General features: G+C 35.7%; 4 protein-coding genes and 1 long non-coding RNA gene across 20 annotated transcripts in view; 1 reads left to right on the top strand and 4 right to left on the bottom strand.

The window, feature by feature from the left end:
• Positions 1-24,713: 24,713 nt before the first annotated feature.
• LOC132636808 (uncharacterized) lies at positions 24,714-36,993 on the top strand. 14 transcript variants are annotated; one of them, XM_060353834.1, is made up of 21 exons: positions 24,714-24,958; positions 26,379-27,559; positions 27,734-27,934; positions 28,756-28,860; positions 28,984-29,049; positions 29,136-29,300; positions 29,558-29,626; positions 29,706-29,848; positions 31,080-31,173; positions 31,286-31,355; positions 31,427-31,554; positions 31,675-31,731; positions 32,354-32,539; positions 32,643-32,735; positions 32,811-32,896; positions 32,967-33,033; positions 33,110-33,176; positions 33,280-33,416; positions 33,871-33,962; positions 34,593-34,674; positions 35,196-36,555. In XM_060353834.1, the coding sequence occupies exons 2-21, from the start codon at positions 26,444-26,446 to the stop codon at positions 35,364-35,366; spliced, it is 3,195 nt and encodes a 1,064-aa protein (XP_060209817.1). In that variant the 5' UTR covers positions 24,714-24,958; positions 26,379-26,443; the 3' UTR covers positions 35,367-36,555. The 14 variants fall into 14 exon arrangements, 5 of the variants coding, with proteins under 5 accessions (XP_060209817.1, XP_060209820.1, XP_060209819.1 ...); XR_009581427.1 differs by lacking the exon at positions 24,714-24,958 and adding an exon at positions 36,646-36,993 and having other exon boundaries at positions 25,883-27,559; positions 35,196-36,186; XR_009581425.1 differs by lacking the exon at positions 24,714-24,958 and adding an exon at positions 36,599-36,993 and having other exon boundaries at positions 25,883-27,559; positions 35,196-36,186.
• A 193-nt stretch (positions 36,994-37,186) lies between these two features.
• LOC132636809 (uncharacterized) lies at positions 37,187-40,677 on the bottom strand. The gene is made up of 3 exons (XR_009581433.1): positions 40,184-40,677; positions 39,212-39,278; positions 37,187-38,251 (listed from the first exon to the last, which is right to left on the bottom strand). It is a non-coding gene; the product is annotated as an uncharacterized LOC132636809 (long non-coding RNA).
• Positions 40,678-46,368: 5,691 nt separating this feature from the next.
• LOC132638778 (uncharacterized) lies at positions 46,369-48,412 on the bottom strand. Its single transcript, XM_060355548.1, has one exon. The coding sequence runs from the start codon at positions 47,329-47,331 to the stop codon at positions 46,651-46,653; it is 681 nt and encodes a 226-aa protein (XP_060211531.1). The 5' UTR covers positions 47,332-48,412; the 3' UTR covers positions 46,369-46,650.
• A 1,472-nt stretch (positions 48,413-49,884) lies between these two features.
• Positions 49,885-57,081, bottom strand: LOC132636807 (casein kinase 1-like protein 3). Of its 3 annotated transcripts, XR_009581420.1 has the most exons (16): positions 56,582-57,063; positions 56,265-56,305; positions 55,414-55,483; positions 55,163-55,311; positions 54,514-54,609; positions 54,345-54,415; positions 54,069-54,130; positions 53,840-53,903; positions 53,655-53,739; positions 53,425-53,551; positions 53,232-53,308; positions 52,907-52,961; positions 52,472-52,611; positions 52,151-52,316; positions 51,821-52,017; positions 49,885-50,999 (listed from the first exon to the last, which is right to left on the bottom strand). XR_009581420.1 is itself a non-coding variant. In XM_060353832.1 (15 exons), exons 1-14 carry the CDS (start codon positions 56,655-56,657, stop codon positions 52,158-52,160), a joined length of 1,272 nt encoding a protein of 423 aa, XP_060209815.1. In that variant the 5' UTR covers positions 56,658-57,063; the 3' UTR covers positions 51,496-52,017; positions 52,151-52,157. The 3 variants fall into 3 exon arrangements, 1 of the variants encoding a protein (XP_060209815.1); XM_060353832.1 differs by lacking the exon at positions 49,885-50,999 and having other exon boundaries at positions 51,496-52,017; XR_009581421.1 differs by lacking the exons at positions 49,885-50,999; positions 51,821-52,017; positions 52,151-52,316 and having other exon boundaries at positions 52,473-52,611; positions 52,813-52,961; positions 56,582-57,081.
• A 14,944-nt stretch (positions 57,082-72,025) lies between these two features.
• Positions 72,026-72,089, bottom strand: part of LOC132636806 (probable xyloglucan endotransglucosylase/hydrolase protein 26) — a 3,534-nt gene continuing 3,470 nt past the window's right edge. The window contains exon 4 of the mRNA XM_060353831.1: positions 72,026-72,089. This exon is cut by the window's right edge and continues 580 nt beyond it. The gene's annotated coding sequence lies outside the window, so the exon portion shown is untranslated.

The following is a 72,089-nucleotide window of genomic DNA, read 5'->3' as shown; positions in this document are numbered from 1 at the left end:
AGCACACGCACTCCAAGATTATCCAACCGATGTATTTCTTGAACCATTTCTCTCCTTTCCGGAGGGACTTCGCATAGACTGCCCATCGATCGGCGGCTAAGTGCATCGGCTACTACATTGGCCTTCCCGGGGTGGTACAAAATGTCAACATCATAATCTTTTAATAGTTCTAACCACCGCCTCTGTCGCAGATTCAATTCCTTTTGCTTGAAAATATACTGGAGGCTTTTGTGATCTGTATAGATATCCACGTGCACACCATACAAGTAATGTCTCCACATCTTTAAGGCATGAATGACTGCAGCCAATTCGAGATCATGTGTGGGGTAATTCTTTTCATGCTTCCGCAATTGTCTCGATGCGTATGCAATAACCTTATCATGCTGCATCAATACACATCCTAACCCGATTATGTGTGCTTGTTGCGCAAGTCCTTATATGGGCTTAAACAAGCACCGAGAGCTTGGTATAAAAGATTTGCTGACTTTGTTTATTCCATTGGTTTTGTTAATAGCAGGTCCGACAACTCATTGTTCATCTACAGCAAAGGGCACGACTTGGCTTACCTTTTACTATATGTGGATGATATTATTCTTACTGCTTCTTCAGATACTCTCGGCTGTTCGATTATGGACCTTCTTGGCTCAGAATTTGCAATGAAGGACCTAGGTCCTTTGAATTATTTTTTTGGCATTGCGGTGACCCGTCACAAGGGTGGTATGTTTCTTTCACAACGAAGTTATGCTACAGAGATTATTGAGCGTGCGGGCATGTCATCGTGTAAGCCTTCTACCACTCCGGTTGACACTAAACCGAAGGTCAGTGCCACTTCTGGCGATCTTTGTGAAGATCCCACTCATTTTCGGAGTCTTGCAGGTGCTCTTTAGTATCTAACCTTCACCAGACCGGATATTTCTTATGCCGTGCAGCAGATTTGTCTTCATATGCATGCTCCACGAGATACGCATATGCTTGCTCTTAAACGGATTATTCGGTATATTCAGGGTACTCTTGATCATGGTTTGCATCTCTATCCATCTTCAGTTACTAATTTGGTTTCGTATACTGATGCTGATTGGGGGGGATGTCCCGACACACGACGTTCAACGTCGGGTTATTGCGTGTTTTTGGGAGACAATTTGATATCTTGGTCATCCAAACGCCAACCTACTCTTTCCCGCTCCAGTGCGGAAGCAAAATATAGGGGGGTTGCTAATGTTGTCTCTGAATCATGCTGGATACGTAACCTACTCTTGGAGCTACATTGTCCAGTCCCTAAGGCTACTTTGGTTTATTGTGATAATGTCAGTGCTATTTACTTGTCAGGGAATCCAGTCCAGCATCAGCGCACCAAGCACATTGAGATGGATATCCATTTTGTTCGTGAGAAGGTTGCGCGCGGCCACGTACGTGTCCTTCATGTTCCGTCCCGATATCAGCTCGCCGATATTTTCACTAAAGGACTGCCGCAGGTCTTATTTGAGGATTTTCGGGACAGTCTCAGCGTTCGTCAACCTCCCGTTTCGACTGCGGGGGTGTGATAAATAATGCAAATATGTAGTCATAGAATATTTTGTAAATCTTCTAATTTAGGTTAGTATATTTTGTATCCTAATAGGACATTGTAACTATGGTATATTTACCAATTCCATCAATGAGAATAATCACGGAATTAATCTCTTTCAGTTATAACTCAAAGTTGTTTCTTCTCTGTAGAGATGGCGGGGGCGGGATCGATTAAAGCCAATGCAGGACGGGGCATGGCAAGTTGATTTTTTTGCAAAGTAAGGTTTAACCTGCCCACTTGCCATCTCTAATTGCAGTAGGCTAACAACCAACATAAGAGCAGGTTTATTATTACTAACAATTTGGATACACTATAGAGACTTGGGTTCTAAGATAAGACTGATGATCAAACTGACATACATTTTGTTTTAAAACAACAATGGAGAGTATCTTCTATTAACTCTAAGTAAAAGTAGCACGCTTGCACGAGAGAGAGAGACTAAAAACCACCATCCAAACAATAAAAGGAAAAGCTAAAATATTCCTGGTCCAATATTGCACTAAACTTCATCCCTGTTTCCATACTTACACTAAAAAATCAGGCAGCATGCTATACGTGGCTAAAATAACAATGTTCTAAATCACATTCAACTCTTTGTACAAGATCTCTATTGAAATCTATCATGTTTGAATTATTCTCCATGAAAACATCAAACCTACAATATTAGAGAATCCAAATATCCTAAACTACTTGAACAGCATATGCAAAACCTATTATCGTGTATGTGTTTGATCAAATCTGCAGTGAGAACATCAACTAATGAGAATGAGTCAATTTTATTGAGCTACCATAAACCAAAAGAAGCAGAACAATTTAGACAGTAGAGTAAGTTAATATTATTTCTCATGAAACATTGGCCCCATGGCACAAAAATCAGACCTACTTCGTCCTATACTAAGTTACGAAGTCCACCTTCAACGAGAGGAAAAACAATGAAGAAAGAAGACCATAATTCTACTTGTATTGTTTCCAACTCGAAAACGTTGTCTTCCCATATTAGACAAAACATTCACATACAAGCTATAATAAATACTGTCTTCACTTTGGAATGTACAAAATATTTGACATTATTGCTATAATAAAACAACTTCAAGATTCTGTTATGATGCAATGTTTTCCTTATCAACTTACTTCCTAATCAAATTTTAAAATTCCGTCCCTCTAGCTCGGTGAATCAATCAATATGCCTCAAAGTTCAAACTACTTTACATCTTCACGACCATTCTACTCTTTTCTGGCGCATCCAACTCAGTATTAAATAATTTGTTTGTTAAGACAAACAAGAAATTTTATAAAACCAGATGTTTTCTAAATCACATACTTATTTCTACCCTGACACACAAGTTCCTAATAAACCAAAAAGAACTACATGCATCTTTTTGTCATTGTGTACTATTCTTAACCAGAGGCGGATCCAGAATTTAAACTTTAGGGGTTCAACTTTTTAACATTCTTAGCGTATAAACCATTTATTTAAAAGTTATGGGGTTCATGTCTACTATTATTGCAATTTTGATAGATTTTTACACATAAATTTATACTCCGTGTCGAAAGTTTAGGGTTCAATTGAACCCCCACCCAATGTGCTACATACGCCCCTGTTCTTAACTATGTCTATATTGATTCCAAAAAGTCGAGATAACTTCATTCCATATGATTTTTGGCCTATCTCGTACCTTTTTACACCTTCAATCATCATGTTACATGTGCTACTTGCACCATAAATCAAAATTAATATCTTACACTTCATGTCCACTCAAAATTGTCATATAAAATAGAACCTAGGGAGTAACAATAATATGACCACAGGAACCTTCATGCCTAATGAATTTTATATTTTATAAGTCGTAAAAAGTACCTAAACAACCAATCTGCAGTGAAACCATTGCCAAGTAAAACCGCAAAGGTAAATACTGCTACTCTAATGAATCTTATAAGATGGAGAAAAATACCTATACACTATCAATCTGGAGTGAAATTACCGCATCTCAAGTTCTCTGATGCATTGCTTAGCCTCTCAATGCCTCCTGAAAGTCATGACATGAAATTGGTTCCAAAGAGAATAACAAAAAGTACAAAAAGCCTTACCTTCGTAATATCTACCTACCATTTGAATCAAGCAAGTTGCCTGTATCTGTTGCTAGAAAGGGAGTCCTAGAGTAGCTCTCCAATATGTCTGAACATGGTCAAAACGAATGTAAAGTATGCCTGATTAGCATCACACAACTCATTTGAATACCTAAAACTTCGAAAGTGGAAATCCAGAGATGCTTAGGTATGGGAAAATGGGGAGAGGAAGACACATACCAGAACTATTAGTGAAATCAGCAGTCAAGTCCGAGAAACCAAAATTTTGAGATATTTCCCCTAAAAATCCAAAGAAATTGGTGTCAGCATCCAGAAGAGGTTCATTAAGAGGTTGCGTGTTTGACTCCACACGACTAACTGACGAAACAGATGCATCGCCCATTGCAGAACGTCCAAGTAACTGCCATGAGGAACAAAGGCAAATGGAGAATTGCCGCCACAGACAGGTTCTGTCTTAATAATCCTCCCGTCCATTGTCTGTCTCATCCCCATGTTATAGGGCTGGCCCAAAAACATATTAGGAGGAACGTCAATTTTCCTGCTTTGAAAAAGAATGTCAATTGTTGTTTGCATGCAAGAGAGAACAGACGAGCTGCTGTTACTGAATGCATTGGGTCTATCTGCATGTACAGATTCATGCATGCCATTAGGCTTTGCAGCAGTTCCAACATCTTCGGCAGCACGACAAGTTGAATTTTGATGCACTGCAGTAAGGCAAGAAACTTAACATTAACTAGAGACAACAACACAGCTTCTCAAATGCGGGTTTTAATTCTAGCAAGAACACATATGAGCCTAAACAAGAATTTAGTGGCTGGCTCCAAACTGAAAACAGTGCTCTTCATGCTTGTTGCAGATAACATTAAGACAAACTAAAAGCAAATGGCCCATCAAATTTTAAACTTAAATATCCATATTGTGAAGACTAGTTGATTCAATAGATCAAAAATGTTGCTCGGACTCTTCAAAATCCTTACAGCACCCGTGTCGACATGACAAGGGTGTGGGTTTGGTATCCACACAGGATTTGGTCAACTTACTCTATAACACTATTCTAACGCTAACACTCGACGTTCAAACAATCCGAAGTTCTGTACTGCAAACACCACATATGGCATTCCATTAGCACCCAACTAACACTGACCCCAACATGTGAAAATCTATTTTCTTAAAAACAGGATACCACATTGTAAGGGGAGTCGAAGGAGAATTAACACCAGTACATGTGGAACACATTAGAGACGAGATAAATATATACAAAGCTTTTCCAAAAAAATTTAAAAAAAGAAAAAGGAATCACTATATGAGTAGGTCACTCCTCGCAATTTCTTATTTGGATCCTCCAACTAAAATAATGACTAGTGTAAATTTTTCATAAATTCTTTCAGTATGGGATAAAAAATATGGTGCTTGCTAGCTTTACCAATTGTCACAGATACTTGTACCTTCCCCCAATACAACCTCCTGGAACAACATTAACCATCAATAGGGATTAGAAATAATCAACCAAAAGAAAAATTTAGGCATTCTGTTAGGAGAGGTGTTGATCGGAGAAGAAAATGGTTGATCTGCACAATTCTCCCATCCCCCTTCAAATGAGCGGTAAATCTGTAATTTGAATTTCAAGGCTAAGTATTTATATAGGGCAATTCACAGGAATCCCCTTCTTTTGGGGTGGTCTTTAATTTTTTTTCCCTCAAATTGGTGGTATTTAATTTTTGTCCTTCGCCTAATACCACGAGGTTTGGGGTTCGAATCCCGGCTCTGTCAAAAAAAAAAATTGCAAGGCAGAGTATTATAACAAAGTTAGGCCTAAGGCAGAATTTTGAATGCAAAGCTCTCCCTGCAAGCAGAGTTTAACTCTGCTCTTGCAGGTAGAGTTTTGTTTTGAATGCTGCAGGAAACTTTGCCTGCAGGAGAGTTTTGCATTCAAAATTCAGCCTGCAGGAGTTTTGCATTCAAAATTCTGCCTGCAGGAGTTTTGCATTCAAAACTTTACCTGGCTTGCGAATTCAAACCTCCGCCTTGCCAACTTAGTTTTTTTTTTTTTTAGTGAGCTGGGCTTCGACCCTAGAACCTTGAGGTATTAGGTGAAGGGCAAAAATTAAATATCAGTGCTTTTGAAGGGCAATCCACACAAAATATGATTTATATACGGATTGATTTCGGCCCACTTATGGATATGGGCTGATTGTGAAGAAATTGCACATTTTTTTGTGCGGATTGGCCTTCGTACGGGCTGGTTTTTAATTTTTGCCCATCAAATCGCTGGTTTTTAATTTTTGTCCATGCTTCTCTTTTAATAAAAAATTGTGGGCAAAAGTACCCTTATTCGTTGGTCTAAAAAATCAGAGATTTCGAGTTCGATCCCCAACAGAGTCGGGGAAAAAAATCGTCTATCATAGTTCTATAGAAATTAAGTTATTTGACATAAGTTTTGTAATAATTAGTTCACTAAGTATAAATTCATAGAAACTTTGCCTTGTCCGACATAATGTCACGTCTTAATAGACGTGAGTGGCACCCACACTAGTCCTATAGTGGGCGAACCAATCCCTTAACCCATTATCAAGCCAATTTCAATTACTTAAACCAATTAATAAACATTGCTCACGAATAAAGGAATGAAATGTCTGACAATAAAATAAATTAAATAGCAAGTGATGAAATCTAGCTATTACATCTCCAAAATCTAAAAGTCACCGTACAAGGACTCTAACTAACAATGTCTAAAAAGAGGAGGTACTATCTAAAAATGACATAATGTCTGGGATGAAAGATAGACATATGAATAAAGAAAGATCTTCAGGCAGCATAGCACAGATAGGAGCTCACCCTCTGATCTTGGTAACGAGTTACCTCACTAGATGTGAGGTCTGGAAGACGTCTCTAGCTCAAAATCTGCACTCACAAAAAAGTGCAGCAAATGTAGGTCAGTACAAACAACACGTACTGGTAGGTATCATAGGTCGACTAAGATTCGTGTCATGCATACACAAATAAAATCAATGGAATAGGCAGACATGCACAACAAACGTGAATCATAATAAATATTCTCAAATAATCCTCTTTCAGAATCAATCGTCAATTATCAACAATGAAACACCAATGCTCAAGCCGAAAGTAGTAAAATAAATAATAAAGTTTTCAGCTCTGTCACATATCTGTACACACATGCTAAATGGTATTATTTTCCCCAAATAGCCATGACCTGCAGGGGACCCATGGTGTCCATGTACCACTCGTTCCGAAACAAACCTCGGACAACGAGCTCATAACTAGGCTGCATTGTCACCCCTTGTCAAATGTGTCGTGGGAGATGTATATATTCCATCTCAATCATTATCAATAAATGCCTCATAATCACATCACAAGAATAGCTCAAATACACGTGTCAAGTCAACACCAATGAAGTATAGTCAAATAACACAAGCTACGATAAGACTCACAAATAATCTGCTCAATAATAATATAATATGTGTCTATCTCAATTTATCTCTGGAGGGTATATATGAACACCTCCCTTTCAATAGTCTCAAGAATACAATTCAAGTTTATTAGCCTCAATAATGAAGAATCACTTCACACAATTAAATCATACAATTAACCGAACACCAAACTCCAAGTCCGAAGACCTAGACATGCTTTCTCCCATAAATTATACGACATATACAATCAACTAATCAGAGTCTAACTCAAGTAAACCGTAACCTACCTCAAAGCAGATTTGAGCATGATGTCACTTCGCAACAACCTTTACCTTTCGCAATACCTCAAAACGTTCAAAGTCTAGAAATCATAATACTAAGTAAGTAATGGAGTATTAACTCAATTTCTGGGTTCTATAATTAGTTCAACCCTACAATCCTGTTTTAGCCAAAGTTTCCATTTTTTATTGGAACCCTAGGTCTTAACAAATAATTTCCATCATTTAATATCCAATTCTCATGATAAGAAGTGACAATCTCTACTCTTAGATGATTAAACAATAATCCTATTAATATCCTAGGGTTTTCTTGGTATTTGTGTTCTATCCTTCAGTTCCCATTAAGGATCTTGTGATTGACATAAGAATCTGATATGAACGCTACACGAAAAAAGTTAGTGATTAAGGCTTACCTTTGATAGAGAATAGTGCCCTAGCCTTAGAAAGTCGCCTCTATGATCTTGAGAATTGTTTTGGGAATTATGAGAAGTGTGGGCACGAAATAACTACTTAAACTCATTATTAAACTTAAGTGTCTTTCGTTGCAGCGACCACGATTTCGCTGCAACGGACTCGTTGCAGCGAACAGGCTCTTCGCTGCAACGAACCCTGGGAAAATACCACCCTTCGTTGCAGCGAACCCCTCTTTCACTGCAACGATCTCATTGCAATGAAAAATCCTTGTTGCAGCGAGGCCTTTTTGACTAGTGAGCTCAAAATTTCACAACTTTTTATACTTAATCTCTCGAAATCATTGTAAGGCCCTATAAACACAAGCCACCAACGAACCAAGTTAAAAACACGTCACAGAGTCACTTATAAGTCACAAAACACAACATACAACATGACCAAATTATTTAGGTACGCTCATTTCTAACCTCGGGAAAGTACTAGCAAGGGTAGAACGGCCAAAACACGCATAACGACCAAGCAGGTCGTTACACATAAGTCTGCCTTGTCCGGCATAAGTTCTATAGGAATGAAGTTATGCCAAATAACTTAATTTCTACAGAATTATGACGGACAAGGCATAGTTGCAATGTAACTTTGTCCGATAAGGCATAATTTCTGTGAAACTTTGCCTTGCGAAATTAGGTCATAGATCCATTTTATTTTTTATTTTTTATTTTTTTCATGTTAGGGGTATTTTCGGCCACTTTTTTTACTTGAATTGCCGAAGGACAAAAATTAAAGACCAGCGATTTGAGGGGCAACAAAGTAAAGATTCGTACGAACCTATCTAGATAGCTTAAGTGTACCATGTCTATCCTACATTGTTTGGATTCTCCAAATATGCTACCGCATTCCGTATCGAATCCTTAAGAGGCGCACTACTTTTGTATATTAATTTGCATCATCCAAAAGCAACATAGCCACTATCCCATTTTTATTGTGTGAATAATCGGAAGACCATGATTAATTTGCAAGATACTGTAAGAACAATATATGTAGTACATATCACCTAAACATTTACATAGTTATATTAAGAAAATAACAAGTTGATTTTAACCAGTAATTACTAGTGACATTTACACACAAGTTATCTATGTTTGTATTAGTACACTAGTAATCATACATTACATGATTTACGAAATCTGATTTCAAATACCCGGAATTTGCAAAGATTAGTAAGTTATTTAAGTAACATATAATTAACAAATTAACATCATATTTTAAGTAAATAGGACATAGTTTATTTCAATCAAGAGGAGGAAAAGAAATTAATATTATCAAGCAAATAGTCATATGCAATGGAATTTCCATAGTAATTGGAGTAATTTCCATAGTTTGATGTCTCCTTAAGTATGCACTCAACAATTTTGGTCCTTTAAGTTTGTCAAAATTAACATTTTTAGTCTTTGACAAATTAACAAATTATGTTTGTTAGATTTGATGAAAAACAGTGAAAAAGCTACACTAGACACTAAAAATAATAAAAAATAACAGAAATTACACCTCAAAAAGCTATACCAGACTCTAGAAATAAATAAATAAAAATAACAAAAACTATAAAAATTGTACCTCTAAATGTAACTTTCTACTAATTTTCATTTTTTTCATAATTTCCATCAAATCTAACAAATAGAGTTCGATAAATATATGACAGAGACTAAGAAGTTATTTGGTATAATGATGGGGTATCCTAGGCTGGGGAGAATTTAAAGGTTAAAAAGGGGGCATGTGAACTCATAATCTCTCCGTAAAATTAGGTATTTTATGTATATATTTTCTAAAATTACATAATATTGTCTATTGGCACTCATGCTACAAGAAGGTTAAATGGTGCATTTGGTATAATGTTGGGTTATTTACCTAGATATTAATCCTCTTTCAAACAAACAATGATCCCATGTTGAGTTAATCTTCCAACTTCATTAAGCAAAAATATGCAGCCCAACATAAAATATTATACAATAATGTATCAACTTTTATAAAAGTGTATAAAAGGTATTTATACACATATATGGGCTAAACTGAGTAACAAACTCAAAATATGGGCTACGTGGTGTAAATATTTTCTCCCAATAGATACAGAGTGTAATTTTCCCAAATCCGGAGCTATGCCCACCTACTCACTGAGAAAATGCCTGACTGGGACGACTTGTTTATTTGGCCTAAACTTCACTCAGTCAACAACTCAGTCAAACATCAAAGGTATGCTCCTCACTTGTATACAATATGAAGAATCGAAATCCATTATCAACAAGCTATTTGATACACTGTTTCGGAACTAGCTTCCTCAATTGTTTTTTTTTAAAATGATATATTATTCTTTATAGGGTCCTAATAATATAATACTTTGACACTCACATAACATCTAATTGTCTATTTTTTATTGCTGAAGACTCTTTTGATTTTAGTTAAATGTCTCACTGTAGCTTCAAACTAAACCAGGGCTTGCCTCAATTTTTCGAATATGGGTATGACTCTTTTTAATTAGATACTAGTTTATGGTTAGATTTTAATTAATTAGGAGATAGTTAAATTCGGCCAATAGGATGATGATAGGTGTTCCTCCGTTAAAATGAAGGTATATTTGTGCCCAAAGTATATCGGTAGGGGTATATCTGAACCCAAAGTATAACGAAGGGTTTCTGATAGTACAGGGGTATATTTGTCCCTTTTCCGTAATTTAAATCATACTATCACTGAGTTCAATTGCAATCTATGGACAGTATGGTCAACCATTTGCAGAGGAAGATACTTCAATCTGTATCAGTTTTTGAATTTTCACAACATAAACTCAAGGTGTGAACTGAAACTAAAGTAATGCAAACCTGGATGATTGCTGCAACTTTGAGTGAGCAAGAAAGCAAAAAAATGTAAGGAAGAAATTAAAACAAATTAACTTTGTTGTATACTCTACTTAAAATGCTATCAAGATTGACCAACAACTTTGAGTGAGCAAGAAAGCAAAAAAATGTAAGGAAGAAATTAAAACAAATTAACTTTGTTGTATACTCTACTTAAAATGCTATCAAGATTGACCAGCAACTTTGAGTGAGCACTTGCAAGTTTGTTCACACAAGGAAAAGTTGACCACGTTGGGAAGACTTGAGAGGAGAAAATTACAAAAATTGAACCTTATGTTTGGGGGTAGATCTACAACATTCATCAATTATGCCCCTAAGCAGTTATAGTCCTTTAAGTGTGCAAAAGTAAACATGTTTCATCTTCGTCAAATACTATTTAACAAACTCACTCGTCAGATTTGATGGGAACAAGAAAAAGAACAATAATTTAACCAGAAAACTCAAAAAGTTCTATCAAATTTTAGAAACTGCAGCGGAAAGAACTCAACCATACATCATAAATAAACATGCAACTCAAAAAAATAAAAAATAAAAAAATAAACGCACTGGTCACTAGAAATAATCAAAAAATGTACCTGCAAATGTGAGTTTTTGTTAAAAATTCTTTTTTCTTCACAATACTCATTAAATTTAACAGCCATTGATTGTTAAATATTTGACAAACACTAAAATGCTAGTAAGTTTTATAAATTTAAATCAGAATTGCTCAAGAATATATTTAAGAAACTATTTTATTCTTAACCTCAAACATAAAGGACTAAAATTTTGTTATTTTCCTATTAGTTGTCTCTTTTTTAATCAATTGTTTTAGGCATTTAAATTTGGTCGGACATGTCATAAGATATGACGGGTCGTTCTGAAAACCATTGACCTGCCTCCCTAACCAAAAACCTTTGTTCTGTTATAGAAGACATTTGAGACTTGGTATCACTAAATATTGAATATAAAGAAAATCACATTTAATTATTGTCATTAAGAAAATCATCACATTTTCACTTGAAATAATAAAATTATAAACGTTAATGCGCCAAAAAAGCTAGTAATAAGGACAACAAGTCGTTTGTTGCTAAATTCACACATCCACAATACTATGATTTGAGGCATCACCTAGAACCGAGACCTAGAGAAAGTTCGTGCAGTTAAAATATGACTTTTACATGAGAATTGGACAATTATTAGCATGACCTAAACTATTATTTATTGCTAAATTGTTTGTCATAATCGAGACTTTAGTACTAAACTTCTTGAGGAAACAAATAGTGGATGTAGAACTATTGGGCTCCAACAATCAGTACCTTTCAAAAGGAAGCTTCAAATTATTAGACCTTCTGGGTCAGGGTCAGCATTTTTTAGCAATAAAGGAAAATTCAAATTTTTTATTCTCAATTCTTGATGTTGAGTTGTTCATGTGATGCAAATACTTTTCGTGTTTTGTTTCATTTAGGGTGTGTTCGAATGTTTTCTGTTACAGAATATTGTTGGAAGATTTTAAATATATTAGATGATTGTAAATATATTATATTATCTTATATAGCTAGCTAAATCATAGGAAAGACTTGTAGGAATCATAGGAGATATGTAGAATATTTTCTTTTCTTTGATAGACTCTCTTCGTCTGTATAAATACATGCAACTCTTGACATAATAGAATTATCCTCATTTGCTAGAATTCATGGTATCAGAGCCACTAGGGCTCAAGATCTTGGTTCAGAAAATTTGAAACTTTTCCTGGCATCTTAGGAAAAGGCTTCAGCTACTTGGGTCCAGCAGAATACGTCTGTGCTAGCTATCCCGGCATAACCTCATCAGTACCAGGTCGTTTTCTAGTGTTAAATCACTGTTTGATTTTTTTTTTCTCCAGGTTCGTTTTTTTGTGCATTTGCATTTTTTACTTTAAATCTGGAAACTTGTTTTGTCCTTCTGCGGCTAGTTGGTTCTGTTTGGGTGATGCTTTACTGCACTTGTCGGCCAGTTTGGTGTCAGATTGTTGATACTTTGCTCTTGTTAATCAGTTTCTTGGCTAAACATTAGTTAAAATGCGCATGTAAAGATTTGGTATTATGCTTTATATACATAATTTAATTTTACTTAAGTATTATGGCATATTTTAATAAATTTCTAATGGCAATTTTAGCGTTCCATATTTCATTTTGATTATATTATCGCAACTTTCATTAGTTTAATCATTTTATTGTAATATCGTTCAATTTATTAATTGCAATTTTATTTATTCATGTTTAAGCTATACATAATGTGTGTGCCAAATTATTATATTATAATATACTTTAGAGAATTATTAAGAAAAAAAGCACACTTTAATTAATTCAAAGTGAAAAAGAGTGGGAAAATCGGATTGGTAGCCCAATTTCAATTCATTTTTTTTTCCAGACCATTTTAGGCCCAAAACGCCCCAAATGTAGCAGCCCAATCAGTCAACCCAATACAAAATATTAGTGCTACCAAATTTTTTTTTTTTTTTTTTGCGTGGATTGCCCTTCATTCGGGGTGGTCTTTAATTTTTGCCCTTCAAATTAGTGGTCTTTAAGTTTTGCCCCTCGCCTAACACCCCGAGGTTGTGGGTTCGAACCCCAGCTCAGTTTAAAAAAAAAACGCACTGGTCACTAGAAATAATCAAAAAATGTACCTCCAAATGTGAGTTTTCGTTAAAAATTCTTTTTTCTTCACAATACTCATTAAATTTAACAGTCATTGTTTGTTAAATATTTGACAAACACTAAAATGCTAGTAAGTTTTATAAATTTAAATCAGAATTGCTCAAGAACATATTTAGGAAACTATTTTATTCTTAACCTCAAACATAAAGGACTAAAATTTTGTTATTTTCTCTATTAGTTGGCTCTTTTTTACTCAATTGTTTTAGGCATTTAAATTTGGTCGGACATGTCATAAGATATGACGGGTCGTTCTGAAAACCATTGATCTGCCTCCCTAACCAAAAACCTTTGTTCTGTTATAGAAGACATTTGAGACTTGGTATCACTGAATATTGAATATAAAGAAAATCACATTTAATTATTGTCATTAAGAAAATCATCACATTTTCACTTGAAATAATAAAATTATAAATGTTAATGCGCCAAAAAAGCTAGTAATAAGGACAACAAGTCGTTTGTTGCTAAATTCACACATCCACAATACTATGATTTGAGGCATCACCTAGAACCGAGACCTAGAGAAAGTTCGTGCAGTTAAAATATGACTTTTACATGAGAATTGGACAATTATGAGCATGGCCTAAACTATTGTTTATTGCTAAATTGTTTGTCATAATCGAGACTTTAGTACTAAACTTCTTGAGGAAACAAATAGTGGATGTAGAACTATTGGGCTCCAACAATCAGTACCTTTCAAAAGGAAGCTTCAAATTATTAGACCTTCTGGGTCAGGGTCAGCATTTTTTAGCAATAAAGGAAAATTCAAATTTTTTATTCTCAATTCTTGATGTTGAGTTGTTCATGTGATGCAAATACTTTTCGTGTTTTGTTTCATTTAGGGTGTGTTCGAATGTTTTCTGTTACAGAATATTGTTGGAAGATTTTAAATATATTAGATGATTGTAAATATATTATATTATCTTATATAGCTAGCTAAATCATAGGAGAGACTTGTAGGAATCATAGGAGATATGTAGAATATTTTTTTTTCTTTGATAGACTCTCTTCATCTGTATAAATACATGCAACTCTTGACATAATAGAATTATCCTCATTTGGTAGAATTCATGGTATCAGAGCCACTAGGGCTCAAGATCTTGGTTCAGAAAATTTGAAACTTTTCCTGGCATCTTAGGAAAAGGCTTCAGCTACTTGGGTCCAGCAGAATACGTCTGTGCTAGCTATCCCGGCATAACCTCATCAGTACCAGGTCGTTTTCTAGTGTTAAATCACTGTTTGATTTTTTTTTTCTCCAGGTTCGTTTTTTTGTGCATTTGCATTTTTTACTCTAAATCTGGAAACTTGTTTTGTCCTTTTGCGGCTAGTTGGTTCTGTTTGGGTGATGCTTTACTGCACTTGTCGGCCAGTTTGGTGTCAGATTGTTGATACTTTGCTCTTGTTAATCAGTTTCTTGGCTAAACATTAGTTAAAATGCGCATGTAAAGATTTGGTATTATGCTTCATATACATAATTTAATTTTACTTAAGTATTATGGCATATTTCAATAAATTTCTAATGGCAATTTTAGCGTTCCATATTTCATTTTGATTATATTATCGCAACTTTCATTAGTTTAATCATTTTATTGTAATATCGTTCAATTTATTAATTGCAATTTTATTTATTCATGTTTGAGCTATACATGATGTGTGTACCAAATTATTATATTATAATATACTTTATAGAATTATTAAGAAAAAGAAGCACACTTTAATTAATTCAAAGTGAAAAAGAGTGGGAAAATCGGATTGGTGGCCCAATTTCAATTCATTTTTTTCCAGACCATTTTAGGCACAAAACGCCCCAAATGTAAATCAGTCAACCCAACCCAATACAAAATATTAGGGCTACAAAATCTTTTTTTTTGCGTGGATTGCCCTTCATTCGGGGTGGTCTTTAATTTTTGCCATTCAAATTGGTGGTCTTTAAGTTTTGCCCTGCGCCTAACACCCCGAGGTTGTGGGTTCGAACCCTAGCTCAGTTTAAAAAAAAAAAATCGCATGGCAGAAGTTGCAATCTGCCCATGCAAATTCTGCCTATTTGGACCTTAAGGCAGAATTTGCATGGGCACAGGCAGAATTTCTGCCTGTACCATATAAATTTTGCCTGAAGATAGAATTTCTGCCTGAAGGGCAAAATTTAAAGACCACCATTTTGAGGGGTAAAAATTAAAGACCACTCCCAGCGAAGGGTAATCCTGCAAATTGCCCCTACCTAATCAGCCACCTCTTTCTCTCTCTTTCTTGAGCTCTCAGATCTCTGCAAGAGAAATTTTAGTGTACAAAATACGCTTCAAAATCCGTGGATTTCACTTTAGTTTCGAGATATGAATTCCTATCCCGTAATTTAGTTATTAAGAATTAAGTTCAGGTCTTTCTTATGTTGTAGTTTTCGGTTGTGTGCCCATTATTCGGTCGGCTATGTCGAATTATGTTCCCGATATAGATAAATTTAAACTATGCGAAGTATTCATTTTCTCTTATCTGTGACGTTAAACCTTTGCATACACTTGAAATCGTGCCGTTAGGACTTGTGATTATTGTTTCTGAATCATTATGTGGAACAATCTGTTTTCTTTCATATAGTCTTGTTGTATGTAAAATATATGATGTGTAAGTTAGCATCGCACTGAAATTACACCACCGGGATTTGTACTTGGTTGAATGTTATGTCAGAATATTGTTTTAGAATGCTAGCTTTTGCAGTAAAAAAAGATATTTTCTTCCTACATTAATAAAAAAGGGTATTTTCTTTCCAGATTAACAAAAAAGGTACTTTCTTTTGGTGTCGTATTACTTTATTGAGGTGCTAATCGCCTCTTGTCACTGCACATTCATTTAGATGCCAAGATGAACGAGTCTTGTTGCTTAGGTTACAAGCAAAACGCACAGGTCATTAGCATATGCCATGTTTGTTTAGTGTGTTGCATCTAAGGTTCTAGGCCAAAGTTGTTGTTTAACTTTATACGCCGCAAATTTGGACTTGTGCTTGTGCAACTGGAAAGTCAAAACCATGACATCAAGTTCATCGTTCTACTTTTCTTGATGTGTTATCTGTTGCATGGTGCCTTAAATTTTATATACTTTAGTATCCAGAATTAGTTGCTATGACGGAAAAGCCATTTTTATACCCCCTGTTTACTTAAGGTGACTCTTGCCTTAAAAGAAATGACACAGTTGTTAACTCTTTGTTTGTCTAACATAGGAAGAGAGATGTTAAGAGTTAATCTACTGTTTATCGAAAGATGCATTTTTGCTGAAATGTTTTCATCGTTACCTTGCTTCCCACATTCTGTCAATAAAAATATGGTTTTGGTCTGCTTTGGAATTTGATAACACATATATAAGAATTTATTGCAGCCCGTTGTCTGAAAGATTGTGCTAAATTCTGCAAATTAGGCTAGAATATATACCCTCTCATCTTATTTGTATGATTCAGGGCTTTGCTCCTTATTCCGCTAAAAAAAAGAAAATCATGCCATAGGTCTATTCATTTTTTTGAGAAACTGATACAAAGCTTGCCTTAATTGTTATTCCATGTATTGAGAAGCCATGTAGTAGCAGTGGCATTTAACTTATCATTGAATGTTCGGGTAATAGGAACAGTCAGTATGTTTAATTTACAGTTTCAATGTTTTCAATAGCGCGTATTAATATGTTCGAAGCATTTGTCTAGGAGTTTTCTTTCGTTCATTTAATTTCAATCTGATTTGTGAAAACTACATTAACGAACAACTACATTGTTGATACGATAGGTCGAGTCCTAGCTTATTCTTACTATTGTTTGTGTGAAACAATTGAATTTAACAACCATGAGATTCCCAGTGATGTCTTTGAACCATGTACTAGTCGAGCTAGTTAATTGAAGTTTCTTAATATTTGTTGTGTTCTAGTTTAATATCGAGTCCTAAATCGAAACGTGCTATGTATTTAAAGCTACAGTGCTACCAAGAGCCTTTCCACAATTGACTAGGTAAATTTTAGATATTAAATAGATATGTTGGTTTATTTATTTGTTTTTCTAGGTAAATTACGCTTTCATTGTATAATAGAATGTCACCCGTTTAATGATAACATGCGTTGCTTTGGTTTAGTTTAAAACTAGATTACGTGAGATGTTTATCTTACTATCTTGGCATGCTCATGAATCTAATAGTTAAAAGAATTTTTTCTTTTCAGCATCACATAGTTACAGAAAGAGTGTATGTGTTAATTAGGTATCCACACAACAACAACAACATACCCAGTGAATCCCACAAACAACGTGGGGTCTGGGGAGGGTAGAGTGTACGCAGAACTTGCCCCTACCTTAGGTAGGGAGGCTGTTTCCGGAAGACCCTCGGCTAATTAGGTATCCACACGACTTTTATAATTTGGTTTAGTTAACGTTGTGCTTACTGTTAAGGTGTTTATATGGGAGTCGAATAAGCATATACCTCTATATTTGCCTTATGTTTAACAATTGCGTTTCTATTTCCTATTATCTTTTCCTTTTGTTACATGTACCCGTTGGGAGCAAATTGGGGTCTTTGTCAAAGACTCTCGTTGCTACAAGAAGTCTCATTTTGAGACTCAACATGCTGCTCGGTTTTGAACCCGTGTCTACTCTACATTCAGTTCCCTCCTCTTGAAAACATTCTAACAGAAGCAAAGAGAGGAGCTATTGTCAATTTTAGCGTGCCTCGGGATTAACTAACTTTTGTCTTCTTATTTACAATTATTTGGCTATCTTAAGATTATTGACCTTAGAACACCTAGAGTAGATGGGGTAGTTGACATAAGGGAGAAACCAGTAGTTAATTTTTTTCCTTATTATTTTAGAGTTACTTATGATACCTACAACGTTTTCTTTGAAACATTCAAGTCTATACTTGTGACTTTCTTTTCTCGTCACTGTAAGCTTTGCAAAGAGGAAGAGGTGATATAGTTTTTGACCAGAAGAACTGATTTTTCAGGGGCTTGAGCATATATCTTTGAATTAAGAGGACCACATTTTTTTAATGATTGAAGTTTGAAATGCCAACGGATATGCAAATGTTGGCTCAAGCATTTTTTTTTTTCACAAACAATTCTTCAAGTTCGATACAGTTGTGCATGTTTTATAATTGACCATAGATTGAAAAAAAAATGATTAGATGAAGCGCTCACATTTAAAAATAAATAAATTATCGAGCTTTGCTAAAATTAATCACTTGTAGTTTTTTCTTTTAGTTCGGATAACGTATGGTGAACACTACTTGCTTTTTAAAAATTTAAACTAACCGGAACTGATTTTCTTTACATTTCAATGAGAGTAACTTTTTTTTAAAAAAAAAACAACGTTCAAGCTCAAAAGTTATTTAGACCCTGCAAGCAAGTTAAATATTTGGCGATTTTCTTCAATTGGAAATAAATGCCTTCAAGCTCTTTTGATACATTAAAAATCAAAGTTTTTAACTAATTTGATCTGCCTTTTAAATTGCAATGGCTTTACGTTCACTTCGTTTGGGAGTTTATAGTTATTAAAGTAAGCAAATTTTAAGCATTGCCGTATTTTAAAAGCTAACCTGCACCTGGTTATAATAGTCATTTTATTTTCTTTAAACTCTTTAAGTAATATATTTTAATCTTTTTGATTAACCTAAGTTTAGTCGGTTAACCGTATTAAACGGATCTTAAAGGATGCTTAACTCCTTCTCTTTAGGATAACTAGAACGCTTACCTAGAATCACGTTAGTTAAGTAGACCATTAATTGGAGTTAATTTTTAGCATTTACTTAGTTAATAATTAGGTGTCCTAATTCATCGTTCAAATAATTAGGTGGTGACTCCTTAAGTTAAATAATATAGGAATCACCAATATGTTATACTCCGCTTTGACCCGGTTAAAATGGGGTATAACACTGGTCACCTCCATCAGTTGCTTGCTCCAGTATCGTCTCGCCGTTTGAAGCACATTGTCGATTGGGACATCCGTCTTTACCAGTTTTGAAGAAATTATGTCCTCAGTTTCATAATGTACCTTCAATAGAATGTGAGTCTTGTCATTTTGCAAAACACCATAGAAGCTCGTTAAGTCCTAGAAATAATAAACCAGCTGATTGTACCTTTGAATTAGTTCATTCAAATATTTGGGGACCATTTCCTATTGTGCATAAGGTTGGATTCAGATATTTTGTTACTTTTGTGGATGATTTTTCCCGAATGACATGGATATAAATTATGAAAAATCGTTCTGAGGTGTTCTCTCATCTCTCTAATTTTTGTGCTGAGATTAAGACACAGTTTAATGCTTCTATACAAATATTTTGGAGTGACAACGCTAAAGAATACATGTCAGCTTCATTTCAGAACTACATGAATCAATATGGTATTCTTCATCAATCTTTGTGTGTGGATACACCCTCTCAAAATGGAGTGGCTGAGAGAAAAATATCGACATTTGCTTGAGACTGCTCGTGCTTTGTTGTTTCAAATGAAAGTACCTAAGCAATTCTGGGCAGATGCGGTGTCCACAAGTAGCTATTTAATTAATCGCATGCCATCCATAGTACTTAATGGTGATATTCCTTATGGTCTTCTCTTTCCTAATAAGCCATTATTTCCATTAGAGCTAAAGGTGTTTGGGTGTACTTGTTATGTTCGTGATGTGCGACCCCATGTTACTAAACTAGATCCAAAGGCCTTAAAATGTGTCTTTTTGGGATATTTCGCCTACAGAAGGGTTATCGATGCTACTCTGCAATCCTTAACAAATACATGGTGTCAATAGATGTGGTATTTTTTTAGAACATATCATTATTTTCCACTCCCGACACTTCTCCCACTCAGAGGGAGGAAGAAGAATGACTCATCTATTGACACTATGTATTTGTTAAGGATTGCTCATCTATAATGGCTCATCTATAAGACCACTCTATCGAGCTCAGAACACCATAAGGAGGTTCCTTCCAGTGCCTCTCCTGATGAGCAAACGACTGAAAATGTTTCTTCTGATGCTCCTCCTACTCCAACAAAGCCGCCGATAGTTCAAGTTTATTCCAGGCGACAAACGACCAATTATACATGTCCTGCACCAACTCTTTCGTCATCAGATCCTCCTCCAATCACTCCCTCTCTAGCTGAAAATCTTGACGTTCCCATTGCTCTTCGCAAAGGTAAGCGTCAGTGCCAATCATCATATTCCATTGCTAATTTTATCTCATATGACCACTTGTCTCCTGCCTCTTGCTCTATGGTTGTTTCTCTAGATTCTATCTTTGAACCCAAAACAGTTAGGGAAGCTTTGAGCCACCCTGGGTTATATGCTGCAATGCTTGAGGAGATACATGCGCTTGATGAAAATCACACTTGGGATTTGGTGGACTTACCAAAAGGGAAGAAGGCAGTGGGATGTAAATGGATTTTTGCAGTCAAAGTAAATCCTGATGGTTCTGTGGCCAGGCTTAAAGCCAGATTGGTGGCTAAAGGATATGCTCAGACTTATGGGGTGGATTATTTCAATACTTTTTCTCCGGTGGCCAAACTCACTTCTGTTCACTTGCTCATGGTGATCTCCACGAAGAAATGTATACGGAGCAACCCCCCGATTTTGTTGCTCAAGGGGGGTATGGGAAAGTCTGTCACCCGAAGAAATCCTTGTATGGTTTGAAATAGGGGTGGGCGTTCGGTTTTTCGGTTCGGTTTGGCTATTTCGGGTTCGGTTTTTTGAAGGTGAACACTGAACACCGAACCAAACTAGTTCGGTTCGGTTCTTTCGATTTCAGTTTTTTAAAGTTCTGTTCGGTTCGGTTTCGATTTTTTCAATTCGGTTTTTTTGATATAATATTAGAAGCGATTCCATTGACACTAATTCATATTCTCAAAAGCAATAAAACATAAAACTGATAAATTAAAATCAAAATCAAACAAACAGGATACACAAGAACAGAAAACTATAATCATGATATAGGATTACTAGGTGTTATATACATATCGTAAGAATAATTAAGAAAACACATAAAGGATATACATTAATCTTAAAGACACATCCTAGTTACCTTTCTTTGTTAAGGATATTTGATTTTCTCAATTGAAGTGGAAAATTAGGGATACAAATGGCAAAGAGGACTTATTACAATTGTTTTTTTTTGTTTTAAACTTAATGGGCCTGGACTATTTTTTTTTTGGGCAATGTATTAAATTTCGGTGCGCGTTCGGTTTTTCGGTTCGGTTTTATCAAACTTCGGTTCGGCTATTTCGATTTCGATTCTTTTATGGTGGACACCAAACACCGAACCAAACTAGTTCGGTTCGGTTCGGTTTGTTGAAGTTTCGGTTCGGTTTTTTGGTTTTCGGTATTTATGCCCAGCCCTAGTTTGAAACAGAGTCCTCGTGCTTGGTTTGGGAAATTTAGTGAGAAAGTTCAGGAGTTTGGGCTTACAAAGAGCAAATGTGATCATTCAGTCTTCTACAGACAATCAACAGTTGACATTATCCTTCTTGTTGTATATATTGATGACATTGTCATCACTATGAGTGATTATGTAGGAATAACTTCTCTCAAATCATTCTTGCATTCGAGGTTTCACACGAAAGACTTGGGGCAACTGAAATACTTCTTGGGAATAGAAGTAAGTAGGAGCAAGAAGGGAATATTTCTATCTCAAAAGAAGTACATCCTTGACCTGCTTGAGGAAATTGGAAAGTCGGCAACCAAGCCCTGTACTGCTCCAATGGTTCCTAATATGCAGCTAACAAAAGATGACAGTGATCCATTTGATGATCTAGAGAGATACAAGAGATTAGTTGGGAAATTAAACTATCTTACTGTAACTCGTTCGGATATTGCTTTTGCAGTAAGTGTTGTTAGCCAGTTCATGTCTGCATATACAGTCAAACATTGGGCAGCTTTGGAGCAAATTTTATGCTACTTAAAAGGAGCCCCTGGACTTGGCATAGTATATAGCAACAATGGACATACTCGTATTGAATGTTTTGCAGATGCTGATTGGGCTAGATCTAAGATTGATAGAAGGTCTACTACTGGCTATTGTGTCTTTGTGGGTGGAAATTTGGTATCATGGAGAATTAAGAAACATAATGTTGTATCCCGGTCCAGTGCAGAATCTGAGTATAGAGTTATGGCACAATCCACATGTAAGATTATATGGATACATCACCTTTTAAGTGAAGTTGGGTTGAAGTATCCTACACCAGCAAAACTTTGGTGTGATAATCAAGCTGCCCTTCATATCGCCTCGAATCCAGTGTATCGTGAAAGAACTAAGCACATCGAGGTGGACTGTCATTTTATCAGTGCAAAGATTCAAGAAAACTTGATTTCCACAAACTATGTGAAGACCGGGGAGCAACTAGCTGATTTGTGCACAAAGGCATCGAATGGTGCTCGAGTTAGTTGTTTGTGTAACAAGCTGGGCATGATCAATATAAATGCTCCAGCTTGAGGGAGAGTGTTGCAAAATATTGTTGGAAGATTTTAAATATATTATATGATTGTAAATATATTATATTACCTTATATAACTAGCTAAATCATATGAGAGATCTGTAGGAATCATAGGTGATATGTAGAATATTTTCTTTTCTTTGATAGACCCTCTTCATTTGCATAAATACATGTAACTCTTGACAAAATAAAATTATCCTCTTTTGCTAAACTACATTTTCCAAGAAAATACTACGGTAGGTGGAGTGGGGGTAGGGGTGCTGGGATGGGGACCATGGGCATCGATGTGAAGATGAGGTGTGTTGGAGGTATGCTCAGTCAACAACTCAGTAAAACATCAAAGGTATGCTCCTTACTTGTATACAATGTGAAGAATCGAAATCGATTTTCAAGAAGCTATGTGACATTATTATTCTTTATAGTGTCAAAATAATATAATACTTTGACACCCATATAACACCTAATTGTCTATTCATAATCAACCCTACCATAATCTAACACCTTCCTACTTTTTTCTTTTTTCTTCCTTTCATATTTATTTGGGGGGAAAGGAAAAAGTAGGAGATAAGAAAGAAAATTGAAGAGAGGAAAAATATAATTAAAAAAGAATGTGAATTTCTTTTTCATTACCACTTTTAATGTGTGAGTAAAGCAGAGACAAAAAAATTTGGGAGAAAGTTGAACATTTTAACTAACACGTTTTCCAAAGAGTAAGCGTCTCAAAAAGAGTGTAGAAAAAATATTTGTTGTTGTTGACTTGTTTGTCATAATCAAGACTTTAGAAGTACATACTTGTATTTTAGTTCACATGCAACAACTAGTTTTATTCTAACTTTTCCATTCACATTGGTCGGCCATGATGTATGTTGCTCGGACTCTTCACTTTCGGTGCCGCACCCGTGTCGATAAGATATGAGTGTGGGTGTGGGATTCGTACCCAATCTAGTCAACTAATTTTGGGTACTTTGACCAAAATCGAGGGAGAAATTTCGGACAGGTTCAATGATTTATGTAATCAAACCAAAAGCTACGGTGAAATTGAAGAAAATGGAATAATTTGTATATAGAAATTTCTATGTCACTCCTTTTCCTTTTATCTCTTTTCGGAATTCTCCTGTTGATCAATATTTTTTTCTCAAGTTTTCTACATAAAAGCCATGTGATTCGCTCGATCACATGCAACAAGGCACCGTGTTACGCTCAGACCATGGTTCGGGGTGTGACAACTTATATGTTTCTACCCCAAGTAAAATTCCCCCAAAAAATTGCATTTACCAAATGCACTTGTAAATTGCATTTAGCGAGACTGCAAGAGTGACTTACCCCTATGAATTGTGGTGGAGTGACAAGTACTCTTCTACATCCTTAACCAGAAATTTCGGATTCGAGTCTCCATGGTATGGAGTCACCTTAGTTAGGAAGCACTTTTCCATAATGTGGGACTTACTGGTGGGAATTCAGATATAGTCAGACTCCAATACGGGTACCAAACACAAAAAAAGACTTATAATCACATTTTAGTGCGACTTATAAAGCACATACATAAATCGGAAAATAACAATCCGTAATAATGACTTATAAATTAAGTTGCATTCACTATAACTGCTAAGAAAAAGGAATCAATCACGAACAAATTCTGTAGTTAAACAATAAAATCGATAGCTAACACTAATTATCAACGGATTAGCAGATTATCACACAAATTTGTTGACTACGAGCAAATTAGCGATGGATAGTAGCTAATTTTAGTCTTTTATTTTGTTTGTAGATGTGATTCGTGCCTTATATAATTATCTGAAAAGGGTAAAAATTGTCCAAACCCAAACTATTAATGAAGGGCAAATTTGAGGAATTTCGTACACTTAAAAGGACATTTTTGACCATTACTCCTTTAACCTTACAAAATCCAAAACCTTATAGTTACTGCCACTTCTCAAATTTGCGCCGACACACCCTTCTTTAACTTCTCTTAATCTGTGTGAAGCACAATTCGTAACTCTAATTACCCGTTTAATGTCTCTTTCAAACGAATAACTATCCCATGTTGAGTTAATCTTCAACTTCATCAAGCAAAATGTCTACAAAAATCGAATCTCGTGCTATGCCCACCATCTTATTGAGAAAATATTTGACTCGTTTATTTGACCTAAAGTTGACTCAGTCAAACATCAAAGATTCAAAGGTATGCTCTTCACACTTACATAATAAGTGATATTTTTAGCTTAAAAGTGCTCACTCATGAAATATTAGGAGTGTTTTTATTAACTTATCTCTAATTAAATATTTTAAAAAAAAATTATTTACTTGTAAATAAGAGAAATATTGGAAGAATAATATTAATTTCTTTTTGAAATCATACTGCACCACCACTTATGTTGAAACAAAATAAAAAGTCAAACACTATTTATTTAGAACCAGAGGAATTAGTGTCCTAATAATATACTCCCTCCCTCCTTATTTTATATGACATCGTGCTTGTGTGGTTGTAAATTGATAGAGTTAACTATAGAAAGTTTGACATTATTTTTAGAACAGACTAAATTGAAACAAAGGGACTAATTAGGCACCCATATAACACCTATTTGTCTATTCATAATCAGTCCTACCATAATCGACACCTTCCAACCTTTTTTGTTTTTTCTCCCTTTTATATTTATTTTGGGGGGAAAGGAAAAAGTAGGAGATAAGAAAGAAAATTGAAAGAGGAAAAAATATAATTAAAAAAGATTGTGAACTTCTTTTTCATCCCCGCTTTGATGTGTGAGTAAAGTAGAGACAAAAAAAATTGGGAGAAAGTTGAACATTTTAACTAACACGTTTCCAAAGAGTCTAACCAAGTCAAAAAGAGTGTAGAAAAAATATTTGTTATTGCTGAATTATTGTTTGTCATAATCAAGACTTTAGAAGTACATACTTATATTTTAGTTCACTTGCAACAACTAATTTTATTCTTATTTTTCCAACCATTTGCATTGGACGGCCATGATCTATGTTGCTTGGAATCTTCACTTTCAGTATCACACCCGTGTCGACACGATATGGGTGTGGGTGTGGGATTCGTACTCAATCTAGTCAACCAATTTTGAGTACTTTGATCAAAATCGAGGGAGAAATTTCGGACAGATTCAATGATTTATGTAATCAAAACAAAAGCTATGATGAAATTGAAGAAAATGGAACAATTTGTATATGTCACTCCTTTTCCTTTTATCTCTTTTCGGTATTCTTGATCAATATTTTCTCCTCAAGTTTTCCACATAATATCTCATAATTTAGGTTTTATAACTCTATTTTTAGAATTTTATATTATTTTTTGTCGAATCCCGGCACCCGTATCCGTATTGGGATTCTTACCCGCGAATCTTAAAATTTAGATCATGACGAATCCGACCTCTAGATCCGTACCCGTATCCGACCCCACACCCTAGTCCGAGCAACATAGGCCATGATGAAGTCTTTTTTCTAATCAATTTATTAATTTACGCCTTGCATTTTGAAAAGAATTTGCTCTCTTTGTGATTTTCACTATTTAAACCAGCAGAGAGCGCTTGGCCAGGTTCATAGAGAATTTGACCTTCTAACTGATTTCTTTCAATCTTCAGTTAGCATAAGAGAAAGCCATTCTCGTTAACTCCATAGTCATCTCTCTCAATACTACTGTACAGTAATGGATAGTGAGATGATGAAGGCGGTTCCAGGCACTGACTTTGAAACCTTTCTCTCCGATCTAATGGAGGAACGATCGGAGGATGAGTCCATGTTGGACATGATGAAGCAGAATGATCTCGACGCCCTTGCTCTTAAAAGTGTTAGCTTTCTCAGCTCTTCCCATGACGACATGCATTCTCTTGAGAAGTGGGCTTACCTCCTTTCCAGGTTGCTTAAGGTTGATGATGACTTATGCACTTGGCGCAATCTAAGCACCTCCACTCAATCTGCCATCAAATCTTTTCTTCTTAATCCTATCAACAATTTTGAAGAATCACAATTCATCAGCAAAGTGCACCGTTATACCATTTACAGGCTGGCTGCTTCACTTCTCCCAGACAACAGCTGGCCTGAACTTTTGCCATTCTTGCCTTCTGCAAAGACTTTGCATTCACTATTCCGTAATACACTGAATGATGATACCGTTGATCTAAATGTGAGGATCGTAGCCATGAAGGCTGTGATCAGATTCATTCAGCGTATGTCAAGTTCAAATGAAAAGGAGCGCTTTGAGGATTTGTTGCCAGGGATGATGAAGACGTTGACTGATGCATATCTGAGCAAAGGCGAGGAGGATCAGGTTGCAGACGAGCAACCCCTGGCACTTTTTATAGAGTTGGCCAAGAATGAGCCTAGGTTCTTCAGAAGGCAGCTAGTGGATGTTGTAGCCACCATGTTCGATATAGCAGAGGACAAGGGTTTGAAAGAGGAGACAACGAACTTGGCAGTTGAGTTCTTGATGACTTTGGTTGAGGCGAAGAATAGGGCCCCAGGCATGATTAAGAGGGTGCCCTTGTTTATTAGCAGATGTTTCGCTATGTTATTGAAGTTATTACTATATATTAAGGATGACCCTGCTTGGCATAGTGCTCTTGACGCGTCTGATGATACAGGAGCAACAAGTTACTACTCTAAGGGTAAGAAGTGTTTAGACCGGTTTTCTCTTGCATTAGGAGGTAAGTCTATTGCTCATGTTGCCATAGAGCAACTGTCTGCTTACTCGGCTGCGCCAGAATGGGAGAAGCGCCATGCAGCTCTCATTGCACTTGGTCAGATTGCTGAAGGTTGCTCAAAGGTACAACAATTGTCTTACTAGCGGATTAATTTGGGCTATGGTTTGGTTAAAACGCATATTATTTCAACTCGTAGCATTTAAGAGGCGCATTTGCTAGCAAACTGCTTAAATGACACTGTGTTCATTGCTTCAGGTGATTATTACCTTGAATTAATGGCTTCTTTCCTCTTATAGGTGATGATTAAGAACTTGGACCAGGTGATGGCTATGGTTCTCAATTGTTTCCAAGATCCTCATCCTCGAGTTAAATGTGCAGCTTGCTATGCAGTTTGCCGGTTGTTGGTTGACTTCTCCCCACATTTGCAAGAAAAATACCATAACCAAGTACTTCTTGCATTAGCTGCAGCAATGGATGATTTTCATCCACGAGTGCAGGTTTGTTCTATGTGATATCTACCGTCTATGGATGCTGCATGTTTCCCAAAAAAACAATTGCAAGCTAAAACAAGATCAGATTATCATTGATACATGAAACAACCAGCAACAGTTTTTATTTTAAATGTGCCTTTACAAGGGGTTTGTTATACGATACAATTGAATATCTTTAATGGAATACCAGTTTATTCTTTTTTATTATTATTTTAAAATTGTTCTTTTATCGACAAAGAGAATAATAATCGATTAGTTTTCTCTGTATATTCTAGTATATCTGATTCCTAAGATTTTTGGGCTTAACACAAAACCACATTAACCTAAGCATTGCTACCTGGGGAGTTAGCTCTCTATCTTGTCACTCAACTTATTGCATTATGCTTCATATTGATGTGATCTTTGAGATACTCCGGTAAGCCTTGTGGCTTCATTTGCTTAGTCATAACGCTTGGTGCCAATTGGTTCTCAACACTCAGTTTTGCTTTTCTGCAACATGAGGCCATTAAGGGTGTGTTCTGTAACATCCCTTCTAGAATTATGTGCAATTATGTTATAATTCTATTTACTTATTGGCTTCAGCAGTGTGCTTTTGGAAGAATTTATTTAATGACTTTGTTTTGGTTGCAATAAGAGCTCTCTTGCTGACTTACTAGAACGTAGAACGATTATAACATATGAGATTATAGAGGAACTACTTATTACTAAACGTCAGGGAGGTATCTAAACTGTACCCTTAAAGTTTGGAAAAAAATTCATAAGCCTACTTCTCCATTCAGTTGCTGATGCCAACTAATTTCTTCTTTTACTCTTTGGCATTTTCATAGGCACATGCCGCAGCAGCTCTCTGCCACTTCCGAGTGCCCGGCAAGCCAGAAACTTTGATACATCGTCTAGATGGATTAGTTAACAAACTGCTTGTACATCTAAAGGTGTGCAAATATAGAGGCCACCAAATTAAAGAGGTATTTCACTACTGACAAGTGTGCAAGAGACTAATTTTTTTTTTGTTTTTTTTTTGTTTTTTTTTTGCTTTTTTGTTTGTTGAAATGCAGAATGGTAAACAAATTGTCCAACAAGAAGCATTAAAAGCATTGGCTTTTATATCTGGATCTGTTGAGGTATTAACTGGTGCATTTTCTTAAAGTCAATTATATTTGTACCTATATTATGAAATCATGAAGGCTAATATATTATACGCCAACAGGGGCACTTCCGAACCTGCTATGATGCTGTTATGCCACACTTGAAAACTCTCCTGAGAAACGCAGATTTTCAATCTAATCTCATTGTTCTTTCATGTGCAATGGAGTGCATAAGCTGTGTTGTGATGGCTGTTGGCAAAGAGAAATTTAGAGATGACGAAAAGCAGGTCTTCTAATAATAGTTATGCCCGGTGGTTCCAGTACATCTTTAGTTCTGTAAACATGGCTTGGTTTTGTTTTATTACAAAATAGGTTTCCCATACTCAAACCATATTTTGCAGCAAGATAATGACAGGGATATCTTTCCTCATACCAATTCCATTTTGGTTTCCTTCCTTTTCGCTTCTCTTGCCATTTTCTTTCACTGGTGTGAGCTTACTTTTCATTTATCTGCCCCTTTTTTTCGTTGTTGTTCTCATTAAAGGTTATGGAAATGCTTATGTCATTACAAGCGAAGGTGGATGATCCTACTACTACCAAATACCTGCTACATGTATGTGTTAATCACTTGATTTTAAGATCATAATTGCTTTCTATATGGGCCTCTCTTTATTTTCTTTATTTCATCTCAGGCATGTTGTAGAATTTGCGAGTGCATGGGAAAGGATTTTCTTCCCTATATGAATGTAGTCATGCCCTTCTTACTTCAATGTGCTCAACTTAATACCATCTCTATGGAGCAGTACAATGAAAACTATAAAGTAGATGCTAATAGGTAAGCTTTTATCATTGTGGTTTGACTTTTTCAGTAATTTGTGAAGTTTATTTGAATTTCTTCTTCTTTTATTCAGTTATATAGTTGACCTACATTGGGTATAAAAGGCATCCAAAGTCTTTTATAAATATTGTAATTTAAGGTTTTCATTTGGATGCTCAAATTCTTCCAAATACTATCAGAGCCAACTTTTGACTAGTCCATTTTCACGAATGTCTATCTGTGTTAAAGTCCAAGGTTGAAATCCAAAATCGGGTTACACATGCTATAGGTGTTGAGCTATGATAAGAAAATGGACCTTCGGCCTAACTTAACTCTAAAAGCTAGTTCAAAAGGTGAGGATTGCAGATAAAGTGAAAGAAATTAACTTAAACACAAGAAAAAATAACAAAATATGTGGCAGAATGTAGCTAAAAACATGTACTTCGAACCACTGGTCAAATACAACGATAGAAAAATGAAATACGCAAGATTAAGTTGGATGTCTGAAACAAATGCTGCAGAAATTTTCAAAATGGCACTAAATGAGATATAATTTGTACTAGTACTGTTTTATTAGCTTAATTTATAAATATTTATTAGTTCTAAATGAATATATAATTATATATCATAAGTCTTTAATATTCTCTAATCTATTAAACTTAGGATTTTAGTCCTTTGATTAGCTTATATATAGATTAAAAAATTGTTATTATCTATAAAATAATATAATAATATTGATTATATATGTAATAAAATATTTTGGTATTTGTTTATTATACCGAATACTCTATAGGATACCCAACTTTTTAAAAATGCAATACCAACTACTGTTTTACTGAAATTGTGGTACCAAGAATTTCAGTTTTGGTACTGTAATTTGATATATATATTCGTCTCCAACAGAAACACAAGCGCACGCGGTCAACAAGTAATATAAAAAGATGTAGAGTATTGTTCATAACGAGGAATTAATTGTTACATTTGAAAATAGATTAGCAAAAGCCTATGTGTCACTATTTTTCATTTAATCTTCTCTTTGAATATACTCTGTTTTGTTTTCTCATTCATTAAATATAATCAAATTCTTCTACAGATGTGCAGTCACCACATCTTTAGGAGCACTTGTTTCTGCCTTACTCAAAAACTCTGTATTTGTTTCTTAAGATGTGTAGTTAATTAAATAATTACTTCTATTGGATATGATTGATTTCTAGTACAATAAATCTTACTTAAGCTTCAAATCTTGCAGTAAAGAGACACTAGAGATGAAAGCTAAAGCCTGTAGATTGCTATGTTGGTATGCTGAAACATTGAAGGAAAACTTTTACCCATGGATTTCCCAGGTTGGCGTGAATGATCACCTGCGTGTTTTCTTTTTCTATGTGCTTTCGAGAGAAGTCAAATTAAACAAGCGATACCAAAGGCTTAATGTATGAAACTTAATGTATGAAACAGGCTGTTTCAATCCTTGTTCCGCTTCAGAAATTCTATACCCACAGACTTGTCAGGGAATCTGCTGTTGAAGGTGAGAATTGTCATGATTTCATGTATTCTTTTCCAGTTGTTGATGCAATTTAATATTTTTTGCTGTTTAAGGCCTACACTTCCTGTTGTGTTCTGCTAAACTGGCTGTTGAGAAAGGGGTTGCTCAAGAGGAAAGTGAGTCGTATTTCACGAAGTTGTCAAACCATATAATACTGGCTTTGGTTGAAGCTTTGCATAAGGTTGTTCATAACATCAATACCTCTGTTGTTTATTTTTATTCCTTTTTTGGTCGGGAGAACGCTTATGTTCGGTGCATTTGGATAATGAGAAAGTGATAATTGATATGTTATCTCATGCAGGAGTTTGAGACAGAAATGTGTGTAGTCATGTTGAGAGAATTGAATGGTTGTCTGCAGGTTGGTTTATGTTTAAGATGGTTTCTTTAATCTTGTTGATCCAAGTTTGCAGGTTGAACTTTTTATATATGATCAACATTTTGGCCTTTACATTCCCACAGAGTAAATAATTCCTACTTTTAAGGTCACTCTAAATCTATGACCCTATTTCTTTTCCTTCACTAGAGATCTAAACACAACATTCGTCCAAACTCATATCAGTTATATTCTGCTAGTAGCAGAATAAAGCTAAGTACAGCTCTTATACAGAGGAGAAGCGTACAAAGAGCAATCACTTGCATTGCCTAATTTATACCTACAAACTAAAACATGGTTAAACCAATAAAATGCTTAAAATTTGCGTGTGGAATTAAATTTACTATAGATAGCACAGTAACCAAAGTTTTCTTGACATGACTAGGCAAGACTGGCGAGTCTGACAAACAGCTTATTAACTTTGTATTAGCTTGGCTCCATAGACAAAAACTTCCTTTCAGCAAATCCATTTTAAGATAAGTTACGGCTATTATTAATAATGTTTCATTAATAGTGTCAAAACAAGGAACAACAAAAGCGGCAGCAAGTAAGTTAGAATGACAAAGAAATATTTCTGTTATTATGATCCTTTTGTGTCTTCTTTCAGATTTGTGAATCACTTCTCACTGAAGGACAGGCTCGTAGCATCGTGGATGAGATAAAGCATGTCATTACAGACAGTTCAAGTAGAAAACAAGAACTCAAAGAGAGAGAGAAAATGGAAGATTTCGATGCTGAGGAAGCTGAATTGTTGACAGGAGAAAGCGAGCAAGAAGAAAAAGTTTTCGAGAATGTATGTTCTATATAAGAATGCAGAAGCACACCATATTGTCTTTCTACAAGCATTTCACTTTGAATCTGCTCTTATTAGCCAATCATTCTATCCTTTTTATTAGGCCCGCTATATATTGCGCACATTGATCAGAACTTTCAAGTCTTCTTTCTTGCCTTTCCTTGATGTGTTGTCATCATATTTATTACCTATGTGGGTAAGTTATAACCGATATAATCTTCACCTTCTAGTTTGTTTTTCATTATATTAATTTTTTCTTGCTTTTATGAAGGCCAAGGAGAAAACAACTACTGAGAGAAGCTCATCTATTTGTATCTTTGATAATCTTATGGAGGAGTGCCCTGAAGCAGCTCTAAAGTAGGTCTATATAGTTGTATGGGTTTTCCTAAATGGGTTCCCAAATTTGATTGTTATTTCCTGTAAATAGGTACTATGATTCAGGTCTTCCTTTAATTTTGGATGCGAGCAATGACGAAGACCCGGATGTTAGACAGGTTTGTACATCTTAGTGGTAATAGCTTTAAGTCAAGTTGCATTCACTATTTGTGCTTATGCTGATGTCGTGTTCAGGCTGCTCTTTATGGACTTGGGCTTTGGGCCGAACATGGTCGTTCTTCTTTCAAACCTTTTGTTGGAGGTATGATATTGTTGAATGTGATATTGAGACTCTTTTCATCATGGAGAAGGGGACAAGAAGTGATATGTTTTTGGTATTTACTTAACCTTGTGAACTGAACCAGCGGCTCTGTCAAGGATCAATGTAGTGATAATGCACTTACGTGCTCGTGAACATGAGAATGAAAGAGCATATGATAATGCTGTTTCTGCACTTGGTAAGATATGTCAGTTCCATTGGGAAAGTTTCGACTCAGCCGAGGTATGTTCTTCTATTTGTTTATGAATTCTTATACCTTCAATTCATAAATATGCTTTGAGTTGGCATTCCAAAATTGCAGCCAAAATTTTGGGTACTTCCCTGCATGCGTTAAATAATTTGAGAAATGTTTGGATCACATTATTTTTTTGCAGTACTAATGTACAGAGATTTTAAAATCTAAAGTCAGTAAGTCACTGGACATCCACAAAAACAGTTGCCAAAAAGACTAACGTACGAATATAGTCGTCTGATGCTTGTTTAATCATGCATATAGAGATCTACAATAGTTTCCTATAATTCCTTTGTTGTTTATTTATTTGCTTTATCCTGAGTCAAAAGATGTTTTAGTTAAGCTAGTGAGGACTTTTCTATAAGTGACTTAATTTGATTAATTATATTATAGTCTATTCTGCTTATAGTTTCCTCATAATTCTTATTCCAAGTCATTTGGTAGGCTATTCCAGCTTGGTTGAATTGCCTGCCTATAAAAGCGGACTTGGAAGAAGCAAAAGATGTTCATAAACAGTTGTGTTCAATGATCGAAAGGTACTGGATTGGTTTGCTCTCATCTTTATCCTCATTTGCTTTGAATTGGTTTTGTTACCCTGGCATTGGTCATTATGGATGGTTACAGGGTAACAATGAGATCCCGTTCTTAATAATTGCATTAGTGCTATTATATTTGCTTATTGATTTAAGTCGTCGTAAAACCATAAAAGAGAACATTGCAAACGAAAACATATGATTAGAAATGTTTTCTATTGATAAAATCGTAGTTGTTCTTAATGGAAGAATGTATGTGTGCTACATGAATTTTGTAATTTCAGATATTTGGGAGAACTAAACAAAACACATCTTCCAAACAAAATGTATGAAGCAATATATTAATATTGCTGTAACTACTTTACAAGTTAATGATAGCGCAGCTAAAACAGCTTTGATAAATTTGGTACGGCAAAATTCCATTAGATGGTGAGACCATTTAATGCAGATGAATTATTGACTTCTCTGATGTGGCGCTAGCGGGGATATGACTTGACACAAATCATCTTGTTGCTGGTTTTCAATTAGCAACTTAAATGTTAACGTGAAGTTTTGCAAACTCTAATATGTGTTTGTTACTGGTTTATCTAGGTCTCATATATTCATGCATATTTAGTCTTTACTGTTTACCAGATTTCTCACTCGCAGGTCATACAGAGAACTTTTGGGTCCCAACTATCAATACCTTCCAAAAGTTGTTTCAGTTTTCATAGAGGTTAGTTTGAAATTAGAACCTGTATATGCTAGCTAGATTAATATATAAAAATTTCTCGCATTGATTCTTATATTTATATTAAGAAAAACATAGAAATCTATACCTCCTGAGGCAGGGGTAAGGTCTGTGTACAATCTATCCTCCCCAGATCTCACTTGTGGGATTACACTGGGTATGTTGTTGTAAAAACATAGAAATCTCAAGGATTTACAGAAAAGTGTTTTTGCATTTTTTACTTTTGCTATCTGTATTTTTCTTCTTATAAATCATTTGACAATCAGGCATGCTATCTCAACAAACAAAGTTAAAAAATGCAACCACGTAGAAATACTTTACAAATATCTTGAATCGAAAAATGTTAATTCGGTGATTAACTGAACCTTGCCTTTTTATCTCAAATTCCATTTAGATAGCTTATTGATCTACCAACATGATTGTCTCATAATATATGTGGCCTTTTTATCAAAGTAATCTTTATATATCTGGAGCTATCCAGTAACTGAGAGTTGCTTCTTTTGTAGGTTCTATGTGCTGGAGAGGTTCTTGCCACAGAAGACACTGCAAAACGTATGACTAATCTTTTGAGGCATTTTCAGCACACACTTCCACCAGCCACGTGGGAGTCGGCACAGTCCTTGTTATTGCCTCAACAGGAGATGAAGTTGGAATCCATTGTATCACCTGAGGATTAACATTTCAATCGATGCAATGAAGTTACTAATATTGTGAACTTGTGGGAGTCAAACATTTTGATGCGAAATTGCTGAAGGTGGAAAAAGGACAAGAAGATCAGTAATACATTTAGCAGTGTACAGCCACATTTATCGTGTTAGAGTTTGTATTTTGAATGTGGCAAATACATTTAGCAGTGTAGTCATTCTTGACTTACTAATATGAAGCTGATGAAATGTAGCATTCAGCAAAAATCAATTCCTGGTCGGATACTTTACTGTTGTACTTCAGAAATTGTAGAAGAAGTCTACATCCGAAATTTCAAGTCATTTAGGCTTAATTTGAAGATTCTTAACATCGCTGGGTTGAAGAACTTGAAATTGGGTCTTGAGATTTGGTAGTTGTTTGGTTCCAGTTTGTATTGGGCTTTGTTCTCTGACTTGAGAAAAAGTTAAATCTGAGTTTGGGACCATTTTGACTGGATTTGAAGAAGTTCAAAATTTGAATGTTCATAATGTTCTTAGTGTCCTTCATATCTTGTTGAAGAAGAAGATAGAAAAGGTACAAGTTTGATCCAAGTTTGGGACAGGTGTTTTTATGTCCAAAATGGGTAAATACTAAGTGAAGTGGGTCCAAGGAAATCACAAAATCAGATTTTCAGCTCAAATTTCCTCGAAAAAAGAATCAAAAAATTGCAGCAGCTGAAGCCACCTACAGTTGACATACGGACCGTACTCTAAGTAGGGGGTTCACCACTTCCCTCACTGGATAAGACTTACGGTACACAGGCGGGCTTACATTCCATATACGGTCCGTAAAAGAAGACTTTCACCGTATCAGGTACCGTAAATTCAACTTGCAGTCAAATGGCTTTTTATCAAATTTTCTCACTTGTAGGTTTGACAGAGAACTTTTAGGTCCCAACTATCAATGCCTTACAAAAGTATTTCAGTTTTTGCAGAGGTCAGTGTGAAATCAAAACTATTAGATGCTAGATTGAGTTGTTCATTTGTGATGGATATGAAGATTTTGCCACTGTGATTCTTTTACTTATTCTTGTAAGGAAAGTATGATGAGGATATGAAATGAGCTTAAATGAAGAAGTGGGATTCATATAGCCGATCCCAACTTGTTTGGGACTGAGCAATAGTCGTTGTAATGAAAGCATTAAAATCTCATGAAATTCTATAAATTGCGTTGTTTGTATTTCTTGTTTGTGTCAATGTGTTTGAAGTATAGATTTGACTGTCAGGTCTCTATAGCTGACAAATATCTAATCATAAACAACACTACCACCAGACACTGTGGAATCAGCATGGTCGTATCTTTTATCTCAGCTGGAGATGGAACTGAAATCCATTCTATCACTTGAAGAAGTTGCTAACTTTTAACCAATTCAATGAAACTACTACTACTGTAATTATTGTTGGATCAAACATTTTGACGGTTGATATTCCTCCAATGTAATTTCCCAATAATTCTCTTTCCAGCTTGGTTGAACTGCCTGCCAACAAAAGCTGACTTGATTGAAGCCAAAAAAATGTTACAGGGGGTAGCAATGAATTCAATATATGTACTGGCCATTGCAAATATGATGAACTGTAGAAAACCATTAGTTCTTAATGTGGACAACTCTTTTATGCCGCACGAATAGCTTGAAGTTAGACTAGCTTCTCGCAATTCTTGAAGTTTAGTTAGTGTGTTCAAAATGAGTCAGACATTAAGGATTTTTTAGCCTTCCCCTCCTATCAATTTCTTGTTGGTACATAAATGTTCATGTAGATGAAAAAAGTTAATCCATGCTCAATTTTCTCATGTAAATATATGTGTTGCAACGTAGTGAAAATCTGCAAGCTAAAGGTGGAACCTTCCCTTTGTTCTCTGTGTAAAGCGTGAATGATACGACTACTCCAGCTGATCTTTGCTTCAAAACAGAAATAGGAGCACGGAAAATTATGGTGTGTGAGACAACCTATTAGACAGATGTATAATGTTTCAGGAGTTTTTGGGAGAATGACCCTTATAGAATTTTTTTTAAGTCATTTTGTTCTTTACATTGTTGATTATTATGCACGTATTACAGATTAAATGGTTGTTCTCTTGTTGTTTTTTTTCTTATCTTTTGACACCAGGATTTGGTTATCTGTTCTGTATTGCAATAATCCAATATTCTTCCAGATATTGTTCTTAAATCTCATATTAGTGGACCTATGAATAGATGGTTCTACTACAACTGCTCTGAATTGTTTATGTTATCCAATTTCTGAATTTTCTATGATTCATAGTGGAAGCTCTCTGTCACGACCCAACCCCGTAGGCCGTGACTGGCGCCCTACTTGGGCACCCTGACATACCTATCCATATCTGATCACATCCAAATAGCATATACGGCCATAAACACTATATGCCGTCTCAAATTATGTCAAATTGTATCGGACACATTTCAGTGCAAACATATACATATACTTATATCGAAAAGCCGGCAAGGCCGACAAGGCGGTGTTTCAAATTTATAAGATTTTCAGAAAAAAATTTCGGCAGAGTTTCCTTTGTTTTTCGGACTATCCAAAATAACCCTGTACACAGCAAATACCACAAAGGCCACACAGGGCCAACAGAACAACATATACATGTACGAGCCGACAAGGCTGTCATAACGAAAGAGATCATATGGACACAACCGTACAGAGGTAGGCACACGCACCCACAAATAAGTCGACAGACCTCTAAACAGACCAAACGAATCATATGGCGGGACAGGGCCCCGCCGTACCCGTGAACGAATATATATACAAACATAGCGAACAAAAGTGTATACCAAAAGATGTGCTCTGAAGGGAGGAGAGCACTCCAATAGCAAAAGGGGTATCCTACACTGGGGGATCACCAAACTGTGCGTCTGTACCTGCGGGCATGAAACGCAGCCCCCGAAGAAAGGGGGTCAGTACGAAATATGTACTGAGTATGCAAAGCAGAATGTACCGAAAGCAAATCTGAGACATAACGCAATAGGAGTATCAAACATAAGTACAAACCCAATCTTATCAAATTATTTAGTTTCAAATATGTAAGTCATGCATAGGGTATAGAAGAATATGGTCGCCCGCCTGTCGATGGCGCCATAACACAGCATAACACCAGAAAGATTTCAAATCTCCGTATCCCTGTCACATATCACATCACAACATAACGCCATACACAGCATAACACCAAATATAGATGGAACCCGACCCTCTTTTGCGAGTAGCTCGGTGAACCATAATCACAGCATAACTCCGGAGTATATCAAAATGCGCACGATAACAGAACCGGCCCGGGACTCGGCGATAGGAATAACATAATGCACAAATAGAGTCGTGTGTAGTCATATGCATAATTTTTTTTTTTTTTTTTTTTTTTTTTTTTTTGTGTTTTTCATAACTTCAAACATAAACAAAATGGTCATATTTGAAAATCGAAATAATAGTTATACTAATCCTTCCAAAAGTTCCCGAATTACATAAAGGGAAGTCGCGGGACCCACGGACGGGAATTTACCCAAGTCGGGCCCGCTTATGGAAACATACTCATTATACATAATGCAAACTTTTATAAAAATGTTGGAGCAATCCGAGCATTTATACGAAAGATATGACATTCAAGATTTACGAATTCTTTAAAGTGAAACCCTTTTGGTGCAAAGTTCGGAGAACAATTATTTCGAATACATAAAGACCCATATTCCATCAAATCATGCCTAAGAATGCCAAAGAACACATACGGATCATAACATGCTCGGATGTCGGATTTGAAATTTCCTTAAGGCTCTAATTTAGCCTATGAAAAACTAAGACATGCCAAAAAGAAAGGAAGTTGCCTTGCATACCTCGAACGCACTTCCAAGCTAGCCAATCTAAAGCTACTCCAAATCTACGCCTCGGGCTCCCCAAGGTCTACAATATGCCAACGAATACCAAACATTAGTTAAGGCACTTAAGCCATTCTTTCCAACTAATCATTAAATTCTACAGAAAATTCGGCAGCACTTCCCCTGTAAATAGACCATCCCGAGAATTATCTCGCTCAAAATCAACAACAACAACCACAATAACCAACCTAGTAACATTGATAACCAATTCGAAAGGCAAAATAATAATAGTAACTCTCTTTTACATCATTCAACAACTTTCATAAATTCAACTCGACGACTTACCTTCAAGCCAACATCGATGCTTATATATTTAAATACTAACCCGAATCCATACCAACAATACTTAAAGACATTCTAAGCAATTCATACAACATTTCCAACAATCCAAAAATTTTCCACATTAGCCGAGAACAGCTCCTAACCCGAGAACCTCACTTTAACCCACTCCTCATTATCAAATCATAATTTGCATCCACAATTCACATTCTAACAATGCTATTCTCATAAACATACAAATTACATTAAATATACTATAACCTCCAAATCAGGCCGCATCAATTACAACATCAATTTGAGTCATTAAGCATTCATTTCCAACATCGAATTCATAACGACGACGACTAAAACATTAAGCGACATTAATTCATTCATTGCCATATAAGGCGACCCATTTTCGGCTAGCACACCAACATACACATATGGATAATTCTCAATCATTCCTTCACCCTACAATGATCATAATATACTAACTAGGCATTAATTCATAATTTCCAACACAACACAACACAACACACACATACTTACACGGCTCAAGCACCACACACACAACTTACTTCCAACATTCCCTATTTCATGATTTTCCTCCATTTTAACATACTACAAGATGCATACAACCTTCATAACACGTAAAACATAATCAAATCTTACCTTTTCTCTTCAATTCCACAATAGGCTAGGGTTTCCAAAGATGAAAAATAATGGGTTGATCGCTCCAACGACACCTCCACGCTACTTAGAGACCTCAAAATAGGGGGTTTACATCAAGGAAATAATTTTGGAGGAACTAGAAATGGGGCTTGATTTTTCTTGGGTGTGGCCGAGAGCTTCTTGCTCTCCAACTCCTTGCTTTTTTTTTTTTTTTTTTTGTCTAAGTGTTAAGAATGAATGGAATGCACTAGTGGTCATCTTTTTAAGTAGTGCAAGACTTGGTCAAGGGTCCCTTGACCCACATTAATGTGTTGTTCCAATTACAAGTTGACACAAAAAAATTGTGTGGGGGCCTCATCCCACTCACACGATCAACCATGGAAAATGGATGACTTTTTCAACTTCCAAAATTTTTTTCCTTTTTTTTTTTTTTCACTTTTGGTCCCAAATTTTCCTAATTGTTCCATACCAACAAATTCATGAATAACTTATGTCTCAAAATAAAAAAATAAAAAATCAAAGGTCAAAAATCCCGACTTCAATTCCCGGAATGGTCTTGGCCTTAAATTATCATAGTTACTCCGGGTTGTCCCAATGTATAAAAATACGGGACATAACACTCTCCCCCTTAATTTTCATGGAAAAGCTTCTATTAGACATGTTGAGCCATAACTATCACTACTGTTTATCAGTTCCCTCACCGTGCTATTGTCCTCTATCCTTCTCATGAAGTTGCTAAATTGAAATCATTCGTGCTTTTGTTCTCAGCTTGCTTTGTCTGCTCAGCTGAGTATCAAGTCTAATCCTCATAGCTGGTGATTCAGGTCATGGTAGTAGACATATTTTAGAATTCGAATTAAACTACTCACATCTACATATTAGTAAATAAAAGTTTATGCAGCAACATCCAAGGGATTGTATTTTGAAATAGATGTCAAATTTGAGAAAAAAATAGGGAAGAGAAAATTCGGAGGGGTGGGGGTGGCGGGAGGGGGTTGGGGAATGCGTTGGCGTGTTTTTAGTAATTCGAAAAATGTTTTTCCTCAAATTTTTATGAAAAACATTTTCTCCTACTTTGAGGAAAATATTTTTCAAGATTTTAAGTGCAACCAAACAAGAGAAAGTAGGAAAACATTTTCCGTCATACCAAACAAACCCTGTAGAAAAAATAACAATTAAAAAATCATTATAAAAAAAATTGACTACTTATGGTAGTAGAAATATTTTAGAATTTGAATTAAACTACTCAATCTATACATTAGTAAATAAAATTTTCTGAAACAAATCCAACGGATTGTATTTTGAAATGGTTGGTTTTGAAATGTTTGGCAAATTTGAGAAGGAAATAGGGAAGGAAAGCCTGAGCATTGCCCTTTTGAAATGTTTGGCAAATTTGAGAAGGAAATAGGGAAGGAAAGCCTGAGCATTGCCCAGACCCATCCAATTTCATAAGCTAGGTTTTTCAAGACTTTTTTTTTTTTTTTTTGGCATCAAGGTCATATGCCTTGAAATGGGACATCAGACTTTGAATCGAAGATTTTGTTTCATTTAACTTTATGGATATCTACAAGCATGCTATCTTTCGTTTTTCCTTTGACTCTTAAGCAGTAATTTGTCCATAAACTGCAAAGCAATGTATAGTGTCTTCTTCTCTAGTTTCAAATTGTCTCCCAATTGAAACACGTAATCAACCATAGTCTTGCAGATTGTTCCTTCTAGGATGGCTTCAACTTGTACATACTGAAAAAGAGTTTTCCTTTCAACCTCAATCTTCATGTTGAAAAAAGTTTCGTCATCCTATTAAGATGTTTCTTGGTGAACAACAATGGGGTGATGAGGAAATTGAGCTATGCCGCACAAACATCTTCTCTTTTTAGTTTCATCATGATTTGAAACACTGAATTTTTTCTATTGTAACCCTTTTTTTTTTTTTTGGTTCTTTTACTGATATATTGACTATTAGTAGAAGAGATGTGTTACTTGGAGAAGAAGGGAAGTGGGAGTGTTGGAGTAGGCCGGGGGATCGGAAACATAAACCATTGGTGGGCCAAGTTCATGTATGGGGTGAAATTGGCAAATAGACGTTTTTTGGATACTCCGTCCGGTTCATAATAAGTAGGGGTATGCATTGTTTAATTGAAAAATTAAATTGAATTTTAACTTGGATTGGTTTTTGATTTTTTAGTTGATTTCGGACTGAGAAATTAGAAAATTTGATTTTTTGGTTCGATTTTTAATTTAGAAAAAAAAAATTGAATTATTACTTAAGGGAGCTTGAGTGTTTTACCGCTTGAGTGTTTTACCCCTTTCATTCTTTCTTATTTGGTAGCTTATTTGTATTAGAGTATAAAATGACTCGTAGCCTATTTGTATTAGAGTATAAAATGACTCATTCTCAATCTTTAAGTTATGAACATGTATTTATATACTTTTAAATATAGTTTTTTTAAAGTTTTACACTTGACTAAATTAAAAAAATATATTTAAGAGATGTGACATGATTACTTTTCATTCTCTATATTTTCATCATCTATAGTAGCTATTCTTTTTCGTCATTCAAATATAACTATTCGATTATGTTACTTAGCTTATATGACGCAATCGAATAACCGAACCAAACCAAATTTATTTTAGTTCAGAATTTATTGTACTTTTTAGAAATCGAATACCGAAAAATCAAAGCTGAACGATGTAAAACCGAACTGAAAAATCAAATGTTGCACCTCTAATAATAAGTGTCCACTTAGCCTTTTTATTTTGGTTTAAAATAAGTGTGCACTTATATAATCAAGAAGGAATTAACTTTATTTTTTCAGATTTGTCCTTATTAAGTGCTAAGTGACCAGATCCCAGATTCAAGTTAATTAGTAACATGCAAATTTTAATTTAGGGTAATTTAGCTAAAGTACCTATTGTTTTCAAGGAGTTCGTATTTTCTTAAGGGGTGTGCTAACGGCTAAGTGGACACTTATTTTGAAAAGAAGGGAGTAGTTAATTAAGTTAAAATTAGTATTTTAAAACTGGTTTGTGTTTAATTTTTTAAAATGTGTGCACATAGCCATTTTTGCAAGATACAATTTAACCATCAAATTTTGCAATAAAAGTACAGAATTCTCAAATTTGCAAATTACAATTTAAGCATCAAAATTTATAATAAAGGTACAGAATTCTCAAATTTGCAAGTTACAATTTAAACATCAAAATTTACAATAAAGGTACAGATTTCTCAAATTTGCAATTTAGCTATTACAAGTTCCAACTTAAACATCAATTTTTACAATAAGTACAAAGAGATAAGGGTCAAAAACACACCCTAACTATCACTTTTTTTTTAGTTTCATACCTAAACTATCATAAGGTTGAGAAAACTACTTAAACTATCACTATCTAGTTTGCAAAACACACCTGAACTAAATGTGTGTACTCACTCTTCAAAAGGCAAGTGAAGCTGACATTTCTCAAACAAATTGTCCACATGGCATAAGTAATGGTATGGTGGCACCTACATGGGAATTAAAAATTAATATTTTTTATAAAAAAAAATGTATATATTTTTTAAAAAAAAAACTGCATTATTTTTTTAAAAAAATTAGCCTTTCTAAAATTAAAAAAAAATCTGGATTTAAAAAAAATGAAAAAAATAATAATTTTTGTAAAAAAATATCAAAAAATTTAGTAAATCAGAAAATAAAAAAAAGATTTAAAAAATGGAAAAGTTGATTTTTTTAAAAAAAATGTGAAAATTAAATAACCTTTTTTCTATTTTTTTTTTAAATAACTTTTCATTTTTAAACTATTTTTTCTATAATTTTTTTTATTTTTTTAGAAATATTATTTTTTCAGTTTGTTTTTTAAAACAAATAGTGTTTTTTTTTCCATGTGGGTGCCATTGTGACATTATTTATCCACGTGGACAACACTTGGCAACATTTTTATATAAAAATGGAGAGTGTAGATTACATTCCATTCAAGAATAATTTGAGGTGTGTTTTGCAAACTAGATAGTGATAGTTTAGATAGTTTTCTCAACCTTCTGATAGTTTAGGTATTAAACTAAAAAAAAAAATGATAGTTGGGGTGTGTTTTTGACCCTTAGTACAAACATTAAAAATTCTCGAAAGACACACCATTAAAGGCACTACGAGATAAAGCTAATATTATCAGGAAATTAGTAAAGCCATTTCACTCAGGGTTCCAAACCTAGAGGCATTAGTTTGAAAATTGAAACGGGATCATGGGTGATCAGACTTGTACAGGTTATAATAATAAGCTTGTCCTTAATCTCATTTTGGTCATAGGACCAGTTTCCCACATCATCTTGTAAGACTAGGATCTCATTCCTTCTTCTCCTATTAAGGGTAGAAGTATGGAAGAACTTAATATTGTTGTCCCCATCAGTAAGTCTATTTATTCTGGACTTAAGTTTCCAAAAGTCAGATTCTTGTCTAAGGACATCCCTATACTCCTTAGTGAGGGTAGTTTCTAGAGTCTGGAGGAAACTACTATATTGGTAACTAGGAGATTTCCGAATATCTTCTTTTTAATAAAAGATATTGCCAAAACTTCTGTATTCCAATAAAGGATCCTAATTTGGAAGTCAGCATTGACCCTAGTGAGATTAGAATTGTTTTCATAACATTTTTTTTTACTATATCAGTGAAGTCAGGATGGCTGCACCACATGGTTTCCATCCTAAAGGGCTTACCTAGAGGCATGGGATCATAGACAGTCTGACTAACATTGGGCAACTATCAGAAGGTTAGTGACAGTATATTCAGGGTACACTTCAATCCGAGGATTAGAGGCAAAACATCTATCAAGTCTTTTCAGGATAAGATCATTCCTATTCCTATATCTTTTATTGGTTCATGTATATCTGCTACACTTAACCCCAAGTCAACTAGCTTACATAGATTAAAACAGTCCCAAAAGCTATAGAGAGTGAGAACCCCAAAATATAGAAGTAGCTTCCTAATAGTACTAATATTTAGAGATTTAGAACAACATAATATTAAGAGTTGAAATTCGTCCAAACAAGTTGTAAGATATGAATGCAAAATTCATGGTGAAATTAGGGAGCTGACACTGATTTTGCTAAAGCACAACTCAAGCAACAAAAAAAAAAATACATCAGCAGAGTTTATTTAATCTTATTTTCATATCAGAAGCTCTTGATAAAAAGATTTGTTTGCTATCATAATCCTGAAGGTATTATTGGTTGGACACTTACCCTTACTTGCCCATTTTCGGCTATGTCTTTAAAAAATAATCATTATATTGAAACTTTTTCCTCGAATTTCACTTGTAAAATTTGAAATGCAAGACATATTATTTTTCACTTATAGTGATTGAAAATGGTTGTTTGTAAATTTTATCCGATTACCCTAGGCATCTAAGCTCAAGCTGATTGATACAGCTTCTGGCATACAGCCCTTATGATGTGCCATGTGTACAATAAGCAATATGATTATTTGGTGACGGAATAAAAAATTCTAACAAATGGATTCAAGAAAATGCAATTGAATATCCAACTTAAAATAATTTTTGAGCCACTTTTTCCACTACGCTAGATCTTAAACAACTTTTATAATAGAAGTACAAAATTCTCAAATTTGTAAGTAGTACAATTTAAACATAAAATTTTTACAATAAAAGTAAAAATTTCTCAAAATTGCAATTTAGCTCTTACAAGTGACAACTTAAACATCACAATTTACAATAAGTACAAATATTAAAAATTCTTGAAAAAACACAGTTAAAGGCACTACGAAATAATGCAAATATTATCAACAAATTAACAAAGCCATTTCACAAATATAAGAAAATGTTTCATGCTACATGACCTTAGATAGGAGGGTTTGAAGGACCCAGATTAGGATAGAAGGCTAGTAGATAGTCTCGTTATCCTTTCTTATTAGTAGTCGCATTATCGCAGTATAATTTCTTGTGTTCCGATTTCTGTTATTATCTGTTATTTCCTGTGCTTTGATTATCCTATGTTATCTGTATCGTTTGCGTTATTTCATTTTCATATCGCTTTGAATCTCTTAGCCTTATCTGACCTTTTATTGAGCCGAAGGTCTTTCGGAAACAGCCGTCCTACCCAGGTAGGAGTAAAGTCTGCGTACACTCTACCCTCCCCAGACCCACGTTGTGGGATTTCACTGGGTTGTTGTTGTTGCTTCATGCAAAAACTGCTAATCCAATATATTTCTGCTTTCTACATTGTTTATAGTATCTGTTCATACTTCATACAGGACTAAAAGAAATGAACATTAACAAGACTTTTAAACCCCACTGGAGATTAACACTAATAAAATTGATGACATGACTAACCAGAAAAAGAAAAAAAATGCAGAAACCCATCATTTAAGACTCTGAATCACTTATCAGACTGATACTAATCATACTATAGAGACTTGTATATACTTCAAATTCTTCTAATCTTGTGTGTTAAATTTGAATTATTACCTCTTCAAAATCAGAGCAAAACAAAGTCCATCAGTCTCTACATGTCGAAACATCCAAACAGCAACATAACAATCTTCATTTTCCTTCAATTTATGAACCTTCAACAACTTTTTCCATCCATTGCAAAGCTTGTAAAAAGCATTACGATACGTCTCGAAAATCATGTCATAACAATTCCCAAATTCATCAAATGTTTTCACTGGAATCCCAATACCAAGATCACGTATTTCATTACCCTTCAAAATTGGCAAAAGTGTCCTTTTAAAATCCTCTCTGTTAAATGAAATCTTGTCTTTATCACTGTCAAGATCAGTTTTTAACAGTTTTTTCTCAAAAGGGTCACTGCATTCTCCAATAATATCCAGTATTTTCTCAATATGAGGGTATGTTGGTAACGGATCTTTTTCATCAATTCCATGACCAAATCTTGGTTTTGCCAACTTTTTAGACCTTTGATTTGATTTTCCTGCAAATTTGGTACGTGGGGTTTTTGATTTTACCTCAAATGCACCATCAAGATTTCTTGTTTTTGAACTTGGTGATCTCATTTTCTTTTCTTGGTCAATTTTCTTACTTAGGTCAGCAAACTTAAACCCTGAAAGAGTTAAAGCTGCATGAATATCAATTCTTTTCATTTTCGCCTTCTTTTCTTCCTTCTTTTCCAGTGTTTTCACCATGATTAAACCCTCTCGAAGCTATGAAAGATCTCTAATTTCTGTTAACTTTGCAGGGATTTTTAGTAGTGAAGAAAAGAAATTAAGTTCTTCAACTATAAGCAGTAATAAGAAGTTATATCTGCATTATATTTTGATAGGGTATATATATCTGCGTTAACTAACAAAACTACCTATTGCCACTTGCAACCGTCTTTTTTTTTTTTTTTTCTTCTTAAACCCATCCCGCTCCAAAGTTTACTTTTTCAAAAAAAAAACAATTACACTTAAATAAATATATCCAACAAAGATTACAGTAATTCACCTTAACTTTCTATACAAGTAATTTTGTGTTTTCCAATTGAGTGTAAGTTTTATATACCATCAGCCTGATACGATTTTTAAGATGTGAATATGAAATCTTAAAAATGAGATATGATGTAAAAATTATTTATACTGATGGTGTGTATTACTTAACCAGTTAAACTCTTAGCAATTTAAGTATCTTAGAAGAGTGATGTAACACTCTCTTAAAACAGATTATCTCTTTTTTCTTCTTTTCTTTGGCTTTTTCTTTGTCATTTTCCCATTTAACTTATTTTAAAAAATCCGAAGCCTCTCAATACAATTTACCAATTTCCCCCTTCCAATAGTTGCTCATTAGATACTTCAACTGTTCAACATCTGTGTATATGCTCTACTGCTTCAAACTTCCATTCCCTTATAATTGTTTATTCGTTAAATTCATGTTGTTATCTATTTACTTATCCCTCTAAATTCTAAACAGTAACACATTTAAAAAAGGAGTAGAGTAAAATTAAAAAAGGAGACCAAAGAAAAAATCAAGAAAATTATGGAGACCCACTCATCACAAAATAGTGGAAGGAAGGGGTTCAACTAATCCACTTCGTTGAAAAATGATATAGGATGTGTTCGGTATGGAGAAAAATATTTTTCACTGATAACGTTTTCCTGGAAAATGTGTTCGTGGAAAATAAGTGAATTTCTACTTATTTTCTGATGTTCGTTTGGGTAGTGAAAAATAACTGAATTTCTTACTTATTTTCTCATGTTCGGTAGATTGGTAGAAAACGTTTTTTGAAAAATTCCCACCCAAGCCCCAGCAGCCCCACCACCCCATACCACACCCACCCCCAACCAAATCCCACCCAACCACTACCCTCGAACGCACTTTATCTTCACCAATCCCTACCCCATACCACCCCCACCTACACCACTGCTCCATCCAACCCTCCCACTCACCCTCCCACAATCCTCCCAAATTTTTTATTTCATATATTTTATTTTACTTTTATAAAAAATTTATGAATAATGGGAAATTTTTTCTTACCCACCCCCCACCCACTATCTCTCATCCCCACCCCAACTACAACCCAGCCCCACCGCCCACCCCACACCAAATTTTAACACGGAAACTTTGTATTTTTATAAAAAAATTATAAAAGTAAAATTAAATACGAAGTAGAAAATTGGAGAGGGGGTAGGGGTGGGGGGTGTAGAAAATCAAAAAACAAAACTTTTCAAAACCTTTTTTGAAAAAAAAATGGAGGGGTGTGGTGGCGTGTTAGGCCAGGGGTTGAGGGGAGTGACGTCAGTGGCGGGGGTGGAATTTTCACTAAAGGGGTTCAAATTATAAAAGTAACATACGAAGAAGCTAAAAGGGATTCTAGCATCTATTATATATATATATATATATATATATATATATATATAAAATAATTTTAACTATGTATAAATAGTGTTTTTTTCGCCGAAAAGGGTTCGGACCCCCTCGGCCCTGGCTTCGCCCTTGGGTGTTGTAGAGAACCAAAAAACACTTTTCAAGACCTTTTTTTAAAAAAAAATTTACTTTTTGGACAAGGTGGTGGGGCGTTGGCAGAGGTGGGAGTGTAAAAAACCAAAAAAAGATTAAGAAAACAATAATATTTTTAAAGAAAAAAAAAAATTGGAAGGACCTCCCTGGGATGGGGGCGTGGGGTTGGGATAGTGGTGTAGAAAATCCAAAAAAACAATTTAAAAACCTTTAAAAAAAAATTAGGGTCAGTGAGGGACGAGCGGTTGGTGAAATGTCATTTGTGAACTTATTTTTTCTACTTTAATTAGGCAAGTCATTTTCTTCATTTTTAAAGAACTTATTTTTCTAAAGAAAATATTTCCCAAAAATTTTAACTAAGCGAACATGAGAAAAATAGGAAATATTTTCCTCCATATCGACCACACTCATAAAATAAATACAAATGCCTTTTGATTAACTATAATCAGTAAAATTCCTTTACTATGAAAAAAGATCTAAGGTAGTGGTAATCGAGATACAAAAGTTGTTTTAGCCTGCAGTTTTAAATCTGAAATTTAATTTACTAGTACTTCTGTTTCCCCTGAAATAAATTCTCACCTTCTACTTATGCGTGTTAAATTCACATCATAATGTTACTTACTTGAATTTTATTTCTCAACTAAGTTTAAAGTTATTTTCTTGGTTAATACCTACACCTAAAATGACTAGATGAAGGTATTGCTAAAGTTCCAATCAAGAAAACTGAAGATCAATGATTCAAATACGAGTAACATGGCTTTATCAAGTAGGAATATTATTTTTTTCGCAAAAACTATACGTCTTTCCCCTTACTGGTATTTGATTATAGAAAAATTAGAAGATTGACAAAAGAACTCTGAAAATTCTTTTTCAAACGCGAAGTGTAATACCGTTTAATGGTATTCATGAGATCTCATCCTGCATTACTGTTTAACGGCGTAATCGGCAGCCTACCATTTCAGAACACAGAACCTTGGCTTTCCTCAGATCTCACTGTTCATAAAGGGAATGGCAAAGTCGCAGACTACGGAGTATAACTTATCAGGTTACCAAATTTAGAAAACAGCAGCAGCTCTCTTTGAAGAGCACGAGGGCAGTCTGAATCCCAAGATCCATCTGAAACATCGAACATAACAGAATGGACAGGCGGGTCTCTCTGAACTGGACACAGGAAAGACTCTTCTTGGAAGCAAGTTCAGAGCACGAAGGGTAAAATGTCAAAATGGTGAAACTGTAGAAATGGGTGGGCAGGGACACGCAAAAAAACTACTCAGTTATGCAATAATGAAGATTTCAACGCTCGACGGCCACTTACTGAGCTTTATATATCCTGGGACATAAGTGTAATCAAATATTCCTCCAGCACCACGATGGTGCACTGTGGGAGCACCATAGCCTTGCTGAAAATGAAATCAGCACAAAATCTGGATGTTGAATCTCCCAGTCTGAAGTCCTGACAAGTCAAGAAGGACTAGATGTTCAGTACCATAGCCTTACTCCATGACCTACCACATGTTACCCGCTCAGATTTGAGAAGGCATAAAGTTTCTCCGCGTGAATTCCTCACAAGCCTAGCAAGTCTAGCTTTCGCAAGACACTTGAGAGCAGGAATATAAGTTCAGGCAGAATGTTTCCCAAGTTATCGGTGATCTGCCATGAAACAACCGTTAAGACTTGTTAAATGGAAAGGTGCCAGTGGATACTTTGTCCATTACATAATTGATCCATCGCATCATCAACAAACCAAACAATTGAATCACTAGTTCCTGTTCTTCTGGAGTTGATTAAATCCAAGGGAGCCATAACTCTGACAGAAACCACATCTCACAGCATATCATGACATCTTCAAATGGAATTCCTGCAAATTGCAAAAGGATGACTCAAAATTGAGAAGCTGATTGCAAAAAATAGCCCACAGAGACGATTCGTTGGTTAAACGTATGTTAGATCGAATAGTTTGAAGGCTAGTCACAGTACAGAAGCCAGTCTATGCACTACTAAGGTAATTTGGGAGGTCAAAATAACCTATTGTCAATAGAGGAATCATCTCAACCAAAACTTAGGACATTATAGAGATCACAAATTCTGGAAACTACAGCTTAAAGTTGGAAAAAAACTACTATCAGACTATCAACTCATTTACCAATCAAAACTAGCAATATAACTTTACCTCGTGAAAAGCTCACATGACCAGATGTCAAAAGGATTCAGAAGAACAATAAGACTTTTAACTTTAGAGCGGGATGAGTGATGGGGGGGGGGGGGGGGGGGGGGGAAAGAAGTCCATAAACCAAATTGTACAACAAAACTCCACAATCCTTCTGATGAGAACACAGGAAGTGTTGCCATTGATATATCCCATTTGCAAACTTCTCAAAATTTCATTGCTGTACTAGATCCAATCCCATTATCAACTTGTTTGTAAGAATTCATTGGCTCACCACAAAATTAAGCAAATTACAACATGCAACTTTGTAAGAAATGAAGCAAGTGAAGAAAATAACCACCACTGTATGCACAAACAGAGCTGCACAATTTTGACAAATCACATATGATATTTTACATGGAAAAAGAGACATAAGATGTCGCTAGTGCTTCATGTTTCAGCGGACAAACCACCCTGATCTTAATTGCAAGGATGGACCATTTTGTTTAGTCATCTTAGGAAAAATATCTAACCCGAGCTCCCAAAGAAAGACAAACAGCTGCCATCTGCTTTCCCGTCCAGCTCAGTTCACACCCTCTTGAACTTGTGAAATTGCAAAACTCAGGCAGCAGGATGAACAGCCACACAAATCTCCATGCAATCTTGTAATCATAGTATAAGGATGAGCTGCCCAATTTGACAGCACATTGGCCCCAACTTTATCTTAATCCTGTAAAGGAAAAAAAGGATCTTGTCATTATGAATAGAAATGCTTCTCCTTCATAATCACAATCGCGATGTCTAGTAATATACCACCCATCCCCACAGAATACACACAGAAAAATAGAGTAGAGAAAGGGTACCATTTTATCACTTTGCAGAAGAAATACGTCGCAAGGAGGAAATCCAGCTGCTGCTAGGAATATCAGTATCATGAGTTGTTTCAGCGGGTAATGCAGGTTTTGTGGCATTTGCTCTTGGTAAAACAGGAGCTGATGAAGTAGATGGCATGTGTGCACTACTTAGTACCTACAATATGAAAGAGAAACTAATGGGTAATCTATTTGGGCTGAGATAATAAAAACAAGACTAATGAAAAAACATGGTAAACATCTAAAGCTTAAGAGTGAAAAATGCTTTATCTGAAACGAGGCTATGAAAAAATTGGCAGAAATATCACTCACGTTTCTCTCAAGATTGGCGGAGGGTAAATTCCTGTTTGTTGGTGACTTAAATTGCATACGAATACCAGGACTGGAAGGATTGTTTAGTCTCATGCGATCGGTCACCTCAGCAACAGAAGGTCCATTTTTGCCTGTAGAAACTGTAGAAGGAACAGTTTAGCTGATTAACCTTATTACAGCAACAGAAATTAACATGACATCCAAACAAAATCAAAGTATGTTATACAAGCATAATTCTATCTCTGTCTTCGCGAGTATGTTACACTTTAATGCTGGATTATAACCACTCAACCCAGAATAAAAGGAAACATTTGTGCTGATAGAATAAAAAGAATACGAACCATAGTCACAAAAAAGTACACCGTTCGCTTAAAGTACTACATAGTTCTCTTCATATGTAGCAAGAGAAATTTTCTAAGAGATTCAGTTATCAACCTTGACGCTTCTCGACATCCATTGGAATTGCTCTGCTGCTTTCACCGACAACTTGCTGCAAAATCATGGTTACAATAAAATGTAAATACAAGTGAAATACCAGCCCCCAATACAAAATAAAGTTGGAAAAGAATCAGAACTTTGATAAAAATCAGATCATGAAGCTCGCCTTGACTAGAAACTATTTTTTTGAGTAAAGTAGAAGCTGTACTATTGAGCTCATTGAAACAGAGATATTTATTTTAAGGAACAAAAAGAAAAGTACAAGCTCATTTTAATCACATTTAAAATGAATTCAGGAAATAGGACAAGCAAACAAAGATACCCGATGCTGTGGTTTACTTGTTTGTGCCTGTTGGTACTTTAGGATGGTCCAATCGAATATGTAATCAAATTCATATCCTGCATGACACATAGAAGTACATCAGTTTTGTACTTATGCCGACAGATTTCAATGTACTCAGCTCAGAAGGATATTTTAACAAAAGGACTTGAGGAAGCTTAACTTTACCCCATACCTTGACGGGTAAAAAGTTCACGGAAGAGCCGTTTTAAAAATCCATAATCAGGCCGCTGATCAAATGTCAACGAATGGCAGTAATGGAAGTACGAAGCAAACTCAACGGGATGAGACTTGCATAAAACCTTCACCAATAAACAGTACAAAGAGTCAGGATAAGAACCTTAAAATTATTAGTATTCTTCAAATAATAGACAAAAGGAGCAGTGGCTAGGGAAGCGCACGTGCCTCAATAGGAGTTGACAACTTCTTCTGACATATTTTGTCATACTTTTGCTTCTTTGTGGCAGCTTTTAGACCCTGCCATGGGAGGCTATTGAAGAACCAATATGTTGGTCAGAAGAATATTTTTGATACATATGCATGTAGGACCAAAGAGGAAAAAGGGTTAATCTAATAAAAAAAGCACACACCTGCCTCTCAAGAAATAAAGGAGAACATATCCAAGAGATTCTAAGTCATCCCGCCGGCTTTGCTCTGTACAACATATAAAAAAGACATTTAAACGTTAAGACAGGTTCTATTTTCTTAACCCTCTTCCTCACAAGCAGGAAGAAAGGTTACTTATTTTCCTTTCCAAATTGTTCATCGGGTTTATAATACGGAAAGAAACAAAAACAAGCAAAAGATATATGTGCTCACCAATTCCGAGATGAGTATTACAACTGGCATAGCGTGCAGTTCCCGTTAAATTTTTGTTCTCTCTGTACAGAAGAAAAGATATTAAACTTAGATCTATAAAAAAGATATTAAACTTAGATCTATAATGCTGCGTTTCAAAAAATGATCGAGGTTCTCCCTCCGAACTTTTAACCAAAAAAGTTAGAATCAGACATCAACGCTCATGAGAATAGTCAGAAGCTTAAAGGTAAATGATAAATGATGAAAATAGTTCAAACAGATTCAAGAACTTAATACCTGTAAGGAATATGGCGGTTTGTAGTCGCATCACGATATCTTTTAGCAAGACCAAAATCAATAATATAAACCTGAAAATTTACATAACGGCGATAGGATTCAATCAGAATAAAATGAACAAAAAAGTAACAAATGATAAAAACAATAAAGGAGATCGAACGAAGAGTACCTGATTTGCTTTTCGACCAAGGCCCATCAGAAAGTTGTCAGGCTTAATATCCCTGTGTAGAAAGCCTTTCGAATGTACATACTCAATTCTCGTAATCTGAGAACAAGAGAGGCAGAAGAACCTGGTCAGCCAAGCTGCTAATAAGGAAAAACCAGCAAGTAAATTTTGAAATATAAATCGACAGTAAATTTTGAAAAATAAATCGACCATGTTGCAAAAATACTCTTGCAATACTTTCCAAAGGTCAAACGCATTTATTGAAAAGACACCAATAATTTTGTGCAGTTTACAGATATAGTAAACTATAATATTTCTCCGATATCTATTGTGACATGAAAAATCACTGACAAAAAGAATCAGAGAGAACAAACATAGACTTTGGTGCAGTTCTATTAGACTGTCCCAAACAATTTTACTAAAAAAGATTAGGGGAGGGAAAAGTCCAATAGTAGCTAATTGGCTGACAGGTCATGTTCCTAATCAAAGACCCATTTCACCTTATCTTAATCTGGAACAAGCTTCCACCTATCATGAACATACATCAAAGTCAGAATGGTACACCTTATCCTTGACATGACATAAGGTTCTAGTCATACAGAAACATAGTCGCATGAATTTTATAGAAGTCTTGAAGGAAAACTGCTGTTACCATCTGGTCAGCCAACATTAAAACAGTCTTCAACGTAAGCTTCCGGTCACAATAGACGAAGAGATCTTCCAAACTAGGACCCAATAAATCCATGACCAGTACATTGTCATCACCATCCACACCGGACCATTTTACATGTGGTACACCACCTAGAGAGGAGCAAATAATAAATTACACCGTTATCAATATTCCTTCCATAACGTTTACAAAAATATACATCATCACTCTAAAAAATTCAGTTAAAAACATACTTCCTCCCTGGAGAATATTGTATAACTTGGCCTCATAGAGAAGTTGAGGATGTTTAGTCTTATTATTCTCCTGCAAAAAGTTTTGGTAGATAGAGGAACCTGTAGTGTTAGATCCTAGCAAAATGTGAACACCATATATAACATTAAAAGCAATTAAAATGATACTAAGAATGCAAATAAACAGAAGACGACAAAAAAGAATAAACGGTAGGAGCCGGGAAAATAATTCAACGTGGCCACACTACCATTGTAATCAATGAAATCCGAGTCCCCGACTGACAAACTAAATGATTTAGGCTAGAAAACATTCCAGCAAACGTCTATCTAAAATATGGTAAACACACTCTTTGATAACTATCAGTTATCACATACGGCGAAAGACTCCAACAATTGATGTCTTTAATCTCAGAGGCATATTAACCTAGGGGCCGTTTGCAGTGGCGGACCCAGGATTTTGAGTTCGGGAGTGCTTGATAATAATAGAGAAGTAAAATTATCACTTCATGGGTGCTCTATTAACTATTTATATCTGTTTCCTTTATATTTTCTATACAGCTATACACTCCGTGACTGAGTTCAATGGGTGCTGGAGCACCCAAAATTTGCTAGTGGGTACGCCCCTAGCCGTTTGATAAGTAAAACCACGTTTGGTAGCTGGTTAGGAGGTAAGTTATTCATATATAAGATTAATACGGTGTTTGGTTTGCAATTTAGGACGAGGTACGAAGTTTACCGCATGATCCAATTATAATAGACTTTACTAGTTACTATTTGATGCACAAAGTACTTATATAACATGAAAAGGAATCAACAAAATTGAAGGCTGAAGCTAATAAAAAAAAAAAACTCACAATTTTAACTGCGACAATCTCAAACGAATCAATATGCGTAGCTGCAACAATACAAATTCACACACATAATTATCAAAATTCACCTCAAAACTGTAGAAAATAAAAATACAATTATAAAATACTCCCTCATGTGATAATTTTAGCTTCTCGAGATTCAAACTGCGTGAACTTTGACCAACATTTTAAGTACGTTTTCAAATTTTAAAATTTTGAGTTAATCTATTCCAATTTAGCTTTAAAGTTCAATCAAATTGACTCTCAAAAATCCAAAAGTATCGCATAAACTGAGACGGAGCGGAGCGTATCTTCACACTTACCGAGGAAAATTTCACCAAACGATCCACTACCGATTTTACGGCCAAGCTTAAATTTACCTCCTACGATCCTTTCCATATCTTAGATCGACGGCTCAGATCAAATCAGATCAGATTAGATTCTTCAAAGATCATAAAAAAAAAAAGTGCTTCTAGAACATTCGGCAAAGTCGCAAAAACTCAATAACACACAGATTTAATTGAAATTATGAAAAAAGAAAAAACGAAAAGAATTTTTTGAAGATAAAAAGTACTTGTAATTGATAATTTTCTCGAGAAAGTGCTTTTGAAGATTCGGCGAAATCGCAATTCACACACAGATTTGATTAAAGGAAAAACAAAGGATTTGTAAATTGAAATTTTCCGGTGAAAAAGACGTCGGGGTGGGTGGGGGGTGGGTGGGGGGGGGGGTTAGGTATGAAGTGGCGATTGAGGTGAGGGGATTACATAGAGGGTGTGATGTGCTTACGTTAGGAGAGCAAATGAGGAAAGAGGATAAAGTTTCCACGTGGATGGACCAAAGTGTGGACGACTGCATTGTGATTTGACTTTTGTGGCACTGTATATATGTGGCCCAATTGAAATAATGAGCTGCAGTTTGGTTAAGGATATGGGCCTAGCTTAGCTTATGCAGTTGGGTCATTGGCACTTATTTCCCTCTTTTGTGCTGCTCTTTAATTTTTGTCCCTCGTAACAAATAATTTTTTTTGCGGGGAATTTTTTTTTATATAATTTCACATTATATTATTCCACAAGTTATATCTCACATGACATTTGGCCTTAAAGAACTTATGTCCCGGTAGGTATAAATTCAATTACTAAAGGAAAAAAATTAAAGACCAAGCCATTTGAAAAGTCTTGTCCTGTGATTTTTTTTTTTTATGATTAAGCCGGGATTCGAACCTAGAACCTCGAGGTATTTTAGGTGAAGGGAAAAAATTAAAGACCGCCCCCAACGAAGGGAAATCGACGCAATATGATTGGGTTGGTTGTGAATTCAATTATTGAAAAAAAAAAAAAGGATGAAACTTGTACCTTTGTGCTTGATCTCTACCTAATCAAGTGGGAAAGGTAAGAAAATTTCACCCCTGAGATAAAAATACAAAAAATGCTCCATCCATATTATGTAATGATACTTGAGCTGAATACATAGTTTGAAATAGGCAAAAGATATAAATTGATCCCTAAACCTGTCCCCAAAAGTCATTTTTACACTTAAACTATACATGCGACCTATTACACATCTGAACATCTCAAAAGTAAATTTATTTACCCCCTGCAAACTGATGACCAGTTGCACAATGGGAAGTGTAATACACTCGCCGCCACGTCAGCACCACATCAGCGCCAAATTAGATTTCTTTTAAATTTTAAATTCTTTTTCTTTTCTTTTAGTTAATTTTTTTTTCTTTATTGTAAAATATAAATAACCCCTCAGCACCCCCCCCCCCCCCCCCACCCCCCGGCTCCTTTGTTCTTCATCTTCTCTATCACTAACCCCTCAACCACCACCCCATCACTAACATCACCCAAATCTCTTTTAAAAGTCCATTTGAAGGGAAGTTCGTGCAATTTCAATTTCTCCAATTCAATTTCAATTTCTCCAGTCCATTTGAAGGGCAGTTCGTGCAATTTCTTCATTGTTTAACAACAATGAAGAAAATTTCTCTAGTCCGTTTGAAGGGCAGTGCGTGTTAAACAATGAAGAAAATTTATTGAGTCCATTTGAAGGGTAGTTCTTGCAATTTCTTCATTGTTGTTAAAAGTCCATTTGAAGGGCAATTCGTGCAATTTCTTCATTGTAGTTACGTATTGTTTCTTAAACTTGGACGAAACGAATTTGATGAGGAATTGAATAATTTGTTCCTCAATTCAATTTTTCCGGTGGGGTGGTGGTGGGTGTCGGGGCGGGGTGGCGTGAATGTGGAGGAGAAGAGGGAGTGGGGTGACGTGGAGGGCGGCAGTGACCGGGGGGGTGGAGGAAAAGAGGAAGATGAGGAAGAGGGGGCAGGGGGCGTGGAGGAGAAGAGAAGGGGGTGGAGAGGGGTTGGGGTTGGGCGGGGGCAGTGGTGGTGGAGGAATTATTTAAAAATTATTTTTTATTTTAATTTTGACTTCACTTGCCTATTTTTGAATTATAATTTTTATTTTTGCCACATTAGCTTCTAAGGGGTAACAAATATCACTTTAAAATATATTAGGTGTGTAATGTGTCGTCAGGATAGTTTAAGTGTGAAAATGACTTTTGGGGATAAGTTTAAGGGTCAATTTATGCCTTTTGCCTTTAAAATATTTATTTGATTTCATATATTTATATTAATGATGATGAAAGACAATATAGAAGTGATGGTTAAAAAGATAAATATTGTTACGTCGAAGTTAAAGTAAGAAAAAAATTAATAAATGTAAATTCTTTAAAGTTGTGAAGAGAAAATACACAAATATCCCCCCCCCCCCCCACCAACGTATACTCGGATTAATTATGACGCACCCAACCTTTGCGGGCGACCTATTACCCCCCCCCCCCCCCTCAGTCTTATATTTTCAGTATTTTAGTGACCTTTAAGTGGGTATTTTTTAGTGACCCCCATTTTTTTAATTCATGTGTAGAACACGCGCCTTTTAAATTTCTAAATCAGCATTTTTTAACTCCCTTTTCAGTTTACCCCCTTAAACATAAACGAAAATTTAATTCCACTCCTCTCTCTCTCTCTCTCTCTCTCTCTTCGATTTTCACTGCATTTGCACTATTTACCTTGATAATTTTCAAGTGATCTTCCACCATATACACTAATTCGCGTAATACTTAGTGATTTCTAGGGTCGTTTTTGCATTCTCAAGTGTGGTGAAGTTTGTTTTGTTGAAGAAAGCTATCATTCGTGATTCTGCAGGTTAAGATTTTTTCGTTTTGTGTATTTTGTAATGTATTTGATATAGTTTGCTTGTTAGGGTTTTGACACATTAATTATTTGCTTGCATTCTAGGGTTTTGAATCGGGTTGTTTGTTAATTTAGGATTTTTTTTTTAGTAGAATAAGGTAAATGAACGAGTAACTTTAGGGGTTTGTTACTAATTGCTGCTGATTTTGTTAAAAATCATATGTTTCCCTTTGATGTTGCTTGTTGGTGAGAAGTTTTGTTGCTTTGTAATTTAGGGATTTTGTTAAGTATTGTTGCTTTGTAACTTTCAGGTATGGCTGACTTTATTTATGTTACGTTGAGATGGTTTTATGGTTGGTATTTGATTTAAGTAGTGGTGTGCCAAGATATGAGGGCGGTAATTGTACAGAATTCTTAGATGTCGATGTTGATAGGTTGTCATATTTTGAGCTTAAGGACTACATAAAGGAATTAGGATATAGTCCAAGTTGTGGTTTTAAGGTGAAGTCCCTTAATAGTGACATTCTTGTAAATATACTTACTGACAAGGATATTTTTGACCTTTCCCTAAGTTTGAAAGCTGGGGACATTGTGAAGATTTTTGTCTGCCACATGGTAGATGAAGTAGATGTCCCCCCATTGCCTTTGGAATATATTGCTCCCAACAACCAAACAAAAAGTGATGCTTTTAATAAAGTTGGTGAGGGTATCCAATGTGGTTCTCAAAGCAACCCTAATGAGAACCCAGCCACTGAAAATACACCACTTGAAACTGCAGCAACTACTACTTCACCCTCTCAATTTCCCAAAAATTCTTCAACCCCACAAACAAAAGCTGCCGAAAATTCACCCAAACAAACTGAACTTGCAGATGGTGAAAATGCAAAGCAAGTAAGTAGTGACCATGTTGCCTCTGACTCAACAGATTCTGATGTTGAATCTGATGTAGAATCAGACCATGTGGCAGTATTTGATGGTCCAGATGGTGATGATGTACATGAGGAAGTTAGAAAATTTAGGGCTGAAAGGAGGGTTTATAAGAGAAGGACTAGAAGAGAGAAAAGGGGGCAACCTAACCCTGATGATATACCTTTAAGTGAAGTTGAACAAGACATAGGATTTGATGAAACAGAGCCTGATAAAAGAGATTTGGAAGGAAGGGTAGGTGGTGATAAACCCTTTTACTTTAGTTCTGATGCATATAGTTGTACATATGATGAGGATGATGCTGAGGAGGGGGTAACCTTGAAACCTAGAAGGGAAAGTAAATACATTAGGTATGACCCTACATGTAAGAAGGTAGTATGGCAGCTTGGTATGATTTTTCAGAGTGTTAATGAGTTAGAGATGTTGTGACTAGATATTCACTTCAGAAGCATATTCAGTTAGATAAGTTTGTCAATGAGCCTTCAAGGGTGAGGGTCACATGTAGGGATGGTTGTCCTTGGTTAATTTATGCTAAACTGGACAATTCAACCAAGAATTTTCAAATCAAAACATACTATCCTAAACATAAATGTGTTCAGACCACAAAGAACTATATGTGCAATTCTAAGTACCTAGCCAGCCACTACAAAGATAGAATTACTGAACAACCAAACATCACAATTTGCAAACTCCAAGAGGCAATTAGGAAGGAACTTGGTGTACATGTTGGCAGGTTCACTGTTAGGAGAGCTAGATCTAAGGTTTTACTAGAGATCATGGGTGATCAAGTAAAACAGTTTGGAAGAATACTTGATTACAGAGATGAAGTGTTAAGAACAAATCCAGGAAGTACTTGTGTTGTGAAAGTGTCTACTACAAAATTTGCTGAAGATAGTAGGCCTTGCTTCTTAGGTTTCTACATTTGTTTTGATGCCTTGAAAAGGTCATTTTTTAGTGGTTGTAGAAGATGCATTGGGTTAGATGGTTGTTTCTTAAAGGGTTGTAGCAAGGGTCAACTGCTAGTTGTTGTGGCTAAGGATGGCAACAACCAGATGTTGCCAATTGCTTGGGCTGTTGTGTAGTATGAGAACAAAACCACATGGACTTGGTTTATGAAAATATTGATTGAAGACTTGAACTTAGGGGATGGGACTGGTTACACAATCATTTCAGATATGCAGAAGGTACTAAACTGTTGATTTTATATTGTTTATGTTGCTACACTTTGCTGATTTAAACTGTTCCTTTTTCAGGGGCTTCTTGCCACTATAAAAGAGCTGCTACCAGAAGTGGAGCAGGGCAATGTACTAGACACATCCTTGCAAACTGATCAAAAGATTGGGGAGGCCTTGTGTTACACCTCGAAACTTTGGGGTTGCTGAGCGGTGAAGGGACCAACGTAAGTTAAGGTGAATATGAAGTCCCCACAAGTCAGAAGGGACAATTAATAATCCTAATTAAGATTCCAAAGAAGTTAGCAGCAAGAAAGAACAGTTCGTCGAATGAACTCCGACACAGTTCAGTGAAAGGGGAGTTCGACGGCCGTCCCTTGTACCGTCGAACAAGTCGATGCTTCGTCGATCGTACCGTAAAGTTAAAATGGGGTAAAGACCACTCGACGGACATATCGACGCTCCGTCGTTCATATCGACGGGCCGTTCTTCTCACCGTCAAAATGAAGAAAATAACAGATTGCTCACTGGAAATTTAACGTCATCGACGACCAGATCGACGCTCCGTTGACCTAATCGACGCTCCGTCGATCGCTCCGTACATTTTGGTCGGGACTGATTTCATGAAATAATATAATACCCTTCCCTAATTTTATTTCATTTCATTCTCTCCACACTCAAGAACTCTTTAGAACCTTCTCCACCATTCATCCACAAGAAATCAAAGGAAAACCATGATCAACTACACCAAATCCATGGAATTAAGTGTATTAAACCCATCAAAAGCTCACCCAAGTCAAGAAAATTCAAGAGAAGTGGGTTAGGGTTTTGGTGCAAGGGAAGGAGTTCCACTCAAAAGTTGTTCATCCATCATTAGGTAAGTTTTATGACTCTTCTTCAATGGTTTGAGAGGTTAAAAGATGAAATACTTAAATTGTAGAAAGGCATAGCAAATGGGTCATAAATGGGCGAATAGTGCAAGGGTTGAATGGTAGTTGGATTGAATCAGGAATGTTGATGTGTTGTGGTTATGAATACGTTATAAATGACATTCATATCATGAAATAAGTATTATATACGTGAAAACGCAATAATGAGTTATAAGAATAAATGTGAGAAAATAGAGAGAAGTGGTGGATTGTGGTCAATGTATATAAATGATGGTTGTTGATTACAATATTGTAAATGTTGTTGTGAGCGTTGGGAGTTGATATAGATTATGGGAAGAGTAGTATAAACAAAGGAAGTGCTGCCCAATTTTCTCTAGAAATAGTAACGCGTTCTCTTAGTCGATTAACTAACGTTAATACGAATTCTCTCGTGAAGGTAGCAACATGACATTGGAGGGGCACAAGTGAACGAAAGATTAGTTAAACGGCAAAGGTATGTGAGGCTAGTCCCTTCTTTCTATGGCATGAATCTTGTAGCATGATTTTCCTTCTCATTCATGAATTTCCCAAATACCGGAAAGCCTATGACCCCAATTTGCTACATAAGGTAATGAGTTAGACTATGCAAATTCTAGATGTTCATAATATGATGTTTCCAAAAATGTAAATGATGCTATCCATTGCCTACACTCACCTTATACATCATTCCCTTCAAGGTGAGGCAGGATGTTAATGAGTGCCCATAAGGAAAATCGGGGGATCACGACCTTACGCCACCCCGATCCAGTTGTAGTTGTCCTCAAAGCTTAATGAATGCTCCAGCAATGAATGTCAACTATGATAAGATTATGATACGTTCTTGAGATGCTTATTAGTGATGCGTAATGATTGATTCTGTGATGAAAAGATTTCACCGCGCCTATTTGGCTGGGCATATCACCGCTAAGGCGGGCTGCTATGTTTTATATTGACTATTCCACCGTACCTACATGGTCGGGCATGTTTATATTTATGTGTTATGTATACATGAGATAATAATGATTATGAGAGGAAGCCAGCATGTATTAATTTCTTTATGATTCACAGTCAGTACAGGTTGCTCTCCATTGACACCTCCTTATTTCATTGATGTATTGTTATGGTTTGTGCCTTTCATACTCAGTATAATATTCGTACTGACGTCCGTTTTATTTGGACGCTGTGTTCATGCCCACAGGTAGACAGGGAGGTGAGCTTGATCCAGACTCCTAGCAGTTGTCAGCTGATTGAGAGCACTCCATTGTTCGGAGGTGCCTATGATCATGTTTTGATATGTATATGTATATGTATGTTTTGGGGCACGACGGGGTCCTGTCCCGTCCATATGTCTAGTACTCTAGTAGAGGCTCGTAGATACGTATGTGTGGGTGGTATGGTCTCACGATGTTATGATTATACGCATATGTATATTATTATTTCAATTACCAAAAGGCTTGTGCATGTGAAACTACTTAGGTTTTCAAATGAAAGACGTTTCTTATAAAATGAACATGATAGATAGTAAGACGAGGGATGCTCGGTGGTTAGCCACGGGTATCCGTCGCGGCCCCTAGACGGGTCGTGACACCTTGGAAGGAGGTTGATTTTTTGGAAATATGCTAGAAGCACATTTGAGGCAGATTTGAGGAGAAATTTGGACAAATTGGAGCTGCTTGGTGGTGAGAAGATTGTTGAGGATTTACTCTACTACAAGGAATACACTTTTTGTAAGGTATACTTTAAAACTGAAACTAAGTGTGACATCATTGACAATAATATGGCTGAGAGCTTTAATGTTTGGATCTTGGCTGCAACACACAAGATCATCATAACTATGGTAGAAGATATTAGGGTGAAGGTAATGACTAGGATAGGTGTGATGAGGTCTTTTGCAAACACTTAGGTGACAAAAATATCTCCAATGGGGAAGTCAATGGACTGTAATATTGTGTTTAATGGTGAGCATGGGTTTGAGATTACTGATGGTCCATATCAGCACATTGTTGATATTGTTAATGAGAAATGTAGTTGTAGGTCATGGCAGCTCAAAGGAATACCATGTCCACATGCCATTTGTGCCATGTTGTACAAGAAGTATGAACCTATTGACTATGTCCATGACTACTACAGCAAGGAGAACTGGTTCAAAACATATTGTCACTATATTCAACCAATGACAAATATGGCAATATGGCATAGGTCTGCTAATCCTGCTGTTGCACCACCAATTATAAAAAAAAATGCCAGGCAGGCCCTCAAAAGCAAGAAGGAAATAGGCCAGTGATATAAGGAAATCTGGAAAAATGCCAAGAACAGGCATGCTGATGACTTGCAGCTAATGTGGGGGTAAAAACCACAATAAAAGAGGTTGTCAGAGGGTATGTCCTTCCTATAATTTTCTTATCTTTGCACTGCACTATTGAATTTTTATGACTTTGCATTTTACTTGTAGAATGGAACATGGGCTGCTTTTGGTGCTTCTCAATCCACTACTGCATCTCAAACATTTAATGTTTTTCAAATCTTTGATGCCTCTCAAACCTTTGCTGCTTCTCAAGCCACTACTGCATCTCAAACACTTGATGCTTCTCAAACCAATGATGCCTCTTAAACCTTTGCTACTTCTCAAACAACTGCTGCTTCTCAAACAACTGCTTCTTCAAACAATGCTGGACCAAGTACTGTTGCCTCTCAACTTGGACAAGCTGCTGCAGCAAGTGCTGTTTCAAACAATGCCCTAAGGCCAAGAGGGAGACCAAGAAAAGCACCTGTGGTACCTGAAACTCCTCCAAGACCAAAGGGTAGACCACGGAAGGAAAAAAATGTGCCTAGTGCTCCTCCAAGACCAAGGAGAAGGCCAAGAAAAGAACCTGCAGTAGCTGCTACTCCAAAGCCTAGAGGAACGCAAGGAAAAGTAACAGAGGTTTTTGCTAGTCCTGCCCCTGCTGTTCTCAAAAGAGTTGATTTTGAGGTTCCCCCAACTTACCAAATAAAAGATTAAAAACAGTTGATATGGGAGTCTTTCTTGCTGAAAGTGGTTATACATACCTGAATGTAAGTTTAATATTGTCTTTACAATGGCATTGGTATGTGGAGTTGTGAAGTGACTAATTTTTAAATTTGTTTATTGCAGCATGGCATGCCTACTAGTAGAGTGCTGAATTTTGGTGGTAAACATCAAGCAAGCCAGCTTATAAGATTTGCTAAAGTCACAGGAGACCGTGGTCACAAGGTAAGGCAAGGGATGAGGTACAAAGGCAAACCATGCTACTAAAGAAGCATGCTTGATGAGATTAGAAGGGACAAACTTAACAAGGCCATTAGCAGCAAAGAAAAGAGGCCATGGAGGTGATGACCATTATTTGGATGACTATAATTAAGTTGTTTTTGGATATTAAACACTTTGTATTGTTTGGATTACTTGAATTAGGTTGTTTGGAAGACTTAAATTAGCTGTTACAATGACTTAAGTTAATGTTTTCTGCTTAATTAAGTGTTAGAATAACTTATTAATCATACTTGTTTGTATCCGTTGTTTGTGCTCAATTAGCTGTGGTACTGCATATTGCATTTTGGTAAACATATTTGTGCAGTGTGTCACTTGAGCAGTGATTTATGATTTGGGCAGTGTGTACATTGAGCAGTAAAGTTAAATGTGCAGTGTGTGTACGTATGAATGTGGGCAGATTTCTGTGCCAGCTTGAATTCATGTACGTTGACTGAAATGAATTCAGTCAACCTTCATTGGACGATTCAATTCAATATAATTGAATTCAGGTACATTGACTGGTAGTTAGGAAGGCTAATGAGAATTGTAACCATTCAATATCATCAGCCTATAAATAGGCTATTGAGCTGTCCATTTCAAGTCATCCCTACTGTTATATCTCGTATTTTGCACATTCGGATAATTTGAGATAATTGTGACTAGTAAGAGATAAGGCAATATTTTGATCCTATTTAATACACAAGTTGTTCATGAAAATATTGATGCGGAAATATTGAGGAAGGCTAAGGGCAAAATTGGAAATTTGGAAAATAGTTTTTCATGAATTACAAAAATTGGTTATGAAATAAAATGGGCTTGAAACAAAAAAAATTGGGCTTGAGAGACATGGCCAAGGTGGCCGGCCATGTGGAGTGGTCTTAGGCCCATATGGATTAATTATCCATGTGTATAAGATGACTTAAGAGTCATATATTCATCTTTGACCCTTAGAATAATCAAGAAACTTGGAGAAAAAAAAAAAAGAGAAAGACCACCATTCGGCCAAGGCAAGGCAAAACTTGACCCCTTGAAATCTTGATCAAAAAAATTATTTCTCCTAGTATTCCTACTAATTTGAAGGTCCTCTTTAACGTGGTATAATTGTTGAAGAAAGAATCCCTCTTATTGTTGCAAATTCACAACCCTAGCTAAGTGAGAAGTTGAAGGAAAAAGGTAAGATTTAATCTTCATCTATATATTATGGATGGTTTTGTATGTTGTGGTATGTGAAAATGAATGAAATTCATGAAAATATGAATGTTGGGTGTAGCCGTGTATATGTATGTGTGTGGCCGTGTGTGTGTAAAAATTAATGGACCAATTTTGCTTAGTATTTTGGGTTGTTGTTGTTATGGATTCCATGTTGATAATGAAGGTTTAATGATCCTAGTGAAGTTGTAATGGTTGGGGACTTGTTTTTAGAAATTAATGTGAATTGAATGTAGTCTTCTTGAAATTATGGAAAACAATGTTGTTAGTGTGTGAATTATTGGTGAAGTCCATGAAATTGAAGGAAGAAAATGTGTTGTCATTGTTCTTATTCCATTTGGAAGATTTCGGGTGACATAGCATATGGGTTGGATTATTGTGAATATTGTATGGATTGTTTGAAGCGTCCTTGAACATTGTTTAAATGGTTGCGGATTGGTATTTGAATATGTAAACAATTACGAATTGAACGTAAATGGAAAGTCGTCAAAGTTTGTAGAAAGAAGTTGTTAATGTTAGTATGCTTTTGAACGTATTGTGGATATTGTTGGAATAACTGTTGGTATTGTTGTTGCTAAGTTGGCCGAGTTAAATTCTGGAATTTGTTGTTGTATGTTTGGCCGAGTTGAATTCTCGGGGATGTTGCATTTACAGGGGAAATGCTGCCGAAATTTCTGTAGATTAGGTGTTGGCTTAGAATTGAACTTTAAGTGTTTATGGCTAATGTTTGGTATATATGAATATTGTTGTAGATCTTGCGAAGCGAAAGACTTAAGTTCGGATTAGCGTAGAAAGCGGGCAAGGTATGTAAGGCTTACCTTCTTTCTTTGGCATGATCTTCATGTAACGAGTAAAAGAACGTATATGTATGATTTCAAGGAAATTCCTGCTCTTAGAGCCACTAGGATGACTAACTTCCTTGATTTCCATAAGCTACTTCATATGATTTTAACGCGTATTTATGATGTCCGAAGGTCTATGTGATATGTTTCCAAGTGGTATTCGAAAGATAATCGATATGATTAAAGTCTTGATTTTTTAAATACTAGCACGTCCGACTATTCCATCGAGTCCTTGATATACTTTGATATGTACATATGATTCTAAAAGTTATATTTGATTTGATCTATACGATATCCGAAAGATACTTTATATGATCATTGCTTCGATTTTCCAAAAACGGCTTCTGAAATGCTCGTAGAAGGTTCTGTACTTCAAACGTCCATAACTTTCTCATGCTAAGTCGGATTGACCCGAAACTTGTTTCTGAGCCTTCAGGAGTCGGTAAGTATACTTGTCTATCGAGTCTTGATTTATGTGCATATGGTTTCACATTATTCTGTTCGTGCAAGACTCAGTTTGGATTTCACTGAGCCCGGGCCAGGACATGTTCGCGTGCGTACTTCACTGTATTATTCACCGAGTCCCTCTCACTTGCGGGCCGGGACACGTTATATGTATATGTATATGATGATATGATGATACGGGGATGGCGGCCAGGATGGCATATGATGACTTTATCCACCGAGACCCGCAATAGAGGGCCGGGACACATTATGTATATATGGTATATGATTCTGCCATGCATGATTCTATCCACCGAGTCCCTTAATAAAGGGTCGGGACACGTTATATGTATACACGATACATGATGTTGACATACATGATTCTATCCACCGAGTCCCTCATAAAAGGGCTGGGACACGTTATATGTACATATGGTATATGATACTGATATGCATGAACATATTCACCGAGTCCCTCACTAAAGGGCTGGGACACGTTGTATATATATGTATATGTGTATGATTCATGATTTGAAATATACTACTTTATTACATAAAGGAAACGTATTGATGATTTTACACAGTCTTACTGGTTCTGGAGAGTTTCTATTTTTGGCTATGATCCCTTGTACTGTATTTCATGCCTTACATACTCGGTACATTTTCCGTACTGACCCCCTCTTCTTCGGGGGCTGCGTTTCATGCCCGCAGGTACAGACGTTCACTTGAGTGACCCGACAGCTTAGGTCATCTTTCTGCTACTTTGGAGTGCTCCCTTGTTCTGGAGCCCACATTTGGTACAAACTCTTTTATTGTACATGTGTATGTATATATTCAGGGGTACGGCGGGGCCCTGTCCCGTCATATGATTCTGTTATGTTTGTTAGAGGCCTGTAGACATATGTGTGGGTCATGGGTCGCTATTGTTTGGTTATATCTGTGATTTGCGTCTAAGCGGTCCTATTTGCTATGACAGCCTTAATGGCTTGTATTTATATATATTTATGTATATGTTTTGGATAATATGTTCCACGACAGCCTTGGCGGCTTCTATATGATATGTATGATATATGTGACCGCTTAGGACGTCATATGTTCTCAGTATCTATATAAATTGGTATATGTTGGAGATGAATAAGTTAGGGATATGTCGATTGGTAAGTAGATGTGTATGGGTGTCCAGTTAGGGCACTAGTCACGGCCCAAGGGGTTGGGTCGTGACACCTACACCATTCTTTCTCATTCAAACAACGAATTTCATAGCAAAATGCCTCTAGGTGAAGATGAAGTGATTTACTTCGAGAAGAAACTAACCAAATCATACGTTGACAACGATGACTTTGTAAGTGTTATTTTGCAAACTTATTTCAATTGACGTGTTTCATTATTCATAATGCCTCATGTATTTTGTGCAGATCCTACCTTCTGACATACAAATTTTCTTCCAAACACAACTACACAAGCTATTGTTTTCTACGAGCAGCGTGAATACAATATGATGTATAAGGTTGGCGTGCATACCCGCCTCTGCCAAGGGTGGAAGGATTTCATTGATGCAAACCTTCTAAGGGAGGGACATGTCTTATGCTTTAATGGTTGTGAACATAATGAGAAAGTAACCTTCTTTGTTAATATCAAGAGGGAGGTTATTGAAATAGATTAGGTTTCTCCATATTATGTAAAGTTTATGAATTATCAATGAAATCTATATCTATGAACTTTATCTTTATCTATGGTTTTTCTTCTCAAATTGAATTTTGACAACTTTTTAATTGAACATCAATGACAAGAAACGCCTTCAACTTACATACATAAAGTGAATAACAATCACTTAAACATCCTTCAACATACAAACATGTAATCCTACTATGGCAGTCAACATTGGTAATGCTTGTTCAAGAACACCCAATAAACCAAATATCAACACCAAAGAAACACAAAAACAAAAACTTGTTAATAGTAAAGCATCTACCCTTCTTCTCTTGTTCAATCTTCATCACTTTCATCTCTTCTTCAAGCTTTGACACTTTCATCTCTTCTTCAACCTTTAACACTTTAATCTTTTCATTTGTAGTGACATTCTCATTACCGATGGCCATTTCACTATTGTCATTACCAATATCTCCATCAATAAGAAGACTCTCCTTCTTTCATTTCATTTGTCAAACCAACTTCTTCCACCATTTTCTTCTTCAATTTCACCGCTTGCTCTTCCATTTTCTTAATCAATTTGTGAATAACAAACTTAGACCTTTCATCAATAGGATCATTCCTCCATTCAAAGAACTAACATTTCCTAGCCTATAAAAAAAATCAACTCATGTTAGGTACACTGTAATGTGTGGCAGAAATAAGGCACACAACATTAAAAAATAAATTTAAATTCGTACCCCATCGAATGGGCATGTCCAAAATCTTCTTCCGGGATTATTATGAGACCAAGAAATCTGCATTTTTAATAATACTCCGTGCTGGCATCGCACTTGACGTTTTATCTTTGGATCGTCATTTTCAGTACAAAAATTGTTCAACTCCGATTTGAATTCTTTCAGTAAGAATCCTAGAAAAAAAAATTAAGTGAAAGATATAACATATAAATAAAAGATGACAATAATAATTTAGAGAAAATAATACTTACCACTAGAATCCATGGAACAATTTTTTTTTCTTCAAGCTATGGCAACAATGGAGTCAAATTTCAAAAATGAAAGAGAAGGAAGAGAAAATAAAGGGGGAGAGGGGTGGTTACCGTTATATTTATCCACGTGGCCAAAAATAACAGGTCAAATACCCCCTTACGCGCTGCTTGATCGTGTAGTCACGCACAGTGCCAGATCAACACTTAAAGGTCACTAAAATACTGAAAAAATAAGACTGGTGGGGGGGGGGGGGTGTAATAGGTCGCCCTCAAAGGTTTGGTGCGTCATAATTAATCCGAGTATACGTTGAGAGGGGGGGGGGGGGTATTTGTGTATTTTCTCAAGTTGTGAAAGTTGTGTAGAATTATAATGGTGTCAAATATTTTGGAACATCTCAAACATAGAAAGAATGTTATATAAATTGAAACATATGGAGTAATAAATAAGGCATAATACATAAACAAATTCTTAAACTTGGCCTCAGCTGGCAAGTATGCCCTCCAACTTTAGATGTGCACAAGTAGAACCTCAACTTGTATGAAGTTATACATGTAAACACAAATGCTGATGTGGCATTGACTTGACACTGACGCGGCCCTTCAAAATTTATGTGTCACGTCAGCATTTGTGTTTACATGTTCAATTTTATACAAGTTGAGGTGTCTATTTGTGCACACCCAAAGTTAGAGGGCATACTTGTCAGCTGATGCCAAATTTAAGGACCTGTTTATTTATTATGCCAATAATAACTGCTATATTTCACTACTACACATATACTAAGTAACTCTGCCATGAAATTAGATAGATGGAAAACATATGCGATTTCAAATCAGAATGAGAGTGTTTTTCAAATCAAGAAAAGAAGTTATTTAATTGTGAACAAGCAAAATACGCATAACTACGTATATCTTTATTCCAAGTACTTTTTTAATAGAAGTGTTGGAAGTACTTTTTTTTTTGTTTTTTTGTTTTTTTGGCTGAATAGAGTGTTGGAAGTAGATTTAATTGAACCCGTTATTTTCATGAGCATATACTCTTCGGTGAAAACCAGTATCAAGAACAAGGCCTCAACCCTTTTTTAAAAAAAGAATTTTGAACCTTGAACCTATTAACTTTAGATACTGAATCTATCTGCCTCTGGCCAGAAGAAGTCAATGGATTTGGCATCATTATAAATACTTTCTTTATTATATGTCTTGGACAATGATATACATAAACCTCTC

The sequence above is a fragment of the Lycium barbarum genome, chromosome 4 (genome assembly GCF_019175385.1).
Source record: "Lycium barbarum isolate Lr01 chromosome 4, ASM1917538v2, whole genome shotgun sequence".
Classification (NCBI taxonomy): Eukaryota; Viridiplantae; Streptophyta; class Magnoliopsida; order Solanales; family Solanaceae; genus Lycium; species Lycium barbarum.
Note: the sequence above shows the minus strand (reverse complement) of the source record. Positions and strands in the feature narration are given on the sequence as shown.

Bases quoted from the DNA above. Each gene is read 5' to 3' on its own strand.
- LOC132636808 (XM_060353834.1), top strand. From the start codon at position 26,444: ATGGATAGTGAGATGATGAAGGCGGTTCCAGGCACTGACTTTGAAACC. The intron at 29,050-29,135 runs GTATTAACTGGT...ATACGCCAACAG, and splicing joins TTATATCTGGATCTGTTGAG to GGGCACTTCCGAACCTGCTA. The intron at 32,736-32,810 runs GTAAGTTATAAC...GCTTTTATGAAG, and splicing joins CATATTTATTACCTATGTGG to GCCAAGGAGAAAACAACTAC.
- LOC132638778 (XM_060355548.1), bottom strand. From the start codon at position 47,331: ATGGTGAAAACACTGGAAAAGAAGGAAGAAAAGAAGGCGAAAATGAAA.
- LOC132636807 (XM_060353832.1), bottom strand. From the start codon at position 56,657: ATGGAAAGGATCGTAGGAGGTAAATTTAAGCTTGGCCGTAAAATCGGT. The intron at 56,306-56,581 runs GTAAGTGTGAAG...GTATTGTTGCAG, and splicing joins GTTTGGTGAAATTTTCCTCG to CTACGCATATTGATTCGTTT. The intron at 55,312-55,413 runs GTATGTTTTTAA...GCTCCTCTCTAG, and splicing joins CAATATTCTCCAGGGAGGAA to GTGGTGTACCACATGTAAAA.